The sequence below is a fragment of the Eschrichtius robustus genome, chromosome 20 (genome assembly GCF_028021215.1).
Source record: "Eschrichtius robustus isolate mEscRob2 chromosome 20, mEscRob2.pri, whole genome shotgun sequence".
Lineage (NCBI taxonomy): Eukaryota > Metazoa > Chordata > Mammalia > Artiodactyla > Eschrichtiidae > Eschrichtius > Eschrichtius robustus.
Window position 1 is genome coordinate 18,963,807 of NC_090843.1, and position 56,962 is coordinate 19,020,768.

General features: G+C 54.8%; 5 protein-coding genes across 12 annotated transcripts; 3 read left to right on the forward strand and 2 right to left on the reverse strand.

Moving 5' to 3' along the window:
* Positions 1 to 1,267: 1,267 nt before the first annotated feature.
* On the forward strand, positions 1,268 to 2,513 carry TCAP (titin-cap). Its single transcript, XM_068530346.1, has 2 exons — positions 1,268 to 1,405; positions 1,663 to 2,513. Exons 1-2 carry the CDS (start codon positions 1,296 to 1,298, stop codon positions 2,054 to 2,056), a joined length of 504 nt encoding a protein of 167 aa, XP_068386447.1. The 5' UTR covers positions 1,268 to 1,295; the 3' UTR covers positions 2,057 to 2,513.
* Positions 2,514 to 4,302: 1,789 nt separating this feature from the next.
* On the forward strand, positions 4,303 to 5,817 carry PNMT (phenylethanolamine N-methyltransferase). Its single transcript, XM_068531575.1, is given in 5 exon segments — positions 4,303 to 4,504; positions 5,044 to 5,167; positions 5,169 to 5,249; positions 5,375 to 5,585; positions 5,587 to 5,817. Coding segments are annotated over 5 exon segments (849 nt in total).
* A 703-nt stretch (positions 5,818 to 6,520) lies between these two features.
* Positions 6,521 to 20,565, reverse strand: PGAP3 (post-GPI attachment to proteins phospholipase 3). Of its 8 annotated transcripts, XM_068531213.1 has the most exons (8): positions 20,341 to 20,565; positions 19,015 to 19,112; positions 18,063 to 18,215; positions 10,099 to 10,161; positions 9,386 to 9,447; positions 8,905 to 9,041; positions 8,427 to 8,631; positions 6,521 to 8,255 (listed from the first exon to the last, which is right to left on the reverse strand). In XM_068531213.1, exons 1-8 carry the CDS (start codon positions 20,519 to 20,521, stop codon positions 8,192 to 8,194), a joined length of 963 nt encoding a protein of 320 aa, XP_068387314.1. In that variant the 5' UTR covers positions 20,522 to 20,565; the 3' UTR covers positions 6,521 to 8,191. The 8 variants fall into 8 exon arrangements, 7 of the variants coding, with proteins under 7 accessions (XP_068387314.1, XP_068387318.1, XP_068387317.1 ...); XM_068531217.1 differs by lacking the exons at positions 6,521 to 8,255; positions 8,427 to 8,631; positions 8,905 to 9,041; positions 9,386 to 9,447 and adding an exon at positions 9,477 to 9,538; XR_011071977.1 differs by lacking the exons at positions 6,521 to 8,255; positions 8,427 to 8,631; positions 8,905 to 9,041; positions 9,386 to 9,447; positions 10,099 to 10,161 and adding exons at positions 11,491 to 11,906; positions 12,315 to 12,533.
* Positions 20,566 to 29,394: 8,829 nt separating this feature from the next.
* ERBB2 (erb-b2 receptor tyrosine kinase 2) lies at positions 29,395 to 52,048 on the forward strand. Its single transcript, XM_068531471.1, has 27 exons — positions 29,395 to 29,703; positions 35,764 to 35,915; positions 36,825 to 37,038; positions 37,803 to 37,937; positions 38,222 to 38,290; positions 38,473 to 38,588; positions 38,713 to 38,854; positions 39,736 to 39,855; positions 40,121 to 40,247; positions 42,237 to 42,310; positions 42,402 to 42,492; positions 42,732 to 42,931; positions 43,290 to 43,422; positions 43,509 to 43,599; positions 44,291 to 44,451; positions 45,957 to 46,004; positions 47,350 to 47,488; positions 47,571 to 47,693; positions 47,989 to 48,087; positions 48,370 to 48,555; positions 48,690 to 48,845; positions 48,961 to 49,036; positions 49,350 to 49,496; positions 49,878 to 49,975; positions 50,171 to 50,359; positions 50,645 to 50,897; positions 51,040 to 52,048. The coding sequence occupies exons 1-27, from the start codon at positions 29,631 to 29,633 to the stop codon at positions 51,393 to 51,395; spliced, it is 3,768 nt and encodes a 1,255-aa protein (XP_068387572.1). The 5' UTR covers positions 29,395 to 29,630; the 3' UTR covers positions 51,396 to 52,048.
* Positions 52,049 to 52,551: 503 nt separating this feature from the next.
* MIEN1 (migration and invasion enhancer 1) lies at positions 52,552 to 53,908 on the reverse strand. Its single transcript, XM_068531472.1, has 4 exons — positions 53,782 to 53,908; positions 53,581 to 53,678; positions 53,086 to 53,162; positions 52,552 to 52,998 (listed from the first exon to the last, which is right to left on the reverse strand). The coding sequence occupies exons 1-4, from the start codon at positions 53,868 to 53,870 to the stop codon at positions 52,915 to 52,917; spliced, it is 348 nt and encodes a 115-aa protein (XP_068387573.1). The 5' UTR covers positions 53,871 to 53,908; the 3' UTR covers positions 52,552 to 52,914.
* Between the last annotated feature and the right edge of the window lie 3,054 nt (positions 53,909 to 56,962).

The following is a 56,962-nucleotide window of genomic DNA, read 5'->3' on the forward strand; positions in this document are numbered from 1 at the left end:
GAGCCAGGGGTGGGGGCGGGGTCTCCTCTTGGTCCTGGCTAGGTGTGCGACCCTGGGCAAATCTACCTCTCTGAGCCTCCATTTCCTACTTTATAAAAGCTTTTGTAAGGTTAACAGATACCAAGAATCAGGTGTAGTGCTCAGTAATCAAGAGGATGCAGTTCTGCCCCAGGTGGGTGCCCAGGGCCTTACCGCTAGGTTCTCATCTCAGCTCCTGTCCCTGCCTCTCTTGGTGCCCTTTGCTTTGTCCGCTCAGTGACGCCCTCATTCCTCCTCCCTCATGCCCTCCACCCTGTGTGCCAGCTTCCAGCAGCACGTGCCGCTGCTCTCGGTGCTGCACTGTCCTGGCAGCCCTCCTACTGGCCTGCTCCCTGGGGATGAGAGCCAGGTCCTGCCCAGTGGCACCCTGGAGCTGGCAGGACCCAGAACTCTTCTGGTAAGGCCATTGTGAACAGAAAGGGGGCAAAATGAGGCCCAGAGAGGGCTAGAAGCTGACCCATAGTCACATAGCCTATTTATGGCTGCTTTGGGGCTAGAGCCAGATCTGGCTGCCACTCCCTGGAGCCCCTGGATTCCTGTCTCACCCCACCTGAGGCATTGGGGTAGAGCTGGGGCCACCTCCCACATCTGCTCCCCCCACCCTACCGGCCCGACGGGAAAGGAAAACACCTGGCAAAGGTTGGCGTCCAGGATCCCACGTGTGGAATTAACTTCCGTTGCCCCTGCTGGTGAGGTGGTGGTCGGGGGCCAGGCCTTCAGGTGCGGATGCCCGAGGACGTGGCGGCACTGTCCCTTCTTGTTGAGGGGATGGTCAGGGGATATGCCCTTGAGCCCAGGCAGTGGGGAAGGACACGATGGCCTGGTACAGAGCCCAGAGGGGGCCTGGTTCCTGCTGTTCCTGCTCTGTTTACAGACAAGCCGCTGTCCTCCCTGGTTAGGAGAAGGGGTGGGGCAGAGGGCAAGTGCCAAGGTGGCACGAGGCTGGGCACGTGCCTGGTCCCAGACGGTGTCTGAGGAGTCTCAGACACCGGGAGGTGTCGCGCTGAGGACCCCCGCCCCCACGGGAGCATCTTGAGCTCTTCAGAAGCTGACCTCTGACCTGGGGGCAGCCAGAGTCCAGGTACCCCAAGCCCCGCCCTGGGCCCAGAGTCCCCCAGCAGTGAGTCTTGGCTCTGCTTATAGCATCTGACGCCAGAGGGCCTGAAAATAGCCCCTGGAGGAGGGGGAGGAGGGGGAGGAGGGGGCTATTTAAAGGGCCTGGGAGGAACAGAGCCCAGAGCGAGTGAGCGGTCATCATGGCCACTTCAGAGCTGAGCTGCCAGGTGTCCGAGGAGAACTGTGAGTGCCGAGAGGCCTTCTGGGCTGAGTGGAAGGATCTGACACTGTCCACGCGGCCTGAGGAGGGGTGAGTGCTGGCCAGCTGGGCGTCCCTCCTCCCCTCCCCTAGAGCACCCTTCCTGAGCCTTATGAGGCCGGAGCACAAAGCCCAGGAGAAGTTTCGGGGGGTGGGGGCCAGGAGAGTTCCCGCTGCGGGGAGCAAAGTGGAGTCACCCCTCCAGCACCCCAGATCCTGGCAGTCCTAGGGGGGCCCTGCCACTCAGCGTGTGACTGGAGGGCAACAGCTCTCAGGAGTTCAGTGTCCCCTTCCCCTCTCCTTCCCAGTTGCTCCCTGCATGAGGAGGATGCCCAGTGGCGGGAGACCTACCACCAGCAGGGGCAGTGCCAGGCGCTGGTGCAGCGTTCCCCCTGGCTGGTGATGCGGATGGGCATCCTGGGCCGCGGGCTGCAGGAGTACCAGCTGCCCTACCAGCGGATGCTGCCGCTGCCCATCTTCACCCCTGCCAAGGTGGGGGCCACCAAGGAGGAGCGCAAGGACACCCCCGTCCAGCTGCGGGAGCTGCTGGCACTGGAAGCAGCCCTGGGTGGCCAGTGTGTGGACCGCCAGGACGTGGCCGAGATCACCAAGCAGCTGCCCCCTGTGGTGCCTGTCAGCAAGCTCGGCGCCCAGTGTCGCACTCTGTCTCGCTCCATGTCCCAGGAAGCACAGAGAGGCTGAGAGGGCCAGTGACTTGGGCTCCACAGTGCCTGCCCTGGGCTGGGCCCTTCCTGGCTAGGACCACGGAGGGGAGCTGTTGGCCATGGAAGCTTTGTAGTTTGCCCAGAGTTGGGGGCTAGGGGAGGTGGGAGCCAGAGGCCAGGATGCCTGGGTCTCCTGAGTTCCCACAGGGAGGGAGCAAAGACGGTGGGCACTAAGGGCGGAGAGCTGGGGGCCAGCACAGCCGAGTACCCCCAGGAGGAAAGGCAGAAAATGCTGGTGAGGGTAAGAGGTCCCTGAGAGGAGTGACCCCAGTCCAGATTTCAGCTTCAGAGAAGGATGAAGAAAAAGCATAAGGGGATCTGGAATGCTCAGGGAAGGAGGCCTGGAGAAGACCGGAGGGAGGGGGACGTGAAGAGGGCAGAAGCAAGGTGGAGACCCCAGCACCCTCTGTTAGCGCTGCAATAAATGCTCAATCACATGCCAGAGTTTCGTCTCTTTCCTGGTGGTTGAGGGGCCCACCCGTTGGTGTCCCCCCCATGCTCACTTCTGGGAACAGGCCCTGCATCTGAGCTAAATATGGCAGAGCTAGTGGGTCACCCCATGCTCCCGGGGGTGGGGGGGAGGGTTGCAGGGACAGAGCTATAAACAGGGTGGCTGTCCGTCCAGTCCCCCTGACTCTGCTCTGAAGTCCTGGCCTCTGTGTCCAGTCCCCTGGCACTGGGCAGTGCCCAGGAGGCCAGTTGGCATCCAGGGTTTGTTTAAATGACCTCACGAAGAATACGGAAGGGGCTGGCACCGGGACTGCCCTTAGCTGTGCCTCAGGGTGTGGATGGGGTCAGTGACCCCAAGGCTGACCTCTCTCTTGGTTCTGAATCCAGACAGAATCAATCCTTGGCTGGGGTCAGGTGTTCCACCCTCCCTGCCCTGGGAGCCCAAGGTGGGTTCTTGGGGGTAGGGTGTGTGTGTGGGGGGGGGTCAGGTTCCTGTCTGTGACCCCTGCAGCTGTTGTGGTGACTCATGTCCCAACCTGGCTGCCTGGCCCAACAAGAAGACACTTCCCCTTTGGGACAAGGTGGGGGTAAGGGTGTGGCACAGAGGAGGCCAGGGGCTGGTAGCCTACCCAGGGCCGAGAGGCACTAGACTTAGCCAGAGGAGGGTCCCACTCCAGGAAGACCATGGAGACGGCCCCGCAGAATCCACTTCCCATTTGGGAGGATAGGAAGGGAGACCCTGGCATCTTGACAGCCTGGTACCTGGAGTGCCAAGCAATCTGCAGGCCTGCCCTGGCCCTGCTCCCCCAGAGGGGGCTGGAGTGTGGGCTGGGAGATGAGAAGGGTCAGACTCCAGACCAGGCGACACACCTAATCCCTTGGCGCCCGAAGGCTCGGATCGCGTCCCTTGGTACCCCTGGCAGCCTGGAGAAGGCGCCCCACGCCCTTCCGTCCTCACCTGGGTCCCTCGCCCCGGACATGACGGGAACGTCCCGAGCCTTCCGCCCTCGGCGGCCCCCAGATACGCGGCTGGGAGCCTGCAGGGCCCGCAGGGGAGGCCCGGGCTGTTCCGTCTGCTAAGTGCTTTATCCCGGCTCGCCTGCCCTATCGTCGCTGCCATCTGACGGGCGGGGCCGGAGCTCTGCTCTGGGCCCCGGGGCGACCGTGGCGGAGGCCAGAACGGACTGTCCTTTCTGGAGTCGGGGCGGGGGGAACGCTGGAGGACGGGGACGAAAGAGAGGCCTAGAGGAGAGGCAGAGAAGGGGAGTTGGGGTGACCTCACTAAGAAAGGGGAGTGGATGTTGGACAGGGTGTCCCAGAGATGTCCCTGGCGCTGGGAGCTGGGAACGGGGGAAAGGGCTAGCTTGAACCCTGGCCAAAAAGAAGGGAAGGGTGCCAGGCAAAAGGGGTGAATGGCTGCCGGAGCTGGAGAAGAGCTACAGGGAGGAGCTGGGACTGGCTGACGCAGGGGTCTAAGGAGTCTGGGGGTACGAAGCTGAGGGGCAGGGCGCGGGAGCTGGCCTTGGACCAGGGCAAGTGAGGCAAAGGGTGGAGGGCAGCCGGGAGCAACTGTGGAGCAGGGGCGGGGACGGATGCTCCCCCCGTGTGTCTGCTGCTCCGACAGTAACGGAGACGGATGGGGTAGGGGAAACGCAGCGCGCGTGGCCCCGGGCGGCTCATCGCTCAGCCGCCGCCCCCGCATCAGAGAGGTCGGGGCGGGGGTCCGGCCGCAGATAAAGGCGAGCGGGGGACAAAGGCGGCCGCGGCAGCAGCATGAGCGGGACGGACCTGAGTCACGCTGCGGGCGCGGCCCCCGACCCAGACCCGGGCCGGGCGGCAGTCGCCTCGGCCTACCAGCGCTTCGAGCCCCGCGCCTACCTCCGCAACAACTACGCGCCCCCTCGGGGGGACCTGAGCAGCCCCGACGGCGTCGGGCCTTGGAAGCTGCGCTGCTTGGCGCAGACCTTCGCCACCGGTGAGCGCGGGGAAACAGGACAAGAAGGCATCAGGGGGCCAAAGGGGCGCGCACGCGAGAGCCAGACGGGGGTAGGTAGTTAAGAGGTGAAAACAGAAGAGGAAGAGGAGCAGCGCCCCTCACGTGAGAGTGAGAGGAGAGAGTCGTGGGGAGAGAGGGTCGGGAGGGGAGAACACTCAGAACTGAGACGTGAGGTGGGGAATGCAGAATGAGGGGCAAAGGCGGAGGAGAGAAGCTGCCAGGCACCTGAGACTTGCCCCACTTCATCCTCACTGGTAGGTGACTAGAGTTTAGAGTCGTGGAACCTGAGTCACGGAGAGGTTAAGTTCATTTCCCAGGTAAAAGTCAGCGGATGTTGGAGCCGGACTCAGACCCTGGTTAGTCTAACTCCAGAGCTAGTGCTTTTCCCGGATAGAGACACACTTCCAGGGGGAGAAGGAACAGAGGGGGAAGAAGCCGCAGGTAAGGGAGGCTGTGACTGAGGCTGGGGCTGCAGGCACAGGCCTAGCACCAGGACCTGCTTCCTCTGCCCCACCCAGGTGAGGTGTCTGGACGCACCCTCATTGACATTGGTTCAGGCCCCACTATATACCAGCTGCTCAGCGCCTGCGCCCACTTTGACGACATCACCATGACAGATTTCTTGGAGGTGAACCGCCAGAGCTGGGCTCTGGCTGCGAGACGAGCCTGGGGCCTTCGACTGGAGCGTGTACAGCCGGCATGTCTGTCTCATCGAGGGCAAGGGGTAAGGGCGGGGGGGATGAGGGTTGGGCAGGGGGTTTCCCACGGAGTGGCTGGTGGGAGGCAACAGAGAACTGGGTGTGGGCAGTCCAGAGCCCTGGTCCTGACTCTGCCTTCTGAGTCAAACAGTGAATCCTGCCAAGAGAAGGAGTGCCAGCTGCGAGCCAGGGTGAAGCGGATCCTGCCCATCGACGTGCACCAGCCCCAGCCCCTGGGCGCTGGGAGCCTGGCGCCCCTGCCTGCCGATGCCCTGGTCTCCACCTTCTGCCTAGAGGCTGTGAGTCCGGACCTTGCCAGCTTCCAGCGGGCCCTGGACCACATCACCACACTGCTGAGGCCTGGGGGGGCACCTCCTCCTCATCGGGGCCCTGGAGGAGTCATGGTACCTGGCTGGGGAGGCCAGGCTGGCAGTGGTGCCAGTGCGTGAGGAGGAGGTGAGGGAGGCCCTGGTGCATAGCAGCTATGAGGTGAGGGATCTGCGCACCTACATCATGCCTTCCCACCTTCGGACAGGCGTAGATGACGTCAAGGGCATCTTCTTCGCCTGGGCCCGGAAGAAGGTGGGGGTGTGAGGCCCCAGTGCGCACAGTGCCGGCGGCCCTCCCCCGCCTAGATGCCCTGTTATCTGAGGTGGCACCTAATAAAGAAATAAGTCCATGCTGGTTGGTGTAAGTGCAGTCTGTGGCTCTCCTGGGAAGCAACAAGGGCCCAGAGCTCTCTCTTGTGTTGTGGGCGTATGGAGGCATCAACCCTGGCCTTTTTTCCACAAGCTTCCATGAAGGTAGGTTTCCGTACACTCATTCTTCCCAAACTAAGGAAAGCCGGGGTCAGAGGAAACTCACTCAGCATCTGCTGTGTGCCAGGCACCTGCTAGGCCCACTCAGTCCTCACACTCGGCAGCAGGTCCTGTTATCCTGTTTGCAGGTGAAGCTCAGAAAGGTTAGGAACAAATAAATAATAGTGGAGCTTAGTGGAGCCCAGAAGGGGAGGAGAAGGGGGATAATTAGGAGAGCTTGCAGGGGCTGGTGCTACAATCCAGGCACAAAGGCCAAGGGAAGTCAGAGGGGAAGAAGAGGGCACCAGCTCCCTCTCCCAGCCCCCACTACGAGCGGGACCGGAGCTCCATCCAGATCTGCTGTTGCCCTGAATCTGGTCCTTGCCATCCCCACTGCCCATGGGCCTAGGTAGAGACGCCATCTGCCCGTTGCCTCCAGCCAGCTCTGTCTTCTTCCCTCCAGCCCACCCTACTTACACAATGAGCTGGAAAAGGGTAGGTGAGTCTGAGAATTGGTTTATTAAGAATGTCCCTTGCCACCCTCCTACCTTAAAATAGTTCTTAGTATCAAAGAAGTTACAGGTCACCCAAGTCCCTGAGGTTGGAGTCCCAGCTCAGCGCCCTTACCCACAGGGAGAGGCAAGAGGGCAGAGAAAAAGCAAGAATCCAGACTCCTTGCTCCAGTCACAGAGACTGCCTTTGGATGGAGAGTTTCTGGAGCTCCACATTCTGTCTTTGTGGCGCAGGAATGTGCTATGGCCGCTGGCAACTGGCAGGGGGTCACTTTTACCAGGGTGTAGGTAGAGCACGGCCCCTGCCTGCCTCTGGGAAGACCAGAAACCAGACCCAGCCAAAGCCTTCTCCCCTCCTCACTCAGATTGCCCCCTCCCTCCCCTGGGTCAGGCAGTGGCAAAGGGGCTTAGCAGGCAGGGCACTGGGGTAGGGGCTGGCCAACCATGTCTAGGCAAGGAGGATCCCCACTTTTCTTCCTCCCTCTGCCTCCCAAGGGGCTGATTCTGGGGGGAGATCTTGGGGTTGTGCAGAAGCCCAATGAGGTTCGTAAAGAGGAGGGCAAAAGAAAGGAACACATATACACACATGCAGCCTGGACACCCTTACCCCTGCCAGATCTTGGGGGCACCCTGGCTTTCTGCCTGGCCTGGGGCTGTGTATAGGGTTGGTGCTCAGTAAATGGCTGTCGACATGATTTGATTCTCCCCCCCACTGCGTGGCATTCACACTCCCCTGCACTTCCACTCAGTCTCTGCACGTTCCCCTAACCCACACTAACCCGCCTGCCCCCCAACACCACACTTCAAAACCACTCACATACACCCCCACTTTCCACACTGCACAAGGCCAATGCTCACACACACTGCCCCACCCCGCATCCCACACACCCCAGGCCCGTGTCCACCATCCCGTCACCTACACACTTGGTCTCCCTTACACACTCACGTGCGGGCTCCCAACCAGAACAGCAGCACAGGGGCCAGAGGGATTCCTGTCCTGGGTTCTCTGGGGTCCTGGCCCCGAACAGGGAGTGTGGTGAGGCCTCCTGGGGGTCTGACCGGGGCAATAGTCTGGGTGACACTGCTCCCCAGTCCCAACAGCTTGGTCCCTCTAGATCCCATGGGGAGAATGAGACCTGCCTTGAAACTTGGGTAGCCAAAGAGCAAGCATCTAGTGCCACCTAGTGGTGCCCCGGAGGAGGGCACGGGGGTAACAGAAGGGGACCCCACTATATCCCCAAAGGCCTGTGGTACCTAGTCTCCCAGCTAGACAGAGGGTTCTGGGAACCACCCAGGCAGTGAGGGGATGGGAGGAGGAGGCTGATGGGGAGGGAGAGGCAGCCCTCCTCTCGGTGGAGCTAAGAACGCAGTTCTAGCCCAGTTCAGCTCCAGGGACCAGAGGGGTTGCCCATTTTCCAGCCCCAGATGTTATGAGGCCAGGTCTGAACTGACGCCAAGACCTGTGAGGGCCATGTGGGGGTGAGCAAGGGGGTGGGCAGGTTACATGATTCTGGTCCCACACCCTCCATGTCCAGGTTCAAGACGCTAAAAGGAGAAAAAGTCATCTCAAGGATTGGGGTGGCGGTGGGGGGGGGGGAAGAAGGGGAGCCAGCAGGGAGGGACAGGGTCCCCAAGAGGGCAGATCCGCTTCCAGGGCCTTCAGTCCAGTTTGAACTTGGCCTCTGATTCCTTCAGCAGGTAGAGGCTGTCATCTTCCAGAAAGCTGTGGGCCGAGGGAGGAGCCCACTGAGGTACAGCTCTGAGAGCGTCCCCTGGGGGCAGGGTGGGGTGGTGCAGGCGAGCGGGCAGTGGGTGACCAGTGCACAGAGGCCTCTAAGAAGCAGGCAAGGATGGGCACGGAGGAGGTGAGCACTAGGTAGGGAGGAGTACCCACCGGAAGAAGAGGACGTGAACAGGGATGGTGCTGATGTGCCAGATGGCGTGGGCATCCAGGACCCAGAAGAGAGGCGGGAAGTCTAGCAGCTCGAGCAGGGACAGCCCCTGCAGCAGCAGGACCACCACGATGCACTTGCGCACGTGGGGCAGCCGCTGCCGATTCCGCAGGCACCAGGTCAGCCACCACGCCGCGTTCACCAGGCCTGGGTGCGGGTGGGGGCGGGGAGAGCTCATTCCCGGACCTCCTTCTCTCCTCCCAAAGTCTCTCCTAGCCCCCATGCTCTGTGACCCCAGGGCCCCCCTCAGGGGCTCCTCCCAACCTCCCCCCTCTCCCACCCCCAATTCTTTTCCCTTCCCTCCCCCTAAGGGTCTCTCCAGAAGCTCCTTCTCTGGGAACAGCACCAATGCCCACCTCCACCCCAAACCAGCAGCTCTGCAGATGGTCCAGCCCCCCCAGAGACCCTGTCCCACCTCACCGATAGCCACGTTGGCCGCCAGGTTGTAGCCATAGTCGAAGCGGACGAGGCTCAGGTAGGAGACGTGCGCCGTCAGCATTAGCAGCAGGAGGGCCCGGAAGGCACTGGCCACGGCCGGGCGGTGCAGCCCCACGGTCCTGCCCCGCAACCCAGAGCTGCTCAGATGTAGGGTGACCCATCCCCGCAGCAGCATTCCCTGAAGCGTCCCCTCACGCCAGCAGCAGCGTGGGGGAGCCGCTGCCCCTCTCCCCCATCAAAACAGGCTAGCAGGGCAGGCCTCCAACTCCTGGGGGCCTTTGCCAAGGTCCTTGGAAAGAGCCAGGGCCCCTGATCCCACCACAGAGTCCCTATCCAGAGATGTCTGGAGCGTATGCACGTGCAAGATGAAAGCCCTGGGACAGCACCCCCAGGGGAGAGACCGGCGACCCCTCTCTGCCCCCAGGGCCTGATTTTGCTCGCACAGCAGCCAAGGCGGGCTCACCTGACACAGCACAGATAGACTGAGTGTAGGATGACAGTGGAGGCACAGAAGTAGTCCATTTTCTGAGGACAAGGAGAGCTGGATGAGGGACCAGTGTGTGGGCAACAGGCGGTAGACAAGGCTTCATGGAGGGCAGGCTCCAGAGAGGACCCACTAGGGATGGAGGCAGGGAGGGGTGGCAGAGGCCCAGCCAGCGTCTAACGTGGGAGTCCTAGGCCTATGGCTGGTGGAGACATGTCTCGTGCTCCTTTTGCCTATCGCTGTTTCATGCCTGAATTCAATAGACTGACTCTTGTATTCACATTATACAGTTTAAAAAAAAAAGTGTGCTCAGCAGCAAGGCTTTAGAGGTATTGGTAGAGGGTGCCCGCCAAGACTCCAGAACGGGAGCGCATGCGCAGAATTCAGAGTGTGGTCTGGAGTTCAGCAGCTGTGGGCTCAAGTCTGGACTGCAGGATGCTGGGCAAGTGATTTCACCCCGCCCAAGGCTCAGCTGCCGCATCGGTTAAGAAGAGCCAATAATCACACCTGCCTCACGAGGGTCAAGTGAGGCTCAAGTGCACTAATAGGTTTAAAACGCCCCGCGCACAGCAAGTGCTCCGTAAACCGAGTCAGTACGAGGACTAGGAGAGAAGAAGAGCCAGCTCTGCCCCACCTCTCCTGGCTCCTCCGGGGACTGTCTCCAGCAGAAACGGGGGTGGGAGGGCGCTCACCTCTGTGAGGTCGGTGTCCCTGGTGTGGAAGACTGTGGACCAGAACCAAGCATTGAGGGAGACCTGAGGAGGGAAGTGGCTGGTGAGTGTGGTGCCCCAAGGTGGGGAAGACCCCCCAGAGGGCTCACATCCATCTCACTTTGGGGAAAGGGATCTACAGAGCTGAGAAGCATGCTTCCCCTGGGCCCTGGAGCCCATAGACTGGACAAGCCCGGGCCCCTCAGGCTCAGCTTCCCACCACCCTGAACCCCCAAGGCCACGGGGGCTGCAGCCTCCACAGGTTCCGGCCTGGCCTGGGAACCAGTTCCAGCAGAGTCAAGTTCCCCGGTTACTCAGTGGCTAAGACAACAGCCCCCGGGGAACCTCACCTCCTCCCCCAACTGGCAGGTGATCATGACAGCCCCACCCGGGCAGGCGAGCCAGTGACCTCAGCCTCTGGGGGCGGGAATGAAGTGGGTGGGGTGGAGGGGCTCGAGCCAGCTTGGGGTGTGTCCAGAGCAAGCAAGCAAGGGAGGGAGATCAAGTAGATCCCACTGGGGCCAAGTCTCTGAGGAGGAGCCTGGCCAACGGAGCCCAGCCTCCTCCCGGCTGGGCCGCCGGAGCAGGGCTGGAGGGGCAGTGGTGGGCAAGGGCCCAAGGGAACGCTGGAGGCCTTTCTCCTGGAAATTAACTGCAAGGAGAGAGCACACATCATCTTGCAGATGAGGCCTACCTCTCGTGGGAGTTGGTGCTGGCATTTCTTTCAGGGACTGCTGTGTCCACAGCAGAAGCCCAACGTACTGAAAGAAGGGTGGGCTGGGGTGGAGATACACACACTGGAGGGCTGGGAAACCAGTCAAAGGGAGAAACGGCCAAGGTCTGGCCTGGAATGCCCTGGAGGTGGAGATGGATGCACTAGGGTGGTACAGGCCTGCCAGAGATGGGTAAAGGCCAGGAGCTGCTCAGTGGGGTCCAGTATACCAGGAAAATTGGCCAGGCAGCGGACAGAGGGAGCAGGGTAAAAAGCCACTCTCCAGGGGCTTCCCTGGTGGCACAGTGGTTAAGAATCTGCCTACCAATGCAGGGGACACGGGTTCGAGCCCTGGCCCAGGAAGATCCCACATGCTGCCAAGCAACTAAGCCCATGCGCCACAACTACTGAGCCTGCGCTCTAGAGCCCGCGAGCCACAACTACTGAGCCCGTGTGCCACAACTACTGAAGCCCAGGTGCCTAGAGCCTGTGCTCCCCAGCAATAGAAGCCACTGCAATGAGAAGCCCGCGCACCGCACCAAAGAATAGCCCCTGCTTGCCGCAGCTAGAGAAAGCTGCGCACAGCAACAAAGACCCAACGCAGCCAAAGATTAATAAAATAAATAAATGTATTACAAAAAAAAAAAAAAAAAAAAAGCCACTCTCCATCCGGTATGCAGCAGGAAGTTCAGAGGGTAGGATGAGTTCCCTAGTGCAGGCTTGAGGGGGCTTATGAGGAAATGGGAAGAGCAGTGGGGTGGAGGCCTGGGTTCTACTGCAAAGCTGGAAGTCTCTCGAGGCTCAGGGAGTCCGGTGTAAGCCTGTCTGGCCCGGGTCCAGGGTTGACTCTTGCTGCTTATGCTTCTCATGACCTGGGCACAGGCTTTGTCCTTCTGGGACCGAGCTTCCCCCTGGGACAAATCAGGGGCTGGTCGAAGTGATCCTTTGTCCCCTTTCCAGCCCTGATGTCAGGTGATCAGTCCAGGTCAGGCTGCTTCCTCCTCTGAGGACAGCCATCCTGTCCTATCCCTGGTGCTACCCTTTCCCCAGAGACAGCAATGGAGGCATGGTCCGGAGGCTGGAAAACGGGACAGGACAGAGTCGTTTCTCAGACTCTGCTTCTGCAGAGTCTGTGATACTCAGGGTCAGCGTGGGGAGAGAAGCAGGCCCGGGGCTGGAGACGGGGCCCAGGCGATCACATGGGCCAGGTCTCCTGGGCAGGCGAGGAACAGGGACATCCTTGGGGGAAGAGAGTGGCCCTGGAGCCAACGTGAGGGGGAGGTGGTGGGGAAGGCAGCAGGGAATGGCAGCCAGCCAGGCCTCCTTGTCACCCATGGCAGGAAGGGGGAGGTGACAGGAGGACTGAGCTAAGTGGTGGCTGGAGGTTGGGGGGGATGCACAGGGCTAGGGATGGGATGGGGGTGGGGGTGGCTTGGTCCCCTGTCCAACCGCCTCCCCAGGGGGCCTTCCACTTACAGAGACCCACCTGAAGCCTGGACTCTGCACCCCTGAAAAGTCCCCTCTCCCCTGGGGAGTGTCCCATTATGGGGGGGCTCCTCTTCTGACCCTCTCCACAGATTTGGGAGATAGTGTCATTAAGAATGCAGGCCCTAGGGCCAGACTGCCAGGGTTCAAATCCTGCCTCTGCATTTCCTGTGTGTCCTTGGGCAAGTTATTTAGCCTTGCTGTGTCTCAGTTTTCTCATCTGTAAAATGGGAATAATCATAGTATTGATAAGGATTTAATGAGCAATACAAGTACAGTGTACAGCGCAGTGCCCAGGAACAGGGTTAAACATTAGGAGTTACTTCTCCCCACCTTGACCAGTTGACCAGTGTGGGATCCTCACACGATTTCACAGACTTGAGGCCAAAGAGCCCAAGTCTGCCTCCCATACTCCCTGCCGGCCAGGGAGGTCTAGGCCGAGAAGGGGTGGTCTCCCCACAACTGCCTAGGCTCATCCCATAGTTCCAGGCTGGGGGCAGGATGTCTGGAGCCTCCATACGGAGATGGACTCTGGGTTCAAGTTCTGCCTCGGCCCCTAAACAGCTGTGTGATCTTGAGCAAATAACATCTTCTCTGAGCCTCAGCTGCCTCACCTACAAAACGGGGTTAATAATAGCATCCACTGCATAAGAGGGTTGTGAGGACGATGTCTGCAAAATACGGGGCACAAAGAAGCCATTCAGTAAGTGGTGGCTGTTGCTGTGGCCCGGCACACGCTAGGTAACCCAGAAATGTCAGTTTCCTTCATCATGTCCAGGGACTGACCCCCTACCACTTCCCTTCACCTGACACCCCCCACCCCCTGCAAAGGTCACAGTGTTCCAGGGCAAACCACGGGGCCCCAGGGTCTCTTGATCCCAGAACGCAGACGCCTCAGCTGTAGGAAGAGGCCCCTCCTCCCTGCTCCTGAGCCACTACCCCACCAGGATGCACCGAAGAGATGCTACTTCTCTTCACTCGAGTTTGTCATCAAGACTCAAGCGAAGGGACAGAGGGCCGTGGAAGGAAGGGACAGCCCAAGTGTACGGCTGCTCCCAGACTCCTCGGCCAAGCCTGAGTAGAATGGGGGGGCCGGGGGGATAACTGGTCAATCAGACAGGCCAGGAGGGTGATGGACGCCAAGAACTTTGCGTAAACACTGAGGAAAGGGGGAGGCGGGGCAGGTTGCCAACGAGGGTGGAACCGGTGGGGGACGAGGAAGGCTGGGCGGAGGGAGAGCAGGAGGCTGTTTCAGTCTGTTGGAAAATAGGAAAATTGAGACAAAAATATCACAGCCGTGAAACTGGTTGGATGCCAAGTGAGCCAGATCTGTCAGGAATTTGACCCCAGTACTAAGCCCCAGTGCTCGGGGCTGTCATTGACACCACCGAGGTGGGGACAAGTGGGTCTTTAAATAGCTCGGTGTCTCAGAAGTGGGGGAGGCAGAATGTTAAATATGACGCCTGCTGCCATCCTGGGCCCCCCCAGAGGCCTCAGGCAGGGCAAGCCGGCTCCAGTTCACTCCTGAGAAAGAAGTGGGCAAGAAGTGGATGGAGACTAGAGAAGGGGGGCTTTTTCCACCATCAAAAAGGATCCCTTGATTTCTTGCCATTGCCTGTTCCACTGGCTCTTGTCTGACTGTAGGGAAGTCCTTCCTGAAGTCTAGCCACCATTCTGCTGTAGCCTTAACCTGTCTCTTCTCAGTTTCCTCAGCAGAGGTAGGGTACAGTTAGTCCTCACCTCCCTGAATCATCCTGCAGAGACAGTCTGGGATTTCCCGGCACCCTCAGCCTCACCTCCACCCCTGAGGACCTTTCCTTGTTGGATGAAGGGGCAGAGCACTGGTCTGGCCTGGCAGCTTTGGCAGAGAGCAGAGGCCCCTGATTCCACGAAGCCAAAGGTCTGTGGAGGGCAGAGTTTTGGTGGGCTCCTCCAAAGCCTGGCTGCTGCCCAGCCTAAGTCCAGGTCTAAATGTCAAGGCGGGGGTTGACTTCTTGTGCCAAAGCTTCATTAACTCTGCGAATTCCCAGAGAAAAAGACTGAGACCCACTCCCCTCCCCAAGATCTAACCTGGAGCAGGTGAGGGGGCCTTCCCACCCCACCCCACCAGAAATCAGGAGCCCCAGTTGTTCCAGAAAACCCAGCCCAGGACAAAGTCCACTGCCACACCCTCCACAGAGCTTGGGATCCTTCGTGCTTGCAAACATACACAGGACTAAAGACCAAGTGTAAGATCCAAACTGCATCATCAAAGGGAGTGTGGGCACTGAGACTCTGTCCCTAAAGGGCCTACTGGTGGCATGAAGGGGGGTCCCATGTCCCAGGACACCACATCCCATAGGGTGCCCTGTGACACAGGCCCCAGGTATCTGTCCTCTCTCAACCTAACATCTCCTGATCAGTCCCTAAGGGTCCTTGGTCACGCTGGACTGCAGGGTACACCTGTGAGGTATGATCCTCACCAAGAAGGAAGCTGAGTGGCAGATGCCAGTGAGATGAAAGACCCAAGAAACAGGGAGATCAAGGCAAGAGCCGTGAAGTGACCACTGGCCTCTGGCACATGTCGTGAAGACAAAGGCTGGGACCCTCAGACCAGCACGTCTACCCAAGGAGGCTCTGCGTTTAGTTCAGAGAGATCAGGCAGGGCTGTCCTGTGCTAACAGGGGGATGGGCGAGGGGGCAGTAAAGCGGTGGGCCAGGCAGCAGTGTCCCTGGAAGAACCCCAAGGGAAAGGGGACGGGTGTACTGTCCTCAGTTTCCCCACCCTTCCTGCTTTCTTTGCCAGGACCAAATTCCCTTCTCTGTGTGAGGCCTAAAAGAGGAAGTAGTGGCTCTATCCCACCCATGCCTGTGACAGGCTGGGCTGATGCCAGGCCCTTGCTTACACAGGAGTCCTTGCCCCTCAGCCTGGCACTTGGGGCCCTCTCTGCTTCATCTTACCCCCCTCACCTCCCCTTCACCCAGCCACGCTGTGGTCAGGCTGACCTTCCCAAGGTTGCCTGTCCAGGCCCCACACTGACCAGCTTCTGCACCTTTGCTCCTGCTGTGCCCCCAGCCTGGAATGCTGGAATCTAACCTCCTCTCCTGCCACGTGCACACGTCTAAGCCTGACCAGGCCTACGAATCCCGGATGAAGCCTCTCCTCCTCTCTGGGCTTCCCTGAAAGACTTCTCCCCCAGACGATATGATCTCCCCACCTCACAGCTCCCAAAGCTCTCTCCCTGAGCCCTCCTCACCTCTGCCTCCATCCTGCCGCCCAGATTGGCAGGACCTGGACCTCCCACTTGGCTTAGGTCCTTGGGGCAGGGGCTTCAGCCACCACAAGTGCTAAGCCCTTTCTCCACCCACGGCAGATGATCCATAAGCATTTCGCACAGCACGTGGAGACAGCCCAGAGAGGCACTAGGTGCTCAGGCCCTGCAGCCAGACAGCCCTGGGTGCCAGCCTGTCTCCACTATTCACTACCTTGTTAGCTGTTAACTTGGGGCAGGTTTTCCCCCTTCTGAGCCTTCCACAAAGCTCACAGTGGTATTACGAGGATTAAGTGAGAAGATGTATGTACAGAACTGAGGACCATGCCCGTCACGTAATCTGTGTTCCATAACGGATAAAAATCATTAATATCTATTGAATGGAAAGTGTTAGGGAGGAGCAACGTTACCCAGAGGCTTGACAGCCTCCTTGCTGCCCTCCTTCCGGTCCCCATCTCTCAAGTGTGAGGTTTGGCCTGGACTTCCGGCACCCCAACACTATCAGTCTCCCCAGGGTCCTCAGAGATCTCAGGGTCGCCAGATCTAGGGGCGGCCTTCAGTCTCATCTTATTTGACTGAAGCAGAGTTCAGGAGAACGGCCTACCCTCTCCTTCCTGTCCTTGTCCCAGGGCTCCCCCAACCACACGATGGCCTCATTTTCCACCCACCCCTCTGGCCACCCCTTCTGTCTCTGTTGCTGGCTCATTCTCCTCTATTCAGCCATTAAGTTTTGGGGTTCCTCGAGGCTCCATCCTAGACCCCTTCTCTTCTCACCAAGTTCCCCCCTGGTGATCGCATCCACAGTTTCTATCACCGTCTCCTAAGCAGAAGCACAGGGGTCATCCTTGATTCCTCTCTTCCCATCTTAGGTTATCCACACAGCCAAGATGGTTAAGACTGTAGACTCTGGAGCCAGATGCCTAGATTCAAACCCTGGCTCCGGGGCAGGTTATCTAACCTTTCCAGTCCTTGGTTTCCTCATCTGTAAACTGGGGACAATAATACTACCTACCTCATAAGCTTGTTATGGTATTAACAAGGTTAATATTTATAAAATGCTTAGAATGGTGCCTGGCGCACAGTAACAGCTATGCAGTTGTTTGTAAAATAAATACATTTAAAAAATTTTAATGTCACCTCCAAAACATAGCTCAAACATACTTCTCTTTAATACCTTCCTTCCCAAGACCCGGGCCACCTCTCTAGTCTCGCTACTGTGCCCTATGCTAAAATTACCAACTAGGCCCCGCATCCACTCCTGCCCGCTCCAACCTGGTCTCTACACAGTAGCCAGAATAGCAAATCTATTCACGAAGCCCCTTCTCTCCAACCCTCATTGCTTCATGAGGCTTTGACAGTCGAGATCTAAAGTGTTACTGAGCCTTCCAGGCTCTCCATCCCCATCCATCTCCAGGCTCCACCTGCTGCCCACCCGCCCACCCGCCTCACACCCCCCTCCCAGCTTCCTGCCTGGTCGGCCTCCTGGCCTTTCAGGTCCTCATATAACCTGCACTCTGTCCTGTCAGTGCACATTCCCTCATCATTCTGATTTGACCTCACACACCCCTTCCTCAGGGAAGGCTCCCCTGGATTGCCCTGTACTGGTCGAGACCCCATCACACACCCCGACAGCACACATCTATCCTCCACTGCACTTGTTCATAGCTGTCCTTTTATATTCAATGGTGTGCTTATGTGATTAGTACCAGAGGGCAGGGACCCGTCTGTTTTTATATACTTGTGGATCTCCTGCAGCCAACAAAGTGCCTGGCACATAGCAGGTGCTCAGTACACGAACAAGTGGCTGCTTTGATGGCAGGTAGGTGAGTGAGTGTGGGCTGTTTCCCCAAGGCTCACAGTGGTAGCTCTGGTCTAGAGACATCCACTGCCACCTCTTACTCTCACACCCTCCCCAAGGTTGCTGTGGTTCCTTTCTGTACCACAGTCCCTGCTTCTCACACAACTCCAGGCTCTGGATGCTGGCTCTTCTGACCAGCCGTTCTGTGAAGCTCAGAGCCCTCTCTGGATACTCAGATGGAACATATTTCAGCTTCTCCAGGGATGGTCTAAGACCACACTGAGCTCTAGATGGAGTGCTGTGGCTGCTACTGCCTCCAGGCCTTAGCTGGGGTTGACAGTGCTTTGAACCTTGCAGAGGGGTCCTTGGAAAGACCTGTGGTCCCCGCATGCTCCCTACCACCCACCTCCCTTCTGTGTTTGTAAACTGCCCTGCTGGGTGTTTTAGCAGCTTCCTGCTTCACGACAAGAACAATGTTTCTTTCCTCTCTCCCTCTCTCTCAAACAGCCTGACCTAGGACTTTGCTAGAAAGGGAAGGCCTGATTCGGCACCTTCCCTGTTCTCCCCAGGCTCGAACATCCCATAGCTGCAACTTTAACCCTGGAAAACAGAGGGGAAGCTAGGTGGGTGATAATGGGGATCTAAGAGTTCCTCGTTGCTGGGTGAGGGTGTCGAGCAGGAATCCTGCCAGGTTACCTACCCAAGCGAAGGCCACGCAGGTGGGGTACATAGGGCATGAGGCTGGCACGGAGGTGCGGTAACGACAGAGCATCACCAGGCTGGCCAGGCCATTGAGGAAAGAGGCCACAGCAGAAGCTGGTTCTTGGAAGCACAGGAACCGGAAGAAGGGCCACTGAAAAAGGAGCACATGGAGGGGGCCTGAGGAGCAAGCAACGCCCAGTTGGTCCAACCTACCTCTGCTTGACCTGCTGCATCACCAGGCCCCCAGCCGCTCCTCAGCTCTGGACCTTGGCCAAAGCCTCAGGGGCAGTCCCTCTTCAGATCAACGAGCTCCCCTGCAGTCCCTGGCTGAGGGTTATCCCTCTATCCTGGCCAGCACTCACAGCACTGGGGAGACCAGGCGGGGCAGTGTGGATGGCTCAGTATGGCCTGGTGGAAATAGCATAGACCTGCCATCTAGAAGACACAGGTCCTAATCCCTCCTCTACCACTAACCACAGCCCTCTGAGCCTCAGCTTACTCTGTGACAAACTGGGGAGAATAATTCTTGCCAAGCTCAACACTCCAGAACAAGATCATATTGGATCAAAAGGCATCAGCAAGCTGTGACTCGCTGGGCAATCTGAGGGGGTATTATTATTTTAATCCAGACTCCTACTGAAGAAGCAACAGAAAGTGTGCCAGGGGGATGCTCAGGGAATTTGTCTTTGTAGCAAGGTGGGCATCTCAACCACCCTAAGCAGCCCAGGACCACTCCCTGAGGAGACTCCAAAGCCTCCCAGATCCTGTTACCTCAAATCCAGAGGCAGGACACATTGTCCCCATCTGACGATAACCAGCATATTTTGAGAAAAACAGGTACCTGCCCCAAACACACACTCATCACCCCACACCCTGGCCTGCTTGGACAGTGTGGTCCAACTAGAGGCATCTTACTCCCATCATCCACCTACCCTGACCCTCCAACTCACCTTGCCATGGAACTGAGGCACTTTGTGACCTTCCTGGAGGTAGAGGCCAACGGTGACCCACATACACTCATACTTACAGTCATCCTGACAGGTCCATCCTGAAACAGATAAATATGGCCTGGTGAACTCCCCAGCATGGGGAGGCACAGAGAGAGCTCGAATGGGGCCCAAGCTCAAACACAGGCCAAGAGGTCCTGCAGGTTGGAGAGAACCAGAAGAAATCGGAGAATTCTAGATTCCTGCTTGGATGGATGAGAGATGGTGTAAAATATACATAAGGGAAAGGCATGTGTGTGTGTGTTTTAGGGGGTAGGAGTGTACAGTGAGCAAGTAGAGATGTTTCTTCTCTTTTCCTTTCACACAAGATGGAGACTTTGGCATCTGATGGACTCATCTGTGGATACCTGGGTTTATGTTTGCCTTTCCTGAACACAGGATTTTCTCTCACTCACCAGGGAGAAACCCTTGCCGTTTTACACCCCATCTATGAAAATGAAGCCCAGATTCTTCAGTCTGACTTTTAAGGCCCCATATTGCCTTTCTAACTTTATTTCCCACTACTCCTTTTCGTGCACCCTGCTCCCTGAGTAAACCAAGCTGCTGGATGTGTCCATATCTGTCCAGGGCCTCCACTCTCTGTTCTTTCTGTCTGGTATGAAAAGGGATAGTAAAGAGAAGAAACGTGTAGTCAAACAGGCCAGAACTAAACACTCCACTTTACCACTTACTGGCTGTGTGATTTTGGGCAGGACACTTAACCTCTCTGAGTCTCCCCATCTGTAAAAATCAGGTTAAGAGAATTGACCTCAAAGGGTTGTTGTGAAAAATAACTATTTTGACACCTGCCACAAAGTAAGTGCCCACTATGGCCACAGGCCTAAATTTAATGCATCCATCCAGAAGTCCTTCCTCTCGAGAATGTTCCAAGATAATCACTGCCCCCACCTCCTCAAAGCCAGAAACGATTCCTTCCTCCCTATTACTTAATCTAAGAGTCCTCTGGGGCTCAAATCATCCTCTCCCTTGCACTTGAGAAGGCTGAAGTCCCCTTGGAGACTGTAAGCCCCGAAGTCAGGACCCTGGTCTGATTTCAGTGTCCTTCCAGGTCTTTGTACCCAGGAGGTAGTAAATGCCCATTTGACTGACTAAATAAAAAGTAAATGAAGCTCCTGGTTGACGGACTATCTAATCACTCTGGGGCTCCACTCACTCACACTCACAATGGACCCGGGGGAGGAACTAAGGTACAGATTGCAGAGTGGTCTTCGGGGGCGAAAGGGGCAGGGCAAGTCCAATGGGCGGGGCCTACCGCGGGGTGGGGCTTACCTGCTAGACTCATGTAGATTGGCTGGCGGGAGCGGAAGTGCTTCAGTGCGCCCCCAGAGCAGTTCCGCTCCTCGCACCGCAGCACGCAGTCGCGGTACACCGGCTCGCGATCGCCCTGGGAGCCGCTTGCTAGCGCGGCTACCCCAACCAGCAGCACCAGCCGCACCGTCCGCCCGGCCATCCCTTCACCCTGGCCCTCCGCCGGCGGAGGAGCTTAGGAATCTTCACATCCGGAGTAACCGGAAGTGCCTTGTGTTCTTTCATCTACTCTCCGCTGAAGTCCACCCCCGTTTAAATTAAAGTTCCCGGATTTTTTTGGGCGCCTGCCCCGCCCCTCGCCGTAGTGTTATCTGCATATAACAGACGTCAGGGTTAGGGGAGGGGAGACACCAGGTGGGTTAAGAAGCAAAATAAAGTGGTATTTTATCAACATCCGTCTTCTTTCTTTTCCAGGGCCTCTTTATTTGAGGTAGGGCTAGTTTTCTGTAGGGCTAGTTTTCTGTCCCCAGCCCTGTTGGGTTTCCACTCCCTAATGTATCCGGAACTGTCCATTTATCTCCATCTCCACTGGCACCGCCACCCTAGTTAAAGACATCATCATCTGTCGCCGAGGCAGCCGCAGTAGCCTCTTAACACATCCCCCTACTTCTACTTATACCCCTCCAGCCCATGCCCTATTTCCAAAAATTCAAATTTGACCATGTCATCCTCCTTCATAAAATTCTTTACTGGCTCCCACTTGCCTCAAGATAAAATCATAACTCCACAAGCCCTGCACGATCTGGCCCCTGCCTACTGGTCTCCCTCACTCGTCTGCCCCAGACTCCCCTCAAGGGGTCATGTCTCTCAAGCCCCGTGGCTCTACCTCGTCTGTATCACCCTCGCTATCACTCCTGCTGATTCTTTGAGTCTCAACTTAAACACTACTTCTGTGGGTGATAACACCTGGAGGGTGCTATAACATACAGTGGTCTCTTTGTCTTGTTTACCACTCTACTACCAGCACTAGTACAGAATTTGCCTCAGGGTAGGCGCTCGCTAAGAACGCGTTGTTGTTTTTTGTTTGTTTTTGTTTTTGCTTTTGTGTTTGTTGTTTTTTTAAGTAAATGAACAACGTAATTCACCGTAAGAATTTGGGTGCCAAACCAGGGCTGTCAAACCACCAGTGTGATTCAGACCACGCTGAGATCGGAGAGGTGTCCTATTTCAAGAAAAATTAACAGGAGGATCTTTGGGAACAGGAGAACACTCGCTTTAGTATCACCCACCCTCCCCACACTACCACCAGCACAAACACACACACCCGTCTCATTGGAGCATTGACGCCTTGTAGCTAGATGCATAATTAGTGTGTGTGTAGATTAATGACTGCCTTTCCTCCTCTCCACTCTCTTCACCCCTGGTCAACTTTTTATCCTGGGAGGTGGAATGAGCTGGAAGTAAAATTGGATTCTATTCATTCACTCGTTTGGCAAACATTTCCTGAGCACTTAGCCCTAGCACCAAGGTGGCAAGGCACAACTCCAGGAGGCACCATTCACATTGTATGTTCTGTGAATGGCGCTCAGGGGTGCTTCATTCACATTATATTTTCTGTGAATGGTGTCTCTTCCAGTTAAATATAACATGAATAGTGTCCCCTGGAGTTGGGCACCCAGTTGATACTGATTGGGAAGCTGAAATGAACAAAACAACCACTCAGCCCTCCAGGAGCTGATGGAAAACAATAGAGTGCTAATACTACTTTGCATCTGATGGGTCGTTTCATTTTTTTTTTTTAATCTTAAAAATTTATTTTTTAGTGTTTAATTGAAGTATAGTTTATTTACAATGTTGTGTGATAGATCAGTTCTTTTATAATACATTATTTTATTTTGTCCTTACTATAACGCTTGGATGAACCTTTTTATGAGGATCCCCATTTAAAGATGAGGAAATTTAGGATCAAAGAGGATGAAATACGGACAAAGCAGGAATTCTCCCTTTGAGAGAACACCAAGGTAGAAATAGAGCTCTTTTAAAACTTTTAAGGTTCCAATTTTGGAAGCCTCATCCTATATTATATCAAACATGCTAAAATGTGGCAACACCCACGTTAAAGAAATCTATAAGTAACTATATATAGTTGAATTGAGTTGCTGTAAATAGTTGACATATTGTTACATTTTGTACATATTTAATAAATATTATTTTTTTTGTAGTTTTCTTATCGTATTTTGGAGCTAACATTGAAAATTTGTTCATGTCTCAAACATTTCATAGGTCCTTGAAAACTCATGGCTACCTGATGGAGAAAACAATCCTATGTTAAAGGTGGAGAGGGCAGTGGAGACATCTGTCATGTTGTCCTGGTGGGAGATGAGGCGTTGTTTCTCTGGGACATCTCTTGAGAGTTTTTCCTGCCAGAAGAGCCCTACACAATTACCAGGCTTCTCCATCTCCCCACTTTTCAGCACAGAGAGCCTCCTTTCCTTCCCCACAGAGCCCCCTCAGCTTAATCTGCTTCCTAACTTGCATTTGGTTTCTTATGTGAGTCACAGCCTGCAAAGTCATTGATTCATTCCTTCAACTCAGGCTTACTGAGCCCTACTGGGTGTCAGCCATTGCACTAGGAAAAAAATAGGTGAATCAGAAATCCTTCCCAGTCCAGGGAGGAGAAAGACAAAGCAAACATTATAGTGTGCTGAGGGCTCATAGGCAAACTGACCATATTCTTAGAATAAAAATTGGAGGATAGTCTACAATGAGGGTTCCTAATTCATCAAATATGTATTGCAGTTTACCACGGGCAAGTCTCTGGGGACAGAGTGATGAACAAGGTGCCATCCTTCTCATGGTCAGAGGAGGGAGACAGACAATAAATGAGTACCAAATAAAAGACTAAGATAATTTCACTGCTAATGTAAGAGCACATTGGTATGATCACTATGTAGGATCATTTAGCACTGTGTAAAATATACATACCCTGTAATCCGGTAATTTACATAGACTCTCTAACCAGCAGTTTCTCTCCTAGGTATATCTACACAATCTCTAGGTATATCTACACAAGTGCAAAATGGGGTAAGTACAAAGCTGTCCATGGTAGCATTGTTCATTATTTTCAATAGCCAAAAAAAAAAAAAAAAAAAAAGAATGGGGCAGATTTATAATGTCCTGACATAGCAAAGCCTTCATGATATTTTTGGTAAGTATAAGAACGGTATGTGTGTTTGTGTGTGTGTGTGTGTTTACACATCACCTCATGTGAGGAAAAATAAGAGTGTATATTATGTTTGTTATTTTAGAGACTGTATCTAGAAAGATATATAAGAAAGTGGAAATAATTGTTGCCTCTGGGGAGAAGGGGAATTGTGTGTCTGGGTGACAGGGAAGTGAGGGACATTTTTTATTCTTGTACTTTGAAAAATTTGTGCCATCTGTGTATGTCATCAGTTAAAAAGAAAGAGAAAATGTAAAAAAAAAATTTCATGTAGTCACAAGCATTGAGTTATATAATTGGATAACGTAAGTGAGGGAGGGAGGGAGGGCAAGGGAGTGGGGAGGTAGGTGGAGGCTGCGTTGGATTGGGTGGTCAGAGACTTTTTGAGAAAGTGACATTTGAACTGAAACTCTCATGACCAGAAGGAACCAGCCCTGCTAACACCTGGGGGCAGACTGTTCTAGGCTGAGGGATCAGCCAGTGCAAAGGCCCTAAGGCAGGAACAAGTTTGGCATCTTTGAAAAACAGAAAAGAAGGCTGCATGGCTGGAAGGCTGTGAGACTGAAGCAAAGGCCAGAAGCCAGATTCTAGAAGGTCTCAGGTCACAGGGAAGAGTTTAGGCAATGGGAAGCCATTAGGAGGTGTTTTAGCACCAAAGCGAATGAAATGATCTGATTTATGTTTAAAACATTTACTTTTTAAAAAAATTATTTTTATTTATTTATTTATTTATTTTTAAATTGAAGTGTAGTTGATTTACAGTGTTGTGGCAATCTCTGCTGTACAGCAAAGTGACTCAGTTATACACATAGACACACTCTTTTTTTAATATTCTTTTCCATTATGGTTTATCTCAGGGTATTGAATATAGCTCCCTGTGCTATACAGTAGGACCTTGGTGTTTATCCATTCTAAATGTAATAGTTTGCATCTACCAACCCCAAACTCCCCGTCCATCCCTCGCCTTCCCCTCCGCCTTGGCAACCACAAGTCTGATCTCTATGTCTGTGAGTCTGTTTCTGTTTTGTAGATAGGTTCATCTGTGCCATATTTTAGATTCCACATATAAGTGATATCATATGGTATTTGTCTTTCTCTTTCTGACTTACTTCCCTTAGCATGATCATCTGTAGTTGCATCCATGTCGCTGCAAATGGCATTATTTCGTTCTTTTTTATGGCCGAGTAGTATTCCATTGTATGTATGTACCACATCTTCTTTATCCATTCATCTGTTGATGGACATTTAGGTTGTTTCCATGTCTTGGTTATTGTGAACAGTGCTGCTATGAACACGGGGTGCATGTATCTTTTTGAATTATAGTAAAACATTTACTTTGGTATTGTGGGGGGAAAGGGGGCGGACTGAAAGGGGGCAAGAGCTGTAGAGCGAAGATCAAAGGCCAGCGCTTTTGCCTAGAGAACTGACAGAGGCTTAGACTGGTGGTGGGAAAAGCTTAGATGTATTGGAAGGGGAATTGATAGATCTTAAAGACGATTGGATGGAAAGGGCAAGGAAAGGGAGGCATCAACAATGTGGGTTCCATGAATGAAATCATCTGAAACTGGAATTGTTCCCCCACATCAGGATTTCATGATTGCCCTAGCTTTATGCTTCTGGAAGCTTCCTAGCCTCCTCTTACCCAAACCAAAAGCCAGAGGCAAGAGTGTCCTCATTCACACCCCAGTGGTCTCTATCTACAGCAGCAGGTGGGGTGAGCTTGGGGTCCTGAAGGCTTGAATGGAGCAGGAAGACCCAGTGCTTGTGAAACAAGGAATCTGGAATCTGCCAAACAGATGAGTCAGTGGGGCTTTCAAGGGACATGTGTAGGGGTTGAAAGGGTCACGACCCCCACACCAAATCCTAAAACACTGTGACCAGGGACCATTCAGTCCAACTCTCTCATATTTCAGATGGCAAGGTGAAGCCTTATTCAAGGCCACATGGCCCAGCTACTGTCTGAGGACAGACCCCCAGATAAAGTAAGGGCACATGGTGAGTAGCCAGCACAAACACACCGACAGCACAGGACACGGGATCACGAACCGTGACAGCTGTGTGTGCACAGGCCAAGAGGGACGGGTGCTTCATGCACATGCATTAAAGCCAGGTGAGGCCGAGAGCACAAGTGGCCTAGGGAGGGAGGAAGGCAAACTACGCAGGCCTTGGGCCTGCATTCCTGAGATGAGGGTGAGGGGCTGAGGGAGGCAATCAGCATGCTCAGGGTCTAACGTGTCTGGTGTGCCCTTTGGGCTCTGCTCCTTTGCTAACATGGGGACTGGGGCTAATCCTGGGCCCACAGAGGGGCCTCCCAGAGGTTAGGTTGCAAGTGTTCTGAAAAGGCCACCTTTAGGAAGGATAGATTTTCTTATCAGAAACTTCTAGATTACTCTCCTGTGGCCCCACAGAGGCCTTGTGCCTACTTTCAGGGTACTCCTTCCAACTAACTAATTAATACAGACACTTCCCCAGCAAACCATGCCCCAGACTAGAGGCCTTGTGGGGTAGGCCCCAGTTTGTGGCCTGGACCTCGGACTGTGGACCGCATCTCCTCCCTTTTTCTGTTTGTTTTCAATCCTCTGACCGCAGGCTGGCTGGTGAGGTAGGCAGAGAGGAGGAGACTCTGGTGCCAACACACACACACACACACACACACGGCCTCCTGTGCCCCCAGTCTCAGGGGCTGGTCAATGATTGACTGGCATTTCACAGGCCGCTGGTTCCAGACCCCAGCCTGTTGACCCCTCGAGGTCACCTCCCTAAGCCAGAGCCCCTTCCTTCCTCTTCAGTGCCGGTAGTCACTTCCACTGCCCGCAGACCCAGTACCTGCCACCCAAAGACCATCTCAGGCAGTTCTGGTGTGCTGCCCTCTGTTCTGCAGTCACCCCTTTCCTCTGCAGTTGTCTCTGTCTCTCGGGGTCCCTCACTGGACCCTTCTGGCAAACTCTTAGGCTCCTCCAGCAACCCTGGCAGTCCCCTGGCCCCCTCCCTTCTCCTCCTGAGGGCACCCCCCCAACCACCCCCCACCCCCCCGCCTTTGTCCGTCAGACATCCCCTTTCCTTGGCTGTCCTGGCAGGCCCTGCTGGAGGGGCAGTTGAGGGGAGAAACGAATCAGCAGCTCCCACCCCTGCCCCCCTTCCTCTCCGCTTGTCAAATGCCAGACAAGGTTTTTTCCCCTTCCTTCCTGGCTCTGAATGGGTTCATTCTCTTTGGGAAACTCAGCCCCGCTGGAGCCTCCTCCAGGGGCGTGAGTTCTGACCCCCGCTCCTCCCCCATCCCCACTCCAGCCCCCACTCCCACTGGCTCCGCCCTCCCTAAGCAGCCATCTAGGACTGAGCATTGTCTCCAGACCAAGTTGCCTGCTGGGATCTGGGATGCGGGAGAGGGTGGGCTTGTCTGGCCAAGGCAGGAGTAGGGGGTGGGGAGGCGGGATCTTTGTGGAGGGAGGGGCCAGTAGTTGCCCGGATTTCTTGGAGGACCCCCTTCGGACTCCTGTGCAGGGACCCGCAGGGAGGGTGGGTTCACGCACCCTTGATTCCGGGCTCTGGAGCCAAATGGATAAAGCCAAAGTCTCATGGCTCAGTTACCTTGGGATCCAAGGGTTCCTCTTCTGCAAAATGGGGAAAGATAACACCCCACCAGAGGACTCAGTGAGATGAGGGGTGTGGCTCTAGGACAGACAGTGGCACCGAGTAGGGGACTCAGGAAAGGATGTCATCACAGCAGCTTTCCTGACAGGACAAGCCCTCCCAACACAATGGCAGGGAGCATGGGGCCTGGGGGAGACAGGACATCTCTAATCCTGACTCTTAAGACCCTGATAGTCTCTTGAAGCCTCAAGTTTGGGTGCCCAGTGCAAGTCCTTCAGTGTGTGACCAGCAAGTGACTCTTGGAGCCAGAGCCCCGTCTCCTCTCCCTGAAGGGCTGAGAGGCTGCGCGTCTGAGCAGCACCTTGACTAGGTCCTGGGCTGGGTGATGGGGTGAGGGTGAGGGGCAGGCTTTGCTGGCTGTTCACCTTTTCCCTCATTAGCTCTGAGAATGTCTTGGGCAAATTGCTTAACGTGTTTGAGCCTCCGTTTCCTTGGCCCTCACCCTCATCCTAACTCTAACTCTAACCCTAGAGAAAGTAGGGATATTGATGCCCATCCTGAAGGGCCGCTGTGTCCCCATACACAGCAGCATTTCTTGAACATTCATGACTATAATCCAAAGAAAAAATCCATTGCACCTCATCACCCAGGACACACATGCCCTTACCCCACTTACCTGTAGTCAATCTTCTATTCCATTCTATTTCTCAAAAACTAACTAACTAACTAAATAAAATAAAAAAGAAAGAAAGACTTGTCCTGATCATTGAAATTGGTTTCACAACCAACCTTCTAATGGATACTGACCTGCAGTTTGATCATCACTGATTAGAGCCAGAGGTGGACTTACCATGGTGTTAAAGAGGGGTAAGCTTCAGGCCCCTCATTTGCATTTATGTGTCTAATTTTGTATTTATAACTTTGTTTTCTTTTTCTTAAAGAGAGTCCCCCAAATTTCATAAGCTTCAGGTCCCACAAAACCTGGATCTGTCCCGTATAACTAAACCTGAGACCACTTTTCGAGCCATTACTATGTATGTGCTAAGTACTGTGCTTAGAGCTTCAGGAGTATTATCTCCTTTAACCCCTAGCACAGTGTGCCAGATGCTATTTTACAAGTGAGCCAACTGAGACCCAGAAGGGCTCAGTCGCTTGCGTAAGGTCACACAGCTAACCCGTGGTGGAGTTGAGATTTGAACCGAGGTCATTCTGATCCCAGAGTGCCGTGTTCTCAAGTTCCCTACTGTGAAAGTGCCTGCCTAGAACCACGCTAGCAATAAGGAAGCAGTTTAAGAGATGCTAATGTCCTTCATTCTGCAGCCCCCAGGAGGTGCCTCTGATCCCCTCTTGACCAGCACAGGCGTGCTCAAGGCTGAGCATTCCAACTAGAGTTGCCAGATTTAGCAAATAAAAATAAGGATGCCCAGTTAAATTTGAATTTCAGATAAGCAACAAATAATTTGTTAGGATAAGTGTATCTCGTGCAATATTTTGTTGGCATTTCCAACAAAAACACGCCTTCCTTCCATCCCCACCCCCACGAGACCCCTGACCGGGTCTTAGTAACTGGGTCAGGGGCTCCAGGTGGAATGCAGGGTGGGGAGGTGGAATTAAGCAGAATAATGAAAGGCAAGGGACAGAGAAGGAACCTTGGATGAATTGGGTGCTGAGTGCCCCGTAAAGAAACAAGGATGTTCTTTGAAGGATTGAGATGTAGGTTTCTCCAATTTGACTCTCTCCCCAAACTTGTAGACCCCCTTAAAAGCATGCTTTTCAGACTGGAAAAGATATCTAGAAGATTCGAGAAGGTATGCCAGGGAGTCCTGGAAGCCACAGGTTAAACGCAACACATCTCCCTCCTTGACTAACATTTTTACCTGAGGATGTGGTAGGAAAACCATTATTGGATATTAAAACAAACAGGCATGGGATGGAGTAGGATGCAAACGGCCAGGAATGTTTAAGATAAAACCTGCGACTTAAAAGAAAGTTAAGAATGGCAGGCTAAAGCGTTTGCCCCAGACTCCCGGGGGAGGGGCGCCATCACCCTCCTCTGCTTTGGGGGGGTTCTCCATGGAAACGGGTGAGAACTGCCGCGGGCAACCCTGGAGTCCGGGCGCTGGCAGCAACGCCACCCAGGCCTGCGCGGAGAGAGGGAGAAAGTGAAGCTGGGAGTTGCCACTCCCAGGGACTTGCTGGAATGCGGTTGGAGGGGGTGGGGGTGGGGGGGCGAGCTGCAAGCGCGCTGGCTCCCAATCACGGGAGGAGGAGGAGGTGGAGGAGGAGGGCTGCCTTGAGGAAGTACAGGAATGAAGTTGTGGAGCTGAGATTCCCCTCCATCGTGCCCACAGAGCCGAGAAGACCCCCCGAGGCCGCCGGCCGCCCCTGCGCTGGGTGCTCTTTCCGGCGCGAGCGCCCGGCCCCCTCCCCTCGCCCGCCCGGCGCCCTCGCCGCCTGGTCTAGCCGGAGCCATGGGGCCGGAGCCGCAGTGAGCACCATGGAGCTGGCGGCCTGGTGCCGCTGGGGGCTCCTCCTCGCCCTCCTGCCCCCCGGAGCCGCGGGCACCCAAGGTGGGTCTGGGGTGGGGAGGGCAGGGAGCGGCGACGGGCCGGTGCAGCCTGGGACCCCCGTCTAAATCCCTGGTCAGGCGGGAACAGAGGGGCCATCGGAGCTTCCTGACCCGAAGTTTCGGACAGTCCGGGGGCTCAGAGCCGCCGGCCCTCGGGCTCGGAGGGGCCAGAGAAGGTGGGACAGGGGGGGCGATTACACCGGAGCGGCTCTAGACGTCCCATTCGAGGGACTGGCGCTTTGCAGACCCCGCGACGGCTCCGGAACTTGTCAAAAAAGGTCTCTGAAATTGTTCAGAAAGTTTCCCTCAAAGGGTGTATTGCAGGGTGTGTGCGTGTGTGTGTGTGTGTGTGTGTTTTCCCCTTTCTTGAGCCCCCTCAAGCTCTTCTCTCAAAGCCTTTCCAGTTGGCAGCCTCCGCCTCCAGACTGGACTGGGCTGGATTCCTGGGGGTCCCTTCTGCCCGGCCCCCTCCCCGCCCCCTTTCGGCCGACTGGGTTGGGTTACTCCAGCTTCTGGCAGGATCGGGGTGTGGAGGGGGGAGGTGGGGAAAGCAACCTGTCCAGCCAGAGCCGGGGAGCAGAGGATGGCCAGTCCGACTGCAGAGTTGCCTCGCGCCGGAGACTGGCGTGGGGGAAGGGGGAGACGTTTGTTTTGAACAAGTCTCTTTAGGGCCGACTTGGGGACTCTGTGCTTTGTGACTCGGAGAGCGTGGGTCACGGAGGGGTGGCGGTGGGCTTCCTGGTCTGGGGCATAAAGTGGGAGGGTTCTGAGGGAGGGATTCCTGGGCACTTGGAGGGAGGGGGAGGGTAAGGAACGGGGCCAGATGCGGGTATGCCGAGGGCCGGGTTGTCCTGCCTTTTCCTTTGTGCTGTGTATGGGGAAGGGTGCTGGGGTGGGTGCAGTGTGTGTGTCTTGCCCCATGTGTCCGTCTGGGTGCGATAACGGTGAAAGCTAACGCGTACTGGAAATACACTGTGTGCCAGGTGCTGTGCGTGTTTTGTCTGGGTTCCCTGCTTTCATCCTCAGAACAGCCCTGTAAGAGAAGTCCTAACTAGTGTGCCCATTTTCCAGGCTTGAAGACCGGGGCTTCAAGAGGTGAAGTAGCAGCAAGTAATTGGTGGGTCCCAGATTGGACCCCAGGCAGTGCAACCCCCAACCACAGCTTCAAAATCACTATATTCATCTACCCTGAACATTGCGGGGAACGCTGCTCCCTACATCGCCTGGTTGTGGAGAAGACAGAAAGAGAATGTTCTAGGAGTAGTGGGTGGTCTTCACGGATCAGGGAGTCTGGGTGTTGGGCTGTCTGTGTGTTGCCCGAGGGCCCCCTCTGTCAGAGCTCTGCTGTGTTATCTGAGGGACGGCTATACTAGGGTGTTCTTGAGTTGTGTGGTCTGTGTGTTTGTGTGTCTGGGCTTTGTGTGGCCAAACGGCAGTCTCCCTGCTGAACTCTGCCCTCTCAAGGAACTCCCTCAAGAGCTGCTGTAAATAGCGGGAGGTGCCCCCGCGCGGCTTCCCAGGAGCCTCCCCTTCCCCTCCCTGTTTCCCAGGCAGGCATCTTCACCCCTGACCTTCTGAGAAGCATGAGGCGAGGCGAGGCGAGGCGAGGCGAGGCTGGGCTGTCAGGCTGAGCCGTTGCCCTCCTCACCTGGGCCTGGGAGTTGAGCAGGTGGAGGGCGGCGGCTTGTTGCAGTGCTGGGATCTGAGGGGTCGGTTCTCCCGCCGTTGACGGGGGGCTCCTCAGGTCTTCCTCACCCCTCGGCCTGCAGTGCTGGGTGCAGAGAGAGGTGTTGGGTGTGCTGTGCAGGGGAATGGCTAAAATGGCAGAGCCCCACTCAGCTGCCTCTAGCACGCCCGGTATATGCCAGGGCTGAGGGCTGGCGCAGGCATGTGGGGGAAAGGGAGATGGGGAAGGCCCAGAGGGTTGGGATTTTCTTTTCTTAGAGGTCAGGGTTTTGTAAAGTGCAGCAAACAGATCTTGCAGAGCTCATAGCTTAATTCCTGAATGATTCTCCCAACAGCCTCCTTCTTTTTGCTATAGTCAGGGAAAGTAACCTCATTTTAGTATTCAAGAAAAAAAAATAATTGAAAGACAGGATCAAATGCGGAAAGAGAAAATACATTGTATTACAAAGTCGAATACAGAGCACTGTTAATTTTCTCTTGGTTTGGAATTACCCAGACTCCTGCTATATGAACTTCTCTTGCCTTAACTTTTAGAAAAGTACAGCGTGCTTCCTATTTGCCTGGTTCTCATCCATTACAGTTTCATTTCATCTCTGCAACAATCCTGTGAAGTAGGTGCACAGATGAGAAAACTGAAGTTCAGAGAAACGAAGTGATTTAGCCAAGGCTTCCCAGCGACACAGTAATGTCCAGGGCATTTTTAGACTCTGATGAGGAGGCATTAAGAGTCGATCAAAGTCTTACTCCCTTCGACAGGAATGGGTTAAGCAAAGCCTCAGCGGCAGTCAGGTGGCCAGACTCGGGTGGAGGTGCTATTTTGTTATTCAGGTGAATGACCTCCCTTATCTGGGCTTTAGAAAATGAGCGTGAGCTGCTCCTCGCCCCCCACCAGGTTCCCTCTCGGCTGGCTTTGGAGTCCTCTCCTTCCCTGTACCAGCCCATGTCTGCCTTCCTCTTGGGCCCTCCTGGCATGGCAGGGGACTGAGGGCAGGAGCAGGCCAGAGGCCAGTGGGACCTACAGGGCTACGGGTGAGGGAGGGACCAGTGTGGGGCTGGGGAGCTGGTGTAGGGCCAGGCTGGTTGTGCCTGGCCCTGGGTGCTGGGATGACCTGGAAAGAGATCCCCCTCCCTGCCCTGTGGGAAGCCCCTCTGGGGTGACACCCCCATCTCTTAGTAGGCCACCTTTCCTCCCCACTCCTGGGAAGAGAGCCGAGATAGGGTGAGGGGTGCGTGCTCTCTTAAGGAGTGGGAGAATTATTATAGCCAATGTTGTGTTCCCCCAGCTCTGTTTACAAAGCCTCGTCACGTTTGCAGACTGTTTCTTGATTCATTACCTCATTTAACTCTCGTGTAATTTCTCTGCAGAGAGTAAGAGTTGTCATTATCCCTTCCTCACAGTCAAGGTCAGGTCAGTAAATATTCACTGAGTGCCTACTAAGTCACAGGCACTGCTGGACATAGAGGTGAATCTGATTTGGCCTCTGCCCTCGAGATCCAGGGACTTGATCAAGGTCACACCGTAAGCGGCCCAGCTAGGGCTGTGGCCTAATGACCTGAGCCCCGGCCCCTGGTCTGATACACCAGGCATGTGTGGTGGGTGAGTCCTGGTGTCACTGGAATGGGCTGTGGCCCCACGGGTCTGGGGGAGGTGAGCTTTGGGGATGCAGGTAGTGTTCATGGAAACCAAAGGAAGTGTTGGCTTTCATGCTGGTGAGCAAGAGAGGCAGCTGGGGCTGAAGGCTGGTGGGGAAGAAAGAACCCACTTGAGAGCCTCCCAGAGCTGGGACCTGACCACTGACATCCAGCTAGAGGGACATGGGGGCCGTGACCAGCCTCTGAAGAGAGGGCTGGACATGGTGACCTCAACTGGTCCCTTTTGGTTTGGAGACTCTTGATTGGAGTTCATTTATTCATTCATTCATTCATTCATCCCGCAAACACTTATCCAGGGCTCACTGTGTCCCTGGCTCCGGGTTGGTCCTGCCTCACACTGACTGCCCCAGAGATCTGGAGGTCGAGGCTCCTGAGGGACAGGTGCTCTGGAGACAAAGCGCTCCCCTGTGTGGAACAGGACCTCCTACCCCCGCCCCAGAAAATCAGTGGGGGGCAGAGTGGATATGGGGAACATGGCGAGGACTGGGGAGGGGGAGATGAGTGAGGAGATGGGAGGGGGAGGGAGGTGTGGAGGTAGAGGAGGTGTCAGGTTGGAGGGTATTAGCCCCCAAGCCTCCAGCTCCCTGGGAGTAGGTCTCAGGGTCCCAACTTTACCATCTGTTGCAAACACTTAGTCCGAATCAGACTCAAAAACAGACACAAACAAACTCGTGGGGCAGGGCTACTGCTCTTTCTGGTCCTCCCGCCCAGCTCAGCCGCTCGGCCCTGCCCGAAGCCTATAATGGGATCAGTGGCATCCACAGAGCTGGTGTGTATTTACCTTTGAACAGGGTGTGGAGAGGGGTGTGTGTGCAGTCAGGCCTAGTGGAAGTCATGTGGGATTTGAAGTCGGGGCAGACTCGAGTTCAAATCCTCCCTCTCTTGCTCACAAGCTTTCTGATCTTGGGAGAATGACCCCTGGCAACCTCAGTTTCCTTCTTTGCAAAATCGAGGTCGTAGTTCCAGCCTCTGGAGGGAGAGGCTCCACCCAGAGTGGCTGCCGAGTGTTCCCTTGTTGTTTTCCTATTGCCTGGCTACTGCAGCTGGAGTCCCTTCGAGGCGGCAGAGGGCGCAGGGGGTGGAGACGGGCCCCTGCCCCAGCTCTGCCCGCCCCTGTCCGGGGCTTGGGCCAGGGCCTTGGGGTCTAGGCCTGGAGACAGCTGTGCCTACAAAGCAGCTGAAGCTGCTGAGGCTGGGGGAGGTCCTGGCAGCGGGCATTATTTTGGGCCTGGCCTGCCATCCCCGGCTCCTGTTTCTCTTGGGAGTCTGGGGGGAGGGACCCTTGAGTTCTATTTCTGGGTCCTCCCCTTCCTCCCTCTTTGCTTCCTTCCCTATCTGGCCAGAGGGGTGGGAACAGAGACCACTCTAGGTGCTCCTGGGAGGCTGCCAGCTAGTGGCCATTGGCCCAGGCCAGAACCCTGGGGGCTCGTCCCACCAGCCTTTCGCCCGATTTCTGGAGGCAGGGGGTATCTCTTATTACCCCCCAGGATTTGACCTTAGGCTCCAAGCTGCTGGGAGAGCGGGAGCCCTGGGGTCAGACCTCAAAGTCAGCCACTGTGCTGTCCCCCTGAATCTGCACATAGTCCGTGGGAGGTGGAGTGGGGACCAACAGGAATTCAGGGCTGCTCAGGCACCTGTGGATCTGGGGGTGCACCCCACCCACCTCCCCCTGGCACACCCTCCTGGGCAAGATGTGCCAGGTGATTCATCTTCTCACCAGAGCAGAAAAACGGGTTTAACTGGGCACTTTAATCTCCCCCACTGCTGGCAGGCATGGTGCCAGCTGTTGCCCAGAGCGCCCCCTTACCCGGGGTAGTTTACCCCTTCTAGTATCCCTGGGCTTAGTGAGTACTTCTGGTCTCAGGGACACTGGGCTGGGGTCCAGGTGGACTGAGCGGCAGTTCATCTTGATGCCCCTTGGCTGGCGGTTGGCACCAGGCAGGTACGCAGGGCTGACGTAATGCCCTTGTGGCAGGAGTTTCGTGGCATAGATTCTGCCAGCTGGTTCTGGTGTCTTGCCCTGAGGAGGTGGCAAGGGTGAGGTACCAACGTAGGAGCCTTTGGAGTAGGCAGCACTCTGGCTCAGCATCTGCAGCTCGGGTCCGGATGCCCATAGTTGGGATCTGATGCTCCCTTTCTCTGCCTGGGGGAATTCCAGAAGTCCCTGCAGTGACCAGGCCCCTGGTGGTCCCCATGCCCCAGCTATGACTCCAGCTGACCCTCCTTCCCCACTTTCTGGGTGGCATTGTGGGGGTGGGTATCCCTTGCCAGGAGGTTGGCATGTGGGTGGCGTTGTTTGCTCGGGAGAGGGTCAGGGGGTATCCAGAGGATTCATGATTCATCATCGCCTCTCTTGGGGGATTTTTACCCGTTGGCCCTGAGTTGTGCCTTTGGGACAAAGGGAGGCATTCTTTGCCAGCCAACACCCTGGATCGAACGGGCAAGCTCCCTAAGGCTGGCACAGCGAGACCCCCTCTGGATGCTCAGGATGGGCCAAGTCAGGGGAGCTTCTCCCCTGATGGACCTCCTCTTCCCAAATTTGCAAACTTTCTTTTGCTGTTGCACGTTCTGTGGGTACAAGGGACACGGGAGGAGGGATCCTTCTGTTGTGCTTTCTCGCTGCCTGCGGTGGCATGACTCTGGGGAGTAGGTTGGCAGAGGTGGCCAGGTTGGCGAAGCTCACTGGGCAGTGCCCTCTGACCCATCTTCTCTCTCCTGCCAGTGTGCACCGGCACAGACATGAAGCTGCGGCTGCCGGCCAGTCCCGAGACCCACCTGGACATGCTCCGCCACCTCTACCAGGGCTGTCAGGTGGTGCAGGGTAACCTGGAGCTCACCCACCTGCCCTCTAATGCCAGCCTCTCCTTCCTGCAGGTGAGGTCCATGGGCAAAACCCGGCCAGGCCCTGCTTCCTGCTGGGCTGAGCCCTCTGCTTGCAGATGGGTGGCAGAAGAGTGTTCCCCACCCTGTATTTCCTCTTTTGTTGTGGCTCCTCAACTGGGAAGTCCTTTCTGATGTCTAACCCCCATCCATCCTACTGCAAGACCAGTTGACTCCTTCTCTACAACGTGGCTGGCCGAGGACATCTCTGGGTGGAATGCACCCGTTCCTCTGCTAAATTTTTTGCTCTCTTGCCAGCATGATCACCTTTTGTTGTCCAACTGCCCCAGCCACTGTCCCGCTCCTACCCAGAGTAATGAAAGGGCTGGCGGGTTCCCCGTCCAGTTCTGCCACTGACAAGCCATGTGAATGTGGTCTAGGCCCTTGGCTTCACTGGATCTCAGTTTCCCTATCTGTATATTGGGAGCAACAGACATGCTTGAACTCCCTGGGGGCCCATTTTGAAGATCACATGGAAAATGTATGGGAAAGGGTCAGGAGCAGGAGAGAGAATGGAAACCAGCCTCTGGGTTGTGTCCATGGTGCCCTGGAGCGGGGCCTCAGGTGTGATGCTTAGTCTGTCAAATCACAAACATCATCTCGTCCAGGCCTTTCCTTTACAGATGAAGAAACTGAGATGCAGAGAGGGTGGGGCGCTTGCTTACAGTTTACAGAGTGTTCCCCCGCCATTTTCTTTCTTGATCGTACTAGAATCTGGTTCGGGGAGGTGGGGAGTGGCCTTGATCTCCATTTTATGCCTGAGGGAGCAGGACTGCTCAGTGGCTGGGGGCCTTGCCCAAGATCCCCAAGCACAGGGTAACCTTGAGGAGGCCTTGGGGGGTGGGTGGTAGTGGTCCAGGGCCTGGACCTGCCTCAGCCCTACCCTACCCTGTCCCCTCCCAGGAGATCCAGGAGGTGCAGGGCTACGTGCTCATCGCTCAAAACCAAGTGAGCCAGGTCCCCCTGCAGAGGCTGCGGATCGTGCGAGGCACCCAGCTGTTTAAGGACAACTATGCTCTGGCCGTGCTGGACAATGGAGACCTTCTGGAAAGTGCCACCCCTGCTGCACGCGCTGCTCCGGGAGGGTTGCAGGAGCTGCAGCTGCGAAGCCTCACAGGTGGTCATCCTTATCATTGAAACTTTCTGCTGGTTATTGAGAGCTGACCGGGGCCCCTGTTAGCCATGGGGATGCTTCGTGTGAATCAGAACCGGGGTCCCTTCCGGATGGATGCAAGTGGAGCTAGGGGAGGCGCCCTTGTGAGGATTCGAAAAAGATTTCCCTTCTTCCCAGGAAGTCACAGCTTGTGCCAGCCCACATAGCTTGATAGTTAGGATGCAGGCTGGGTTTTTGCCCACTTCTTGGCTGAATGCACATGTACAGTGAACAACCTATGTAACTGTACGCGGCAGCCTTGGAGCCGACACTGTCCCAGACTCTGAGTGCCAGGTGCTTTACCTGCATAACCCCATTTCAGTCATGCTATAATCTTGCAAGGAAAGCATCAGTGTTATTCTCGTTTTACAGATGAGAAAACTGAGGTTTACAGAGGCTAAGTGACTTGCTTGAGGTTACACAGCTAGTTAGTGATGGTGAGGCTGGATTTCACACTCTCTTTTAACTGCTAAGCAATGCGCACAGAGTAGAGGTGGAGGAGAGGAGACAGTGACGTGGACAACTCACTCTGCCCCGGATCTCCGTTTGTTCACGTGTGGGGTGGTGTTGGTAGGGCTAAAAGATGCTGAAGGAGTCTTCTCTGCTCCCTGAGGAACCTGGGGCGTGTTTAAGAGCCCCACTCCCCTTTTAGAAGGCAGGCGGGCCCCAAGGGAGGTCAGAAGATGACAGATGGGGGAAGAAGCCCCTGATTATTGCCCGCCCCACAGAGATCCTGAAGGGAGGGGTCTTGATCCAGCGGAACCCCCGGCTCTGCCACCAGGACACGATTTTGTGGAAGGACATCTTCCACAAGAACAACCAGCTGGCCCTCATGCTGATAGACACCAACCGCTCACGGGCCTGTAAGCCACGCTCCTCCCCGCCTGCAGCCGCCTCTTTCTCACGCAGCCCACCGACCCCAAACTCCTGGCTTACTCCACGCCCCCCCGCTGCTGCTGCACTAACACCACCCATTTCCTCTTTCTCTGTGTCTCTTCATCTCTGTGGTTCTCTGCCCTGTCTCCCTCTGCTTCCAGATCGTGCCTCCGGCTTTGGAGTCCTCTTCTCCTGCCTGTGTCTCTCCCTCATTGTGCATTCTGTCTCCTGGTCTCTGTCTCTCTCACTGCCGTTCTGTTTCTCTCCCCAGGCCCACCCTGTTCTCCAGCTTGTAAAGCTCCCCACTGCTGGGGAGAAAGTTCCAAGGACTGTCAGAGCTGTGAGTTATAGGGAGGCCCAGAATCTGGGGGCAGGGGCTGGGTGGGAATAAAGGTGACATGGTGGGTGGGTGCCGGGCCTCGGCATCTTCCCAGAGGCAGGAAGTCTCCCCAGAAGGTGATGCTGGTGAAGGGCCGGTGCCTAGGCTGCCGCCCAGCCCTCATCCTGCCCTTTGCCCAACAGTGACGGGAACCGTCTGTGCCAGCGGCTGTGCCCGCTGTAAGGGCCCGCAGCCCACCGACTGCTGCCACGAGCAGTGTGCTGCCGGCTGCACGGGCCCCAAGCACTCTGACTGTCTGGTACGTGCCCCCGGCGCCCCAGCCCTCGGGGTGCAAAGGGAGGGGCATCCCGCCTGGTGCTGCCCTAACCCTCCGGCACACCAGGGCAAAACAGCCCAGTGCCCACCAGCTGCCTGTCCCCCAGGCCTGCCTCCACTTCAACCACAGTGGCATCTGTGAGCTGCACTGCCCAGCTCTGGTCACCTACAACACGGACACCTTCGAGTCCATGCCCAACCCCGAGGGCCGTTACACCTTCGGTGCCAGCTGCGTGACCGCCTGTCCTTGTGAGTGCCGGGGAGAAACGTACTTTTAGTGGTTTTGCTGGGGACTTTGGTTTATGTAAATGGACGCATGTTGTGAGTACTGTCCGCCCCTGGCTTTGGAGAGCTGGTCATGGCAGTTCGTATTGAGCTGCCTTGTTCTTTCAACAACAGTGGAGCAGGTGGCAGCAAAGAATAGCAGCTAAGAGCCCACGCACAGAAGCCAGACTGCCTGGGTTTGAGACCTGGCTCTGCCCCTTACTAGTCATGTGACCTTCTTGCTGTGTCTCGGTTTCCTTATCTGTTAAGTGGGGGCCAAAATAGTCCCCTCCTCACCAGGTGGTCATAAAGTTTGAATGAGTTAATATTTGCAAAGCTCTTGTAACTGTGCCCAGCCAATACTAAGCACCCCTAAATGTTGATGTTTACTCTATGGTCTAGATAGATCAGAGTTTTATTTACTAGCTCCCCTGTTTACTGATGGGCATTTAGGAACTGGCCTCAGACCTGGGGACCTCTTTCCTCCTGTCACAGGAGACAGCAGTGGGCTCTTGGGTCCTGGTCGTACCCTCCCCATGGTGGGTGAGAGTACGAAGTGTAGAGCTAGATGACTTGGGTTCACATCCTGGCTCCTCCACTTACTAGCACAGGGACCTTGAGTAATTTACAGAAAACTCTATGCTTTGGTTTCCCTTTTGGCAAAATGGGAATCTAACAGTGCCTGTTGCACAGGGTTGTCGTGAGGAGTGGACGAGTGTCCAGGGCTCAGATATGGTGTAAGGGCATTTCGGTATCGGTTGATATCATTCTTATTGTACTACCTGGGCGTGGTCACACAGCTCATGGTGGCGGGGGGTGGTGCTGAAAGGCCAGGGCACGTGGACAGACGATCTTGATCTCCTCAGACAACTACCTGTCTACGGACGTGGGATCCTGCACCCTGGTTTGTCCCCTGAACAACCAAGAGGTGACAGCTGAGGATGGAACCCAGCGGTGTGAGAAATGCAGCAAGCCCTGTGCCCGAGGTATCCAGTGGCCGCCCCCTGCACACCCAGCCTGGCCTAGCCCGCTGTGCCACCCTCCCTCAGACCCTCCTGGGACCCAGTCCTATTCTCCCACTGACTCTGCCCCTGGCCCTCCCCTGAGCAGTCCCACAAGCTCCCCCATGTCTCTGCCAATGTGGGGAGGGGGCATGCGGCCCCAGGAGAGGACTGTGGACAGGACCCAGGAGGTTGAATTCCTGGTGCTCCACGTGGAGGCTGAGTTGCCCCCCTGTCCCCCTCCCCACAGTGTGCTATGGTCTGGGCATGGAACACCTGCGGGAGGTGAGGGCGGTCACCAGTGCCAACATCCAGGAGTTTGCTGGCTGCAAGAAGATCTTTGGGAGCCTGGCGTTTCTGCCGGAGAGCTTTGAGGGGTAAGGATACTCAGAGTTAAGGGTGGGCACATGGCCTGAGGCAGCATCAGGGCAGTCACTGAATCCTGAGGCCCCAAAAGTGGAAGCATTTCTCGGGGATGGCGGGAGACAGAGGTGGGAGGCCAGGGATGCAAAGGAAGCAGGTGAAAGACCAGCAGGGACTTTGGAGGGGGGAGTTTTTCTTTTTGTTTTTTGTTTGTTTGTTTGTCTTTGGCTGCGCCGTTCGACTTGCTGGATCTTAGTTCACTGACCAGGGATTGAACCCAGGCCCTTGACAATGAAAGCGAGGAGTCCTAACCAGTGGACTGCCAGGGAATTCCTGGGATTTTTCTCATAAATGACATGTTATCTATGAACATGCACTTGTATGGAGGTCATACCATCCAGATAAAGTAAAATTCTCTTTGAGTTCATAGTAGCTTTATTCATAATGGCCCCAAACTGGAAATAATGCAAATATATATCAATAGCTGAAGGAATAAATAAAGCTGACCCTTGGACATCACGGGTTTGAACTGCGTAGGTCCACTTAAATGTGAACCTGTTTCAATAAATCCGTACTGCAGTACTACACAATCCGGGGTTGCTTGAATCTGGAACCGTGGATGCAGAGGGCTGACTGTAAAGTTATACTTGGATTTTCGAATTTGTGGGGGGTTGGTGCCGTAACCCAGGCGTTGTTCAAGGGTCAACTGTAGAAGGTGGTATATCCATACAGTGAAATTCTCAGCAGTAAAAGAAACGGCCTACTGATACATAAAACAACATGAACGTGTCTCAAAAACATTAAGCGAAATAAGTCAGACAAGAGAGAGTCCACACTGTATGATTTCCTTTGCTCTAGAATAGGCAAAACCACTGCATGGTGAGAGAAATCAGAACAGTGATTGCGCCAGGGTGAGGGCCTGGAAAGGGACACAAGGGAAATTTCTGGGGTGATGGAAATGTTCTGTATATCAGTTGGGGTGGTGGATAGGTGAGTGAATGCATTTGACAAAACTCATCAAACTGCACACTAAAAATCTGCAGTTTATTGTATGTGAATTATACTTCAATAAAAATATGTATTAAAAAAGGAGAAAATTCCCTTCAACACTTCCTCCACCTTTACTCCCCTTTCTAGAGGAGACCGCTGTTAACAGTTTGTGTGTGTTCTTCTAGACCATTCATACATATATGGATACACACGCACAGAGAAATGTAGTTTTAGTAATTTGGGGGGAAAGGTTGATTTAAAATGGGAGCCTGTTGTGAAGATTGTCTGCCCCTGGCTTTGGAGAGCTGGTTATGACAGTTAGTTCATGTCCAGCTGCCTTGTTCTTTCCACAGCTGTGGAACAGGTGGCAGCAAACAGCAGCTAAGAGCCCAGGCTGCCTGGGTTTGAGACCTGGCTTCTACCGCTTACTAATAATGTGACCTTCTTGCTGGGTCTCAGTTTCCTCATCTGTTAAATGGGGGCAAAAACAGTCCCGCCCTCATAAGGTGTTATAAAGTTTAAATGAGTTAATATTTGTAAAGCTCCTATAACCGTGCCCAGCAGATACTACATGCTTCTGAATGTTAGTTTTTCGTCTGTAGTCTGGATAGATCAGGATTATATTTAATAGCTCCCCATTTACTGATGGGTGTTTAGGTATTTAATTTAAAAATTTTTAAGTTTAAATTTTAAAAAATTAAAAAATTTTAATTTCCTTAGTTTTTTTATTTTCCCTCTAACAAACAGTTCTCCCTTGCACATGCCTTTGGGAACAGGGGCCAGTGTCTCTCTAGGCCACATTCCTAGAAGTAGAATTTCTAGATCAAAGGATATAAATATTGTTTTGATATTTGCCAAACCAGGGCCTGGGCTTTGAAGTTCAGGATGGGAACAGCCGGGCTCGATGGGCAACGGGTTTAAGTGGAGGGGAGGTGGGGGAGGATGGCAGGGCCAGCTTGTGGAGGGAGGTCGTACCCACCCCCTTCTTGGCCCTCTCCTAATCCTGCTTCTAGGGACCGAGCCTCCAACACTGCCCCGCTACAGCCTGAGCAGCTCGGAGTATTTGAGTCTCTGGAGGAGATCACAGGTGAGCTCTGTCTCTCTGAATCCTGCTTCGATGGGGCTGGGGGGGGTCTTCGTCCTGTCCCCACACGTCTAGCCTCACCCTGTGCCTGCAGGTTACCTGTACATCTCAGCGTGGCCAGACAGCCTGCCGGACCTCCACGTCTTCCAGAATCTGCGAGTAATCCGGGGACGAGTTCTGCATGAGTGAGCACCAGGGGAGGGAGGCCTGATGGGGGAGGAGCTGCCCCGGGAGGCCCGGGAGAAGCTCTGAGTGTGTAGGGGGGGAATGGGGGTTCTTATTCCCCAGGGACTCCAGCAGCAGCATTCCCATGGGAGTTTGCAGAGTGTGCTGGGGACAGGAGGAAGGCGAGGGCAGCCCTCGCTGAGGGGGGAGGGTCAGTGGTGCGTTGCCCCCCTGCATTTGAGCACTCCCCCTCCCACAGTGGTGCCTACTCGCTGACCCTGCAAGGGCTGGGCATCCGCTGGCTGGGGCTGCGTTCGCTGCGGGAACTGGGCAGTGGGCTGGCCCTCATCCACCGCAACGCCCGCCTCTGCTTTGTACACACGGTGCCCTGGGACCAGCTCTTCCGGAACCCCCACCAGGCCCTGCTCCACAGTGCCAACCGGCCAGAGGTCGAGTGCGGTAAGACAGGGAGCCCAGCGCTGATGCGCGGGCGTGCCCACGGGCCTCTGGCAGCAGCAGTCTGGGACTTACTTGTGCGTGTGCACTGCCCGTCCCTGGTGCACCATCCTTGACACAGCTCTGGTTGGCCTGGCCTCTTGGCATGGCTTCTAGCAGGGTCCTGCCACGCTGCCTTGGCATCCCTCCCTTCCCTTTCCTCTCTGTTCCTGGAACCTCAGAACTCTTTCTCTCCCTGCTTTGCGCGGCACCTATCCCCACCTCTCCAGCTCAGAGCCACGCCCACAGACTCTTCCCCCAGCTCCCTTGGACCTGGAGTCTCCCTTGAGAGTCCCCTCTGACCCCTTCCTCCTCACTGCAGTGGGCGAGGGCCTGGCCTGCTACCCGCTGTGTGCCCACGGGCACTGCTGGGGTCCAGGGCCCACCCAGTGCGTCAACTGCAGCCAGTTCCTTCGGGGCCAGCAGTGCGTGGAAGAATGCCGAGTACTGCAGGGGTATGCGGGGCAGAGGAGGGGGTGGCTGGGCTGGGGGGTGCACAGGGGCTCCTTCCAGACCCCTTCACTGGCCGTCCTCTCCTCAGGCTCCCCCGGGAGTACGTGAAGGACAGGTACTGTCTGCCGTGCCACCCCGAGTGTCAGCCCCAGAATGGCTCAGTGACCTGCTTTGGCTCGGTGAGGTGCTGGTGCGCTCAGAGCTGGGTGGAGGGAAGCAGCGCAGGGTTGGGGGTGCTGCCAGGGACCTGGCCAAGTCCAGTAAAATACCCCTGGGGAGGGCTCCAAGCCCAGACCTGAGCAGTAGGAGGGTGGTAGGGGGGTGGAAGGGGGCTGGGATGCTGGGGATGGCAAGAGTTGCGGACACTGAGGCCCTTCAGACCACGCAAAGGGCCCAGGGAAGCCTGTGCCCTTGGCCGTGGCTGTGCTAAGGTGGTTAGACCTGGGGGCTTAGACATCAGGTGACCTGGATTCAAATCCAGGCCCCACTTGCACTGGCTCATTCGTAAAATGAACGTCATACTAGTACCTACCCCACTGGGATGCAGTGAGAACTAACTCAAAATAGGGTTTGGCACAGTGCCCGAGCACAGGAAAAAAGTCTGCACAAGTTAGTTACTATTATTACTTGCTGTTATACCTTAGGTCATACACTCCCCCCACCCCACCAGGCCTGGGGATCAAGCTTTGAAGGTGGGGAGCTGGGTGCAGAACAGGGGCAGCAGACACAGCAGGTCTGGGGCTGTCCCAGGAGCAAGGTGAACAGTGCTGCTGAGTGGCTGAGGGAAGCACAAAGGGGGCCCAAGGGCCTGATCCTGCTGCCCTGGGGGTGTCGGTGCCAGCCCCCCACAAACCCTTCCTCCCCTCCCAGGAGGCTGACCAGTGTGTGGCCTGCGCCCACTACAAGGATCCTCCCTTCTGCGTGGCTCGCTGCCCCAGTGGTGTGAAGCCTGACCTCTCCTTCATGCCCATCTGGAAGTTCCCAGATGAGGAAGGCATGTGCCAGCCATGCCCCATCAACTGCACCCACTCGTGAGTCTGAGGGCCTTTTCCACGGAAAGAAAGGCTTCGTTCCAGGACCTTCTCTGGGGCTCTTATTCTAAAAGTGGGACAACTCTGCCTTTGCTTACCCTGAGACCCTTAATCTTTCATATCTTTTTTTTCTGATCACAAAAGTAGCACGTTGTTAAAAATTTTTTAATTAAAGCATGAAAGTGAATAATATTAGCAATTCTACCCCACTGTTAATAACTTGCAATATTTTTCCTCCAGTTTTTTTAATCTATGCACACACTAACATATGTATTATTATTATAACACATAAAGTATATGTTTATATAGTATTATTATTATTCCCCAGTTTTTATCGGTGCACAGTCTAGTATATACTTCTTTTTACCAAAATGGGATCATAGACCATACATATTTTTTGGAAATTGCTTTTCCTCACTCAGCATTGTAATTTTTCTTGCAATGTTTTTCCATGTCCTAACACAGTGATCTGCCCTGTTCTTTTTGTTTTTCACTTAGTTGTTTTTTAATTACACATGGAATACAGGCATACATTCTTGTGATACACATTTTCAGCAGTATCAAAGTATAAACACTGTAAAGCAGAGGCGCCCTTTCGTCCACTCCCCCACCCACCCAGTCCACCACCCTCCCCTTCCTGGGGAGAACCACCAGATCACTCTGGTGTGCTCTACACATTTACATAAATGCATTTTACATTTATGTTAGGTTGAAGATTGCTGTTTTGGGAAGTCAAAAATGATCAAGAAACAGCAATTTCATCTAGCTCATCTATTTCTCAGCCATTTCATCTGACTCACGTATAATCAGTTTTGGTTTTTAATGTGTGTGCGTTTTTTAATGTAAATAGGATTGTACTCTACATATAGTTCTGCACTTTGCTTCCCCTCCGTCCTGGCACTTTATGTATCTTGGAGGTTCTTTCTTGTGAGTGCACGTGAACCTACCTCCTTTTTTTTTTTAACTACTCAATCTGCAGTATGGATGTAGTATTATTTAACCGTGTCCCTGTTCCAGGGATATTCATTGAACTTGTCTTTTTTTTTTGGGGGGGGGGTGCAGTTTATTGCACTTGAGCTCCATGTACAAGTGAGCATCTTGTACATGCCCCCTAGTGTACAGGTGTTGGCCTTTTTAGGGTCTATCCTGAGAGGTGGAACTGCTGGGTCACAGTATTGTCAAACTGTCCTTGGTGGAGCTTGTGGCCAACTACTACCCTGGCATCCTCTACAGAGGGGATAGCCAAGCTTTTGGACTTGATGCTCCTCTGGGTGCCCCCCACTTCCTACCCAAGACTGGGAGGTGCAGGGGATGCAGGTTTGCAGACTGGAGAAGGCCTCCCCTGTGGGGTGGTAGAAAGAGCCCTGGTGACCTTGAGCCCAGTTTCTGCCTTTGTCAAATAGGGATCATAACGCAGCTACACCCACCTCTGGGGACATTGTGAGGCTGAGTGGGTGCAAGAGGTGGTTCCCAGCCTTGTTGACAGGACTCTCTCTCTTCTGCAGCTGTGTGGACCTGGATGACAGGGGCTGCCCCGCCGAGCAGAGAGCCAGGTCAGCCTGGTCCCCAGGACGCATCCCATGTTGCCCCTCAGTCCCCCTCCGGCCCCTGAGTGGTCACTGCTGCAGGGAGGGGGTCTCCTGACATGACACATGTCCCTCCCCAGCCCACTCTTCCACTAAGGATCCTCCTTTCAGTTAGCTTCAACCAGTGGATGGAGGACCTGCTCGGGATGCTTGGGGGGCAGGGAACAGGAAAAGATGGCGAAGACACCCAGCACCTCCCCACCCTCGAGTAGGTAGGAGTCTCCTAAGGGACACAGGCAGCCTGCAACTCCCTGGGACTCAAGGCACGTTGAGAAGAGAGCACAGCTGCAGCACTGAGGACGGGACAATGAATTCTTAACTGGGGGCAGTGGGAGGCTTCAAGGAGAAGGTGGCATGGGAGCCAGGTCTTGAAAGAGGGGCAGGTATGTCACTTGCATTAGGAGGAAAGCAACCAGGCAGCATGGTGAGAGGGGTCAGGACAATCTAGGACGTGTTTGCTGAAGGTTCTGCTGTGGTGGGCCACTGAGTAAGCTCAGAGGAGTAAGGGGTGAAGTCTGAATCAGGTTAGGGCAGGATCTTGGAGGGCATAGGCTCTCCCTCACCATGAGGCCACAAGCCCTGTGATGTCCATCACTGCCATCACCGGACTTGATTTCTAGGCAGTGGGGTGTCTGGGGAAGGGCTTTGGGGAGAAAAACAGATTGGAGTATGTCCTAGGTAAGCATTTGTCCATGCCACAAGTGTTCATTAGAGGTCTGTGATGTGCCAGCCCTTGGCTAAGCAAGGGAAGGGGGCAAGGATGACAATGATGTAGGGTCAGCACCCAGGAGATCCTTCTATCCCAGGATGAGCTGAGTCTTGAAAGATGACCTCATGCAGAAATGATGGTCCACGTCGAATTAACAAAGGCTGGGAGGTGTGGAAATCATGACCTATGGGTGGAAAATTTGGCTAGAATATCAGAATCACTGGGTGCACATTCCCCACCTCATACCACAATCAGAATCTCTGCGGGGTAGGGCTCCAGACTCTTGCATATTGACAAGCTCCCTGGTGATTTTTGTCAGGAAGTTTGAGAATCCTGGGCTAGAGCCCTGGGCAATAGCATAGAAAATCTGGAGATGTGGGTGGAGAGGGTTTTGAATGCCCAGCAAGGAGTCTGGACTTCATTCTGGAGGCAGTAAGGAGCCAAGGGAGGTTTCTGAGTAGGTGAAACAGGATGGGAACCTGCACGTCACCCTTCCAACTTCCCTTTCCAAACGCCAGTGACCTTCATGCCCCTCCATGGGACCCCTTCATCCCTCCTGCCCCCGACTGGTCCCCAATCCCTGACCCTGGCTCCTGCCCCCAGCCCTGTGACGTCCATTATTGCCGCTGTGGTGGGCATTCTGCTGGTCGTTGTCGTGGGGCTGGTCTTCGGCATCCTCATCAAGCGAAGGCGGCAGAAGATCCGGAAGTACACGATGCGGAGGCTGCTGCAGGAGACAGAGGTGAGGCGGTCTGAGGGCCTCTCGGGCGGCCTGGGGTCTGCGGCCCAGCCCGCGGCACTGACGCACCACCCCCTCACCCCAGCTGGTGGAGCCCCTGACACCGAGCGGAGCGATACCAAATCAGGCTCAGATGCGGATCCTGAAAGAGACAGAGCTGAGGAAGGTGAAGGTGCTTGGATCCGGAGCTTTTGGCACCGTCTACAAGGTCAGGGGTGGGGCCGAAGTCCTGGGTGGGTGGTCCCAGAGGATGCGGTCAGGGCGTGGCCGTGGCCGAGGGTTCTGTCAGGAAGACAGCCAGGGGCTGGGGGCAGTTCTGTTGGGTAGGGCAGTTACGTATCAGGGGATAGGGAGTGGGCTGAAATGGTGAGGTCGTAGCTAGATAATGGGGTTGGCCCAAGGGTGGGGAAGGGGATTGGGAGCATAAGTAGGGACCCCTTGGACGACTGCAGGTTGGATCTGGCCCACCCTCTTCCTGCTCACATGCTCCTCTCTCTGCCCAGGGCATCTGGATCCCCGATGGGGAAAATGTGAAAATCCCAGTGGCCATCAAAGTGTTGAGGGAAAACACATCCCCCAAAGCCAACAAAGAAATCTTGGACGTAAGCCCTTCCACCCTCTCCAGCTGGGAGTACAGTGGGGACCCCCTGGCTGCAGGTCTGGGCTGTGGGCTCTGTCTTCACTGGGGTTTTAGGAGACACTTTGTGATCCCCCAGATCTCTACTCTTAACCTCCTGAGTCTGTGGGCCATGGTTCTGGTTTGTGACGAATGGGGTTGGATTGATTGAGGGTCCCCAGTCACGGCTCAGCCCTCGGGAGGGGTGTGTGGTGGTTTGGGGGCTAGTGGTTTCCCATACCCTCTCAGTGTGTACCCTTGCTCCCAGGAAGCATATGTGATGGCTGGTGTAGGGTCCCCATACGTGTCCCGCCTTCTGGGCATCTGCCTGACATCCACGGTGCAGCTGGTGACACAGCTTATGCCCTATGGCTGCCTCCTAGACCACGTCCGGGAGCACCGCGGGCGCCTGGGCTCCCAGGACCTGCTGAACTGGTGTGTGCAGATTGCCAAGGTATGCACTTTGGGGGCCGGGGCTCTGCGGGCGCCCTTGGGAGCAAGCCTCTGCCTCCACTCAGAGCTAGGGTGAGGAGGTTTCCTGGGAGAGTTCTGGCGGAGCGAGGTCCACACAGATGCCTCTGACCCCAGGGGATGAGCTACTTGGAGGACGTGCGGCTCGTGCACAGGGACCTGGCTGCCCGGAATGTGCTGGTCAAGAGTCCCAACCACGTCAAGATTACAGACTTCGGGCTGGCTCGGCTGCTGGACATTGACGAGACAGAGTACCATGCGGATGGGGGCAAGGTCAGAGGAGGGAGCAGAGTGAAGCAGGGGGAGTGGGGTCTGGCCCCTGGGAGAACTCAGAACGGCCACCTCCCCACCACACCTGGTTGGAGCACTTCCTTCTCTGCTCTCCCAGGTGCCCATCAAGTGGATGGCGTTGGAGTCCATTCTCCGCCGGCGGTTCACCCACCAGAGTGATGTGTGGAGCTATGGTGTGTGATGGGGTGGGTTGGAAGGGTGGACACGGAGCCGTGGCCCTGGGGGGGATGCGGGTGGAAGGATGAGAGCTGGGATGGAGTGAATTAATGGACACTTTAGCATGAAGGAAGGAAGGGGCTGCCAGTGCCTCAGTCTGCCAGGGACTGCGGAAAGACTGGGTATCTCCTGCCCTTGACACTGCATCCCTCCCCTCCTTCCCCCATGGTGCCAGGCTCTTGGGCTCAGTGAAGTGGCCTTGGCCTCTGGGGCTCAGTACACTAAAGCTCCCTCTGGTCCCCCCACCTCTTAACCCCATCTCCGCCCCAGGTGTGACTGTGTGGGAGCTGATGACTTTTGGGGCCAAACCTTACGATGGGATCCCAGCCCGGGAGATCCCTGACCTGCTGGAGAAGGGGGAACGGCTGCCCCAGCCCCCCATCTGCACCATTGATGTCTACATGATCATGGTCAAATGTGCGTGGTTGAGCTGAGCCGGCTGCTTGGAGGAGGAGTGGGAGGTCCTGGGTGGAGGGGCCTACAAGGGGCATGGGAGGGGCCAAGAGCAGGATGATATGTTTAATGCAGCCTCAAAAGGGTCTCACTTCCCTTTACAGTACCAGTCCAGAGGAGCTATCAAGGACCAGCTAGAAAGAGACTTATGTGCAAAATAAAAAGGGGAAACTAGTAGAGATTCTCAAAGGTTCTCTCTCAGGATCCAAGTCTGGTACCTCTTCTCTACCACCTGAGGGCATTGGACTCTAGTAACTGGGGTTGTCTAGGCCGGGGGTGGGGGTGAGGGGCTCTGTACACAGGCTGCAGCCAGAACTGAGATGCTGGACTCCTGCCTGCCCCCAGGTTGGATGATTGACTCTGAATGTCGGCCGAGGTTCCGGGAGTTGGTGGCCGAATTCTCCCGCATGGCCAGGGACCCCCAGCGCTTTGTGGTCATCCAGGTACTGGGCCTTTCCACGCCATCCCTGCCTATGGCTAAGATCACTCTCGCTTAGAGGGAGGAAAGGGAGATTCCTGGGTCCCAGGCTTCCAAGCCCAGCCCTTGCCTGACTCGTCAGACCTCTGGCACTCCCTGAGCCTCCCTCGGGAGGCTGGGCTGGGGAGAGGCTGCCACGCTCTGTCTCCCGCCTCCCCAGAATGAAGACTTGGGCCCTACCAGCCCCTTGGACAGCACCTTCTACCGCTCACTGCTGGAGGATGACGACATGGGGGACCTGGTGGATGCTGAGGAGTACCTGGTACCCCAGCAAGGCTTCTTCTGCCCAGACCCTGCCCTGGGCTCTGGGGGCACAGCCCACCGCAGGCACCGCAGCACATCCACCAGGGTCAGTGCCCCCGGTCACAGTGTGGCGGGTGTGTCTGGTTACTTCTCCCGACCCCAGTGGACTAGAGTCCCTTTCTCCAATGTCCCCCAACCATCACCTCTCACGGAGGAGACCCCATTATCCCCAAGAAGGATTCCTACTGCTTTCCAACTGTGACCCCATTCTTGCCACAGTGACTGTGTCAAACCCCGAAGGCGACTCCTTTTTATCTCCTGTGACCCTGTCACCTCCCGTGGAGTCTCCATCATCAATGACCCCCATTATGGCCTTCTCTCTCGTCCTCAGAGTGGCGGTGGTGAGCTGACGCTGGGTCTGGAGCCCTCGGAGGAGGAGCCCCCCAGGTCTCCACTGGCACCTTCCGAAGGCGCTGGCTCTGACGTGTTTGACGGCGACTTGGGAATGGGGGCAGCCAAGGGGCTGCAGAACCTCCCCCAGCATGACTCCAGCCCTCTACAGCGGTACAGCGAGGACCCCACAGTACCGCTTCCTCCCGAGACCGATGGCTACGTTGCCCCCCTGACCTGCAGCCCCCAGCCCGGTATGGAGTCCAGGCCCGAGCTGAGAGGTTGGGAGGTGGGGATCCGGGGCTGCTCAGCCCAGGGCCCACTGTGGGGGCAGGGGCAGCAGCCAGAACACACAGGCTCCTCCCCCTAACAAGCCTCCTTCTCTTGTCCTTTCAGAATACGTGAACCAGCCAGAGGTTCGGCCACAGCCCCCTTCACCCCTAGAGGGTCCTCGGCCTCCTCCTCAACCTGCCGGTTCCACTCTGGAAAGGCCCAAGACTCTCTCCCCTGGGAAGAATGGGGTTGTCAAAGACATTTTTGCCTTTGGGGCTGCCGTGGAGAACCCCGAGTACTTGGCACCCCGGGGCAGGGCTGCCCCTCAGTCCCACCCTTCTCCGGCCTTCAGCCCAGCCTTTGACAACCTCTATTACTGGGACCAGGACCCATCAGAGCGGGGCTCTCCACCCAGCACCTTTGAAGGGACCCCTACAGCAGAGAACCCCGAGTACCTGGGTCTGGACATGCCAGTATGAGCCAAAAGGCCCGGGCCGCTGAGGCCCTGCTGGCCCCTCAGGGAGTGTGGAAGGCCTGACTTCTGGCCCGCGTCGGGACGAGGCAGGGAGAGGACCCTTGGATCACAGCCAGGGCAGCCTGCGATGCCAGCAGTCTTCCTTCCTCTTCCAACTCGCAGGTGGCTGAGAGCCGCCCAGCCTGGCTGGAAGAGGGGGCGGCACCGGGGAGTCTGGACTGATGCTGGAGCCCTGCCCCAGCCACTAGGGTCCACTGGATGCCACAGCCAGTCTCCTTACCTGAGGGAGCAGCCCAGCCTGACTTCTTCCAGAACCTGACACTGAAGGACAGGGAAGCTGAGCCTAGGAGGGGAAGAGGCCCCAAGAGGGTGTCTAGGAACCAGAGCAGAGACTCCCTGAGACCCAGCTCTGCCCCTAAGAAGAAGGGGACAGCAGCAGCACCCAGATCCGGTCCCTGTACAGAGTGCTTTTTTGGTTTTGTTTTTACTTATGTTTTTTTGGTTGTTTTATTTTATTATTTTTTTTAAGATGAAATAAGGACTCGGTGGAGAGTGGGTATTGTGGAAGTGGGGTTGGGGGGCAGTCCCTGGGGTTGCGGGAGGAATGTCCCTTCTCCATACCCACCTTCTCCATTTGCAAATATATTTTGGAAAACAGCTGGACACCAGCCTATGTCTGGGGTGGCTCTGAGCCATTCCTTTACTGCTCACCTCCTAACCTACATTCAGTTCATCTTTCCTGGAGGGACTGGCTAGGAATCTTCGGAAAGCTTGAATGGGGAGCCTACTGCCAGTTTCCTGGCTCTTGGGTTGGGGGGAAACTGGTTGGGATTCTGACCTGAGAGCCCTTTGATGACCAGATCATTCTTGCTTAGAAAAAAAGAAACTCCTAAGGCCACCCACCAGAATGGGGTAATTTCCTCCCTGTAGGTAGGGGTAGTCGGGGAAGGATGGAGGAAAGAAGAGGCAGTGTCTACTGTGTGACTCATTTTCCTTGCCTTGGCAAGGAAATCGTTGAATTAGAAGTAGCTATCCAGAAAAAACCCACCCAGACAGCACGATCACGTTGGTGGTATAAAGGTTGGGCTGGCCTCTGTCTCCCTCTCCTCCCTTCCCACAGTCCCAAACTGGACATAAAAACACACACTAGTGGACACTGGTGTTTGCAGTGCCACTTTATTGCCAATAGCTGACATTGCCTGGGGTTAGTGGAAAATAAATTAGAACCATGGTAGCATCTGACGGGTATGGCTAAGCTGGAGAGGGGAGCAGGTTTTTGTGGGCACTGATCCTGGGAAAGGGGTATAAGGTGGCTGTAGAAATGTCCATGGAGAGGGTCTTCTCTTTCACCCCTAAGACCGCAGAACCCTCCTGGTACCCAAAGGGGCAAAGTGGAGGCCAGGGTCTCTTAGCTACGGGGAGCTAAGTGCGGTGAAAGAGGCAGTAGGGAGCCCTCAGCAGAACCAAAGGGGCGACCAAGGCTTGGATCCCAGAAGAGAGCAGGAACCCAGAATCACGTGTAGTCACAGGATGACGCAGGGAGGGCGGCTATTGGTGATCTTTTCTAGGGGTTCTCCGTTACTGGCTCTTCGGATGGCCTCAATGAGCTAGAGGGCAGAGATGTGGAATGGGATGATGCGTTCATTGTAGGGGCAGGGTGAACCAGGGGTCTTCCCAGCGTTGCAAGTACTCACATCTTTCTCATAAGGAAAGCCTCCATTCTCCAGCTTGGAGAACACCAGCTGTCCATTGATTTCGATCTCAAAGGCCCCTGGTATTAAATAAACGGATGAATGAACTGTATGCTGAGAACAGGCAAAAGTCAGGGGAGGCCCTCCACACTCCTTAGACTTAACACAGGCTCCTCCTTCATGTCCTTCACGGGCCCCATCCGCTTCCCAACCCTGGGTCAAGCCAAAGGAACATAGGGAGGCATCACCTGTGTGTCCTTCCTTTGAACTTGGCTTCGTAACTCAGTAGAGGGTTCCCTCCCCTCCAACCCTACACTTCAGGCTCACCCGTTTTTCCCAACAGGCTTCATCTGTAACCCCCCCCTCACTCAAGTTACATGGACATTTTACTACGTGCCAGACACTGCTGGACACTATATAAAACAGCCAATGCCAGAGCTAGAAAGTGGTAGAGCTGGGATTTAGAACACTGACTCAGCAGGTGTTCTGAGGCCTCACCTGTGCCCCCCAGGCGCGACTCGATCTCGATGCCAGGATACTGCCCCTTCACGGCACTCGCCAGCTCCAGGTAGGTCGCCTCGAAGCCGCAGGGTTCACTAGGGAGAAGATACCTGAGGTCCGCTTGGGTTTCGGGGACGGTACCTCCGGTGGACCCACCCTCCTCCGGCCCGGATTCCCCCACTGGCCGGAGCCCCTCACCAGTACTCAACCACGATGCGGACCCCACTGCCCGGTTCGACCTCCCCGGGAGGGGTCGCTACGGACGCCGGCCCTGTCTCCCCGCTCATTACTGCCGGCTCCCCACTGCAGCTGCTTCCGGGTGTGACGCGACGCCGCAGGCACGTGACGGGGCGGGGCCGCGCGTTACATCCGGGCGCCCCCTTCAGGCGGCTGCTGCTGCTTTGTTTTGACACTGTCACCAGCTGGAGAGCTGGGCTGGGAGGATGGGTCCAGACCAACTTTCCTGGCCTGCGTTCCCAGCGCCCGACTTGCCCCGCACCTAGTGTCCGCTGGACTGCACGGTCTTATTTAATCTAATGACATGTCTTAGACTGCAAAGCGCTTTCCAGTTTAAAAAAGGAAGAGAAAGTGGGGCAAGCGGACCCAGGGCCTGGGGTTGGGTGATGGTATGGAGTAGTTGCCGTTTCTCGCTAGCTGATAGCATTTTATTTTATTTTATTTTTAATTAATTAATTAATTATTTTGGCTGCGTTGCGTCTTCGTTGCTGCGCGCGGACTTTCTCTAGTTGTGGTGAGCGGGGGCCACTCTTTGTTGGGGTACGTGGGCTTCTCATTGCGGTGGCTTCTCCTGTTGTGGAGCACGGGCTCTAGGTGCATGGGCTTCAGTAGTTGTGGTGTGCAGGCTCAGTAGCTGTGGCACACGGGCTTAGTTGCTCCGCGGCACGTGGGGTCTTCCCTGACCAGGGCTCGAACCCGTGTCTCCTGCATTGGCAGGCGGATTCTTAACCACCAGGGAAGTCCACATGTCTCTTTTTGAATTACGGTTTTCTCAGGGTATATGCCCAGTAGTGGCATTGCTGGGTCATATGGTAGTTCTATTTTTAGTTTTTTAAGGAACCTCCATACTGTTTTCCATAGTGGCTGTATTAATTTACATTCCCACCAACAGTGCAAGAGGGTTCCCTTTTCTCCACACCCTCTCCAGCATTTATTGTTTGTAGATTTTTTGATGATGGCCATTCTGACAGGTGTGAGGGGATACCTCACTGTGGTTTTGATTTGCATTTCTCTAATGATTAGTGATGTTGAGCATCCTTTCATGTGTTTGTTGACAATCTGTATATCTTCTTTGGAGAAATGTCTATTTAGGTCTTCTGCCCATTTTTTAATTGGGTTGTTTGTTTTTTTGATATTGAGCTGCATGAGCTCCTTGTATATTTTGGAGATTAATCCTTTGTCAGTTGCTTCGTTTGCAAATATTTCCTCCCATTCTGAGGGTTGTCTTTTTGTCCTGTTTATGGTTTCCTTTGCTGTGCAAAAGCTTTTAAGTTTCATTAGGTCCCATTTGTTTATTTTTGTTTTTATTTCCGTTTCTCTAGGAGGTGGGTCAAAAAGGATCTTGCTGTGATTTATGTCATAGAGTGTTCTGCCTATGTTTTCCTCTAAGAGTTTGATAGTGTCTGGCCTTACATTTAGGTTTTTAATCCATTTTGAGTTTATTTTTGTGTACGGTGTTAGGAAGTGTTCTAATTTCATTCTTTTAACTCTTCATTGCCGTGCGCGGACTTCTCAGTGCGTTGGCTTCTCTTTTTGCGGAGCATGAGCTCTAGGCGCGCAGGCTTCAGTAGTTGTGGCTCGCGGGCTCTAGAGCGCAGGCTCAGTAGTTGTGGTGCACTGGCTTAGTTGCTCTGCGGCATGTGGGATCTTCCCGGACCAGGGCTTGAACTCTTGTCCCCTGCATTGGCAGGCGGATTCTTAACCACTGCACCACCAGGGAAGTCCCTTTTTGTTCATTTTTAATAGGATTGTTTGTCTCTTTAGTGTTGATTTTTAAGAGTTCTTTATATACAGTTGGCCCTTGAACAACACAGGTTTGAACTGCATGGGTCCACTTATATGTGGATTTGATCCAAGGTTGATTGAATCTGTAGATGGAAACGGGATAGGGAGGGCTGGCTCTAAAGTTATACTCAGATTTTCAACTGCTCAGGGGTCATCGGTGCCCCTAACCCCTGTATTGTTCAGGGGTCAACTCTATTCTGGATACAAAGTCCCTAATCAAACATACGACTTGCAATTATTTTCCTCCAGTCTTCCACAAGTTGTTGTTGTTGTTGTTGTTGTTGTTTTTAATTTTCTTAATGGTGTCTTTTGAAGTGCACAATTTTAAAATTTTGGTAGAGTATAATTTATCAATTTTTTCTTTTGTCATTTGTGCTTTTGCTGTTGCATCTGAGATCTCTGCCTAACCCTAGGTAGGAAGATTTTCCCGCATAATTTCTTCTAGAAGTTTTATAGTTTTAGCTCTCACATTTAGGTCTATGGCCTATTTTGAGTTAACATTTGTACATCATATAAAGGAAGGATCTAAATACATCTTTTGGCATGTGGATATTCAGTTGTCCCAGAACCATTTATCAAAAAGACTATCCTTTTCCCCATTGAATTGTCTTGGCACCTTTGTCAAAAATCAATTGACCAGGGACTTCCCTGGTGGTCCCGTGGTTAAGAATCCGCCTTCCAAACCAGGGGACTTGGGTTCGATCCCTGGTCGGGGAACTAAGATCCCACATGCTGCAGGGCAACTGAGCCTGCACGCCACAACTAGAGAGAAGCCCGTGCTCCGCAAGGAAGAGCATGCGTGCCGCAACTAAGACCCAACACAGCCATAAATAAATAAATGAAAGAAAGAAAGAAAGAAAGAAAGAAAGAAAGAAAGAAAGAAAGAAAGAAAGAAAGAAAGAAAGAAAGAAAGAAAGAAAGAAAGAAAGAAAGAAAGAAAAGAAAGAAAGAAAGAAAGAAAGAGTTGATATTAAGGAAAAAAAAATCAATTGACCAGAAATGTAAGGGGTTTTACTTGGACTCTTGATTCTGTTCTACTGATCTATAAATCTATTCTTTTTTGTTGTTGTTTCTTTTTTTATTTAAGAAATTCAGGTATCATTTATACACAGTAATACACATCCTCTTGAGTGTACAGTGCTGTGAGTCCTGTTGTACATCCACCACCATGACCGAGATACACACATCTCCATTACCTCCACATAAGCTCCTCTGCTGTCAACCCCTCTCCCTCCTCCCCAACTCCAGATCTGCTTTCTGTCCTTAGCATTCTGCCCCCTCCAGAAAGTCATATAAATGGAATCCTATAGCCCTCAGCCCTCCGAGTCTGGCTTCCCTCTCCAACCTATCCTTCAAC

What these genes read in the sequence shown, in the direction of transcription:
- MIEN1 (XM_068531472.1), bottom strand. Translation starts at nt 53,870, where the DNA reads ATGAGCGGGGAGACAGGGCCGGCGTCCGTAGCGACCCCTCCCGGGGAG. An exon ending in CGCATCGTGGTTGAGTACTG is followed by an intron (nt 53,679 to 53,781) that starts GTGAGGGGCTCC and finishes TCTTCTCCCTAG; the next exon opens with TGAACCCTGCGGCTTCGAGG. An exon ending in GCTTTCCTTATGAGAAAGAT is followed by an intron (nt 52,999 to 53,085) that starts GTGAGTACTTGC and finishes TCTGCCCTCTAG; the next exon opens with CTCATTGAGGCCATCCGAAG.
- TCAP (XM_068530346.1), top strand. Translation starts at nt 1,296, where the DNA reads ATGGCCACTTCAGAGCTGAGCTGCCAGGTGTCCGAGGAGAACTGTGAG. An exon ending in TCCACGCGGCCTGAGGAGGG is followed by an intron (nt 1,406 to 1,662) that starts GTGAGTGCTGGC and finishes TCTCCTTCCCAG; the next exon opens with TTGCTCCCTGCATGAGGAGG.
- ERBB2 (XM_068531471.1), top strand. Translation starts at nt 29,631, where the DNA reads ATGGAGCTGGCGGCCTGGTGCCGCTGGGGGCTCCTCCTCGCCCTCCTG. An exon ending in CCAGCCTCTCCTTCCTGCAG is followed by an intron (nt 35,916 to 36,824) that starts GTGAGGTCCATG and finishes GTCCCCTCCCAG; the next exon opens with GAGATCCAGGAGGTGCAGGG. An exon ending in GCAGCTGCGAAGCCTCACAG is followed by an intron (nt 37,039 to 37,802) that starts GTGGTCATCCTT and finishes CCCGCCCCACAG; the next exon opens with AGATCCTGAAGGGAGGGGTC.
- PGAP3 (XM_068531213.1), bottom strand. Translation starts at nt 20,521, where the DNA reads ATGGCCGGGCGGACGGTGCGGCTGGTGCTGCTGGTTGGGGTAGCCGCG. An exon ending in TGCCTCAGTTCCATGGCAAG is followed by an intron (nt 18,216 to 19,014) that starts GTGAGTTGGAGG and finishes CTCCTTTTTCAG; the next exon opens with TGGCCCTTCTTCCGGTTCCT. An exon ending in GTTCACGTCCTCTTCTTCCG is followed by an intron (nt 8,256 to 8,426) that starts GTGGGTACTCCT and finishes CTCGGCCCACAG; the next exon opens with CTTTCTGGAAGATGACAGCC.